This window comes from Cucumis melo, chromosome 4, assembly GCF_025177605.1.
Source record: "Cucumis melo cultivar AY chromosome 4, USDA_Cmelo_AY_1.0, whole genome shotgun sequence".
Lineage (NCBI taxonomy): Eukaryota > Viridiplantae > Streptophyta > Magnoliopsida > Cucurbitales > Cucurbitaceae > Cucumis > Cucumis melo.
This window is the reverse complement of record NC_066860.1, coordinates 27,712,224-27,784,312: the sequence shown is the minus strand read 5'-3', so window position 1 is coordinate 27,784,312 and position 72,089 is coordinate 27,712,224. Positions and strand designations below refer to the sequence as shown.

At 38.6% G+C, this 72,089-nt stretch overlaps 2 protein-coding genes across 4 annotated transcripts; one reads left to right on the top strand and one right to left on the bottom strand.

The window, feature by feature from the left end:
• Nucleotides 1-46,339: 46,339 nt before the first annotated feature.
• Nucleotides 46,340-50,504, bottom strand: LOC127148888 (uncharacterized). 3 transcript variants are annotated; one of them, XR_007820097.1, is made up of 6 exons: nucleotides 50,000-50,504; nucleotides 49,793-49,879; nucleotides 49,090-49,196; nucleotides 47,522-47,642; nucleotides 46,936-47,026; nucleotides 46,340-46,507 (listed from the first exon to the last, which is right to left on the bottom strand). XR_007820097.1 is itself a non-coding variant. In XM_051083302.1 (6 exons), the coding sequence occupies exons 1-5, from the start codon at nucleotides 50,051-50,053 to the stop codon at nucleotides 46,953-46,955; spliced, it is 435 nt and encodes a 144-aa protein (XP_050939259.1). In that variant the 5' UTR covers nucleotides 50,054-50,504; the 3' UTR covers nucleotides 46,340-46,507; nucleotides 46,936-46,952. The 3 variants fall into 3 exon arrangements, 2 of the variants coding, with proteins under 2 accessions (XP_050939259.1, XP_050939260.1); XM_051083302.1 differs by having other exon boundaries at nucleotides 46,936-47,018; XM_051083303.1 differs by lacking the exons at nucleotides 46,340-46,507; nucleotides 46,936-47,026; nucleotides 47,522-47,642 and adding an exon at nucleotides 47,650-48,020.
• A 10,611-nt stretch (nucleotides 50,505-61,115) lies between these two features.
• On the top strand, nucleotides 61,116-63,743 carry LOC127148984 (uncharacterized). The gene is made up of 3 exons (XM_051083420.1): nucleotides 61,116-61,984; nucleotides 62,620-62,867; nucleotides 63,635-63,743. The coding sequence occupies exons 1-3, from the start codon at nucleotides 61,130-61,132 to the stop codon at nucleotides 63,741-63,743; spliced, it is 1,212 nt and encodes a 403-aa protein (XP_050939377.1). The 5' UTR covers nucleotides 61,116-61,129.
• Nucleotides 63,744-72,089: the final 8,346 nt, after the last annotated feature.

Here is a 72,089-nt window from a genome sequence, read left to right as displayed (position 1 = left end):
AAGTGTAAAAGCTTGTAACTCATAACTTGCCAAAAAGTTCAAAAAAGTGTGGAAAAAGCCCTTCGATGGCAATCATGTCTGTATGTGCAACAAACTTAGTTCGAAACAACCTAACACCTGTTCAAAACATGTCTAAGTACCATTCGAACTTAAAGAATGGCCTAACAATGCTCAAGTATAATTTCGTAACTCATAACCTACCAAAAAAATTCAAACATCGTAAAGAAAGCACTTCAAGACCCAAAATGGCAATTAAGTGTGTGGATGCAACAAACTGAGTCTCAAACAAACCTAAAAGGTGTTCAAATCGTGTCTAAGTATCACTTGAACTATCAAAATGACCCAACAAAACTTAAGTGTAATTTCGTAAACCATAACCTACCAAAAAATTCAAAAAGTGTGAAAAAAGCACTTCAAGACCGAAAATGGCAACCAAGTGTGTTAGTGCCACAAACTTTGTTTCAGACCAACCTAAAAAGAGTTCAAAACGTGTGTAAGCTTTCAAAACGATCGAACAATGCTTAAGTATAAGTTCGCAAATCACAACCGACCAAAATTCCAAAAAGTGCGATAAAAGCACTCTAACACCCAACATGTCAGCCAAGCGTGCAAGTTCAACAAACTTAGTTCCAAACCAAAATAAAAAAGAGTTTAAAACCTCTGAACATTGCTTGAGTGTAAATTCGTAACTCATAACCGACTAAAACGTTCAAAAAAGAGTGAAAAAAGCACCGAGGACCTAAAATGGCACAACCCGACCAAGCATGTAAGTGCAACAGACTTAGTCTCAAACAAACTTAAAAAGTGTTCCAACCGAGCCTACGTATCACTTGACCTTTAAAAGCAACCTCACAAAGTTTAAGTGTAAGTTTACAACTCCCAACGTACCAAAAAGTCAAGAACTGTGAAAAAAGCACTTCAAAGACCACAAAAGAAATGGCAACCAAATGTGTAGGTACAACAAACTTACCCTCAAACCAACCTTAAAAGTGTTCAAAACGAGTCTAATTATCACTTGAATTTTAGAAACGATCTAACAAAGCTTAAGTGTAAGTTGGTTGCTCATAACCTAGCAAGAAGTTAAAAAAGTGAGAAAAGAGCCTTTCAAGACCCAAAATGGCAACAAAGTGCGTAAGTTCAACAAACTAGGTTTAAAACAAACCTAAAAGGTGTTGAAAACATGTCTACGTATCACTTGGACCTTAAAAAACGACCTAAGACATCTTAAGTGTAAGTTCATAGCTCACAACCTAGCGGAAAGTTCAAAAAGTGTGAAAAAAGCACTTTAAGACCCAAAGTGGCAACCGTGTGTGTGAGTGCAACAAACTTAGTGTCAAACCAACCTAAAACGCATTCAAAACATGTCCAAGTATCACTTGAACTTTCAAAACGATCTAACAAATCTTAACTGTAAGTTCCTAACTCACAACGTACCAAAAAGTTCAAAAAAGATTGAAAAAGAGCACTTCAAGACCTAGAATGCCAAGTGTGTAAGTGCAACAAACTTAGATTCAAACCAACCAAAAAGGCATTCGAAACACGTCTTAGCTTTCAAACGACCCAATGACGCTTAAGTGTAAAAGCTTGTAACTCATAACTTGCCAAAAAGTTCAAAAAAGTGTGGAAAAAGCCCTTCGATGGCAATCATGTCTGTATGTGCAACAAACTTAGTTCGAAACAACCTAACACCTGTTCAAAACATGTCTAAGTACCATTCGAACTTAAAGAATGGCCTAACAATGCTCAAGTATAATTTCGTAACTCATAACCTACCAAAAAAATTCAAACATCGTAAAGAAAGCACTTCAAGACCCAAAATGGCAATTAAGTGTGTGGATGCAACAAACTGAGTCTCAAACAAACCTAAAAGGTGTTCAAATCGTGTCTAAGTATCACTTGAACTATCAAAATGACCCAACAAAACTTAAGTGTAATTTCGTAAACCATAACCTACCAAAAAATTCAAAAAGTGTGAAAAAAGCACTTCAAGACCGAAAATGGCAACCAAGTGTGTTAGTGCCACAAACTTTGTTTCAGACCAACCTAAAAAGAGTTCAAAACGTGTGTAAGCTTTCAAAACGATCGAACAATGCTTAAGTATAAGTTCGCAAATCACAACCGACCAAAATTCCAAAAAGTGCGATAAAAGCACTCTAACACCCAACATGTCAGCCAAGCGTGCAAGTTCAACAAACTTAGTTCCAAACCAAAATAAAAAAGAGTTTAAAACCTCTGAACATTGCTTGAGTGTAAATTCGTAACTCATAACCGACTAAAAAGTTCAAAAAAGAGTGAAAAAAGCACCGAGGACCTAAAATGGCACAACCCGACCAAGCATGTAAGTGCAACAGACTTAGTCTCAAACAAACTTAAAAAGTGTTCCAACCGAGCCTACGTATCACTTGACCTTTAAAAGCAACCTCACAAAGTTTAAGTGTAAGTTTACAACTCCCAACGTACCAAAAAGTCAAGAACTGTGAAAAAAGCACTTCAAAGACCACAAAAGAAATGGCAACCAAATGTGTAGGTACAACAAACTTACCCTCAAACCAACCTTAAAAGTGTTCAAAACGAGTCTAATTATCACTTGAATTTTAGAAACGATCTAACAAAGCTTAAGTGTAAGTTGGTTGCTCATAACCTAGCAAGAAGTTAAAAAAGTGAGAAAAGAGCCTTTCAAGACCCAAAATGGCAACAAAGTGCGTAAGTTCAACAAACTAGGTTTAAAACAAACCTAAAAGGTGTTGAAAACATGTCTACGTATCACTTGGACCTTAAAAAATGACCTAAGACATCTTAAGTGTAAGTTCATAGCTCACAACCTAACGGAAAGTTCAAAAAGTGTGAAAAAAGCACTTTAAGACCCAAAGTGGCAACCGTGTGTGTGAGTGCAACAAACTTAGTGTCAAACCAACCTAAAACGCATTCAAAACATGTCCAAGTATCACTTGAACTTTCAAAACGATCTAACAAATCTTAATTGTAAGTTCCTAACTCACAACGTACCAAAAAGTTCAAAAAAGATTGAAAAAGAGCACTTCAAGACCTAGAATGCCAAGTGTGTAAGTGCAACAAACTTAGGTTCAAACCAACCAAAAAGGCATTCGAAACACGTCTTAGCTTTCAAACGACCCAATGACGCTTAAGTGTAAAAGCTTGTAACTCATAACTTGCCAAAAAGTTCAAAAAAGTGTGGAAAAAGCCCTTCGATGGCAATCATGTCTGTATGTGCAACAAACTTAGTTCGAAACAACCTAACACCTGTTCAAAACATGTCTAAGTACCATTCGAACTTAAAGAATGGCCTAACAATGCTCAAGTATAATTTCGTAACTCATAACCTACCAAAAAAATTCAAACATCGTAAAGAAAGCACTTCAAGACCCAAAATGGCAATTAAGTGTGTGGATGCAACAAACTGAGTCTCAAACAAACCTAAAAGGTGTTCAAATCGTGTCTAAGTATCACTTGAACTATCAAAATGACCCAACAAAACTTAAGTGTAATTTCGTAAACCATAACCTACCAAAAAATTCAAAAAGTGTGAAAAAAGCACTTCAAGACCGAAAATGGCAACCAAGTGTGTTAGTGCCACAAACTTTGTTTCAGACCAACCTAAAAAGAGTTCAAAACGTGTGTAAGCTTTCAAAACGATCGAACAATGCTTAAGTATAAGTTCGCAAATCACAACCGACCAAAATTCCAAAAAGTGCGATAAAAGCACTCTAACACCCAACATGTCAGCCAAGCGTGCATGTTCAACAAACTTAGTTCCAAACCAAAATAAAAAAGAGTTTAAAACCTCTGAACATTGCTTGAGTGTAAATTCGTAACTCATAAACGACTAAAAAGTTCAAAAAAGAGTGAAAAAAGCACCGAGGACCTAAAATGGCACAACCCGACCAAGCATGTAAGTGCAACAGACTTAGTCTCAAACAAACTTAAAAAGTGTTCCAACCGAGCCTACGTATCACTTGACCTTTAAAAGCAACCTCACAAAGTTTAAGTGTAAGTTTACAACTCCCAACGTACCAAAAAGTCAAGAACTGTGAAAAAAGCACTTCAAAGACCACAAAAGAAATGGCAACCAAATGTGTAAGTACAACAAACTTACCCTCAAACCAACCTTAAAAGTGTTCAAAACGAGTCTAATTATCACTTGAATTTTAGAAACGATCTAACAAAGCTTAAGTGTAAGTTGGTTGCTCATAACCTAGCAAAAAGTTAAAAAAGTGAGAAAAGAGCCTTTCAAGACCCAAAATGGCAACAAAGTGCGTAAGTTCAACAAACTAGGTTTAAAACAAACCTAAAAGGTGTTGAAAACATGTCTACGTATCACTTGGACCTTAAAAAACGACCTAAGACATCTTAAGTGTAAGTTCATAGCTCACAACCTAGCGGAAAGTTCAAAAAGTGTGAAAAAAGCACTTTAAGACCCAAAGTGGCAACCGTGTGTGTGAGTGCAACAAACTTAGTGTCAAACCAACCTAAAACGCATTCAAAACATGTCCAAGTATCACTTGAACTTTCAAAACGATCTAACAAATCTTAACTGTAAGTTCCTAACTCACAACGTACCAAAAAGTTCAAAAAAGATTGAAAAAGAGCACTTCAAGACCTAGAATGCCAAGTGTGTAAGTGCAACAAACTTAGATTCAAACCAACCAAAAAGGCATTCGAAACACGTCTTAGCTTTCAAACGACCCAATGACGCTTAAGTGTAAAAGCTTGTAACTCATAACTTGCCAAAAAGTTCAAAAAAGTGTGGAAAAAGCCCTTCGATGGCAATCATGTCTGTATGTGCAACAAACTTAGTTCGAAACAACCTAACACCTGTTCAAAACATGTCTAAGTACCATTCGAACTTAAAGAATGGCCTAACAATGCTCAAGTATAATTTCGTAACTCATAACCTACCAAAAAAATTCAAACATCGTAAAGAAAGCACTTCAAGACCCAAAATGGCAATTAAGTGTGTGGATGCAACAAACTGAGTCTCAAACAAACCTAAAAGGTGTTCAAATCGTGTCTAAGTATCACTTGAACTATCAAAATGACCCAACAAAACTTAAGTGTAATTTCGTAAACCATAACCTACCAAAAAATTCAAAAAGTGTGAAAAAAGCACTTCAAGACCGAAAATGGCAACCAAGTGTGTTAGTGCCACAAACTTTGTTTCAGACCAACCTAAAAAGAGTTCAAAACGTGTGTAAGCTTTCAAAACGATCGAACAATGCTTAAGTATAAGTTCGCAAATCACAACCGACCAAAATTCCAAAAAGTGCGATAAAAGCACTCTAACACCCAACATGTCAGCCAAGCGTGCAAGTTCAACAAACTTAGTTCCAAACCAAAATAAAAAAGAGTTTAAAACCTCTGAACATTGCTTGAGTGTAAATTCGTAACTCATAACCGACTAAAAAGTTCAAAAAAGAGTGAAAAAAGCACCGAGGACCTAAAATGGCACAACCCGACCAAGCATGTAAGTGCAACAGACTTAGTCTCAAACAAACTTAAAAAGTGTTCCAACCGAGCCTACGTATCACTTGACCTTTAAAAGCAACCTCACAAAGTTTAAGTGTAAGTTTACAACTCCCAACGTACCAAAAAGTCAAGAACTGTGAAAAAAGCACTTCAAAGACCACAAAAGAAATGGCAACCAAATGTGTAAGTACAACAAACTTACCCTCAAACCAACCTTAAAAGTGTTCAAAACGAGTCTAATTATCACTTGAATTTTAGAAACGATCTAACAAAGCTTAAGTGTAAGTTGGTTGCTCATAACCTAGCAAAAAGTTAAAAAAGTGAGAAAAGAGCCTTTCAAGACCCAAAATGGCAACAAAGTGCGTAAGTTCAACAAACTAGGTTTAAAACAAACCTAAAAGGTGTTGAAAACATGTCTACGTATCACTTGGACCTTAAAAAACGACCTAAGACATCTTAAGTGTAAGTTCATAGCTCACAACCTAGCGGAAAGTTCAAAAAGTGGGAAAAAAGCACTTTAAGACCCAAAGTGGCAACCGTGTGTGTGAGTGCAACAAACTTAGTGTCAAACCAACCTAAAACGCATTCAAAACATGTCCAAGTATCACTTGAACTTTCAAAACGATCTAACAAATCTTAACTGTAAGTTCCTAACTCACAACGTACCAAAAAGTTCAAAAAAGATTGAAAAAGAGCACTTCAAGACCTAGAATGCCAAGTGTGTAAGTGCAACAAACTTAGATTCAAACCAACCAAAAAGGCATTCGAAACACGTCTTAGCTTTCAAACGACCCAATGACGCTTAAGTGTAAAAGCTTGTAACTCATAACTTGCCAAAAAGTTCAAAAAAGTGTGGAAAAAGCCCTTCGATGGCAATCATGTCTGTATGTGCAACAAACTTAGTTCGAAACAACCTAACACCTGTTCAAAACATGTCTAAGTACCATTCGAACTTAAAGAATGGCCTAACAATGCTCAAGTATAATTTCGTAACTCATAACCTACCAAAAAAATTCAAACATCGTAAAGAAAGCACTTCAAGACCCAAAATGGCAATTAAGTGTGTGGATGCAACAAACTGAGTCTCAAACAAACCTAAAAGGTGTTCAAATCGTGTCTAAGTATCACTTGAACTATCAAAATGACCCAACAAAACTTAAGTGTAATTTCGTAAACCATAACCTACCAAAAAATTCAAAAAGTGTGAAAAAAGCACTTCAAGACCGAAAATGGCAACCAAGTGTGTTAGTGCCACAAACTTTGTTTCAGACCAACCTAAAAAGAGTTCAAAACGTGTGTAAGCTTTCAAAACGATCGAACAATGCTTAAGTATAAGTTCGCAAATCACAACCGACCAAAATTCCAAAAAGTGCGATAAAAGCACTCTAACACCCAACATGTCAGCCAAGCGTGCAAGTTCAACAAACTTAGTTCCAAACCAAAATAAAAAAGAGTTTTAAAACCTCTGAACATTGCTTGAGTGTAAATTCGTAACTCATAACCGACTAAAAAGTTCAAAAAAGAGTGAAAAAAGCACCGAGGACCTAAAATGGCACAACCCGACCAAGCATGTAAGTGCAACAGACTTAGTCTCAAACAAACTTAAAAAGTGTTCCAACCGAGCCTACGTATCACTTGACCTTTAAAAGCAACCTCACAAAGTTTAAGTGTAAGTTTACAACTCCCAACGTACCAAAAAGTCAAGAACTGTGAAAAAAGCACTTCAAAGACCACAAAAGAAATGGCAACCAAATGTGTAAGTACAACAAACTTACCCTCAAACCAACCTTAAAAGTGTTCAAAACGAGTCTAATTATCACTTGAATTTTAGAAACGATCTAACAAAGCTTAAGTGTAAGTTGGTTGCTCATAACCTAGCAAAAAGTTAAAAAAGTGAGAAAAGAGCCTTTCAAGACCCAAAATGGCAACAAAGTGCGTAAGTTCAACAAACTAGGTTTAAAACAAACCTAAAAGGTGTTGAAAACATGTCTACGTATCACTTGGACCTTAAAAAACGACCTAAGACATCTTAAGTGTAAGTTCATAGCTCACAACCTAGCGGAAAGTTCAAAAAGTGTGAAAAAAGCACTTTAAGACCCAAAGTGGCAACCGTGTGTGTGAGTGCAACAAACTTAGTGTCAAACCAACCTAAAACGCATTCAAAACATGTCCAAGTATCACTTGAACTTTCAAAACGATCTAACAAATCTTAACTGTAAGTTCCTAACTCACAACGTACCAAAAAGTTCAAAAAAGATTGAAAAAGAGCACTTCAAGACCTAGAATGCCAAGTGTGTAAGTGCAACAAACTTAGATTCAAACCAACCAAAAAGGCATTCGAAACACGTCTTAGCTTTCAAACGACCCAATGACGCTTAAGTGTAAAAGCTTGTAACTCATAACTTGCCAAAAAGTTCAAAAAAGTGTGGAAAAAGCCCTTCGATGGCAATCATGTCTGTATGTGCAACAAACTTAGTTCGAAACAACCTAACACCTGTTCAAAACATGTCTAAGTACCATTCGAACTTAAAGAATGGCCTAACAATGCTCAAGTATAATTTCGTAACTCATAACCTACCAAAAAAATTCAAACATCGTAAAGAAAGCACTTCAAGACCCAAAATGGCAATTAAGTGTGTGGATGCAACAAACTGAGTCTCAAACAAACCTAAAAGGTGTTCAAATCGTGTCTAAGTATCACTTGAACTATCAAAATGACCCAACAAAACTTAAGTGTAATTTCGTAAACCATAACCTACCAAAAAATTCAAAAAGTGTGAAAAAAGCACTTCAAGACCGAAAATGGCAACCAAGTGTGTTAGTGCCACAAACTTTGTTTCAGACCAACCTAAAAAGAGTTCAAAACGTGTGTAAGCTTTCAAAACGATCGAACAATGCTTAAGTATAAGTTCGCAAATCACAACCGACCAAAATTCCAAAAAGTGCGATAAAAGCACTCTAACACCCAACATGTCAGCCAAGCGTGCAAGTTCAACAAACTTAGTTCCAAACCAAAATAAAAAAGAGTTTAAAACCTCTGAACATTGCTTGAGTGTAAATTCGTAACTCATAACCGACTAAAAAGTTCAAAAAAGAGTGAAAAAAGCACCGAGGACCTAAAATGGCACAACCCGACCAAGCATGTAAGTGCAACAGACTTAGTCTCAAACAAACTTAAAAAGTGTTCCAACCGAGCCTACGTATCACTTGACCTTTAAAAGCAACCTCACAAAGTTTAAGTGTAAGTTTACAACTCCCAACGTACCAAAAAGTCAAGAACTGTGAAAAAAGCACTTCAAAGACCACAAAAGAAATGGCAACCAAATGTGTAAGTACAACAAACTTACCCTCAAACCAACCTTAAAAGTGTTCAAAACGAGTCTAATTATCACTTGAATTTTAGAAACGATCTAACAAAGCTTAAGTGTAAGTTGGTTGCTCATAACCTAGCAAAAAGTTAAAAAAGTGAGAAAAGAGCCTTTCAAGACCCAAAATGGCAACAAAGTGCGTAAGTTCAACAAACTAGGTTTAAAACAAACCTAAAAGGTGTTGAAAACATGTCTACGTATCACTTGGACCTTAAAAAACGACCTAAGACATCTTAAGTGTAAGTTCATAGCTCACAACCTAGCGGAAAGTTCAAAAAGTGTGAAAAAAGCACTTTAAGACCCAAAGTGGCAACCGTGTGTGTGAGTGCAACAAACTTAGTGTCAAACCAACCTAAAACGCATTCAAAACATGTCCAAGTATCACTTGAACTTTCAAAACGATCTAACAAATCTTAACTGTAAGTTCCTAACTCACAACGTACCAAAAAGTTCAAAAAAGATTGAAAAAGAGCACTTCAAGACCTAGAATGCCAAGTGTGTAAGTGCAACAAACTTAGATTCAAACCAACCAAAAAGGCATTCGAAACACGTCTTAGCTTTCAAACGACCCAATGACGCTTAAGTGTAAAAGCTTGTAACTCATAACTTGCCAAAAAGTTCAAAAAAGTGTGGAAAAAGCCCTTCGATGGCAATCATGTCTGTATGTGCAACAAACTTAGTTCGAAACAACCTAACACCTGTTCAAAACATGTCTAAGTACCATTCGAACTTAAAGAATGGCCTAACAATGCTCAAGTATAATTTCGTAACTCATAACCTACCAAAAAAATTCAAACATCGTAAAGAAAGCACTTCAAGACCCAAAATGGCAATTAAGTGTGTGGATGCAACAAACTGAGTCTCAAACAAACCTAAAAGGTGTTCAAATCGTGTCTAAGTATCACTTGAACTATCAAAATGACCCAACAAAACTTAAGTGTAATTTCGTAAACCATAACCTACCAAAAAATTCAAAAAGTGTGAAAAAAGCACTTCAAGACCGAAAATGGCAACCAAGTGTGTTAGTGCCACAAACTTTGTTTCAGACCAACCTAAAAAGAGTTCAAAACGTGTGTAAGCTTTCAAAACGATCGAACAATGCTTAAGTATAAGTTCGCAAATCACAACCGACCAAAATTCCAAAAAGTGCGATAAAAGCACTCTAACACCCAACATGTCAGCCAAGCGTGCAAGTTCAACAAACTTAGTTCCAAACCAAAATAAAAAAGAGTTTAAAACCTCTGAACATTGCTTGAGTGTAAATTCGTAACTCATAACCGACTAAAAAGTTCAAAAAAGAGTGAAAAAAGCACCGAGGACCTAAAATGGCACAACCCGACCAAGCATGTAAGTGCAACAGACTTAGTCTCAAACAAACTTAAAAAGTGTTCCAACCGAGCCTACGTATCACTTGACCTTTAAAAGCAACCTCACAAAGTTTAAGTGTAAGTTTACAACTCCCAACGTACCAAAAAGTCAAGAACTGTGAAAAAAGCACTTCAAAGACCACAAAAGAAATGGCAACCAAATGTGTAAGTACAACAAACTTACCCTCAAACCAACCTTAAAAGTGTTCAAAACGAGTCTAATTATCACTTGAATTTTAGAAACGATCTAACAAAGCTTAAGTGTAAGTTGGTTGCTCATAACCTAGCAAAAAGTTAAAAAAGTGAGAAAAGAGCCTTTCAAGACCCAAAATGGCAACAAAGTGCGTAAGTTCAACAAACTAGGTTTAAAACAAACCTAAAAGGTGTTGAAAACATGTCTACGTATCACTTGGACCTTAAAAAACGACCTAAGACATCTTAAGTGTAAGTTCATAGCTCACAACCTAGCGGAAAGTTCAAAAAGTGTGAAAAAAGCACTTTAAGACCCAAAGTGGCAACCGTGTGTGTGAGTGCAACAAACTTAGTGTCAAACCAACCTAAAACGCATTCAAAACATGTCCAAGTATCACTTGAACTTTCAAAACGATCTAACAAATCTTAACTGTAAGTTCCTAACTCACAACGTACCAAAAAGTTCAAAAAAGATTGAAAAAGAGCACTTCAAGACCTAGAATGCCAAGTGTGTAAGTGCAACAAACTTAGATTCAAACCAACCAAAAAGGCATTCGAAACACGTCTTAGCTTTCAAACGACCCAATGACGCTTAAGTGTAAAAGCTTGTAACTCATAACTTGCCAAAAAGTTCAAAAAAGTGTGGAAAAAGCCCTTCGATGGCAATCATGTCTGTATGTGCAACAAACTTAGTTCGAAACAACCTAACACCTGTTCAAAACATGTCTAAGTACCATTCGAACTTAAAGAATGGCCTAACAATGCTCAAGTATAATTTCGTAACTCATAACCTACCAAAAAAATTCAAACATCGTAAAGAAAGCACTTCAAGACCCAAAATGGCAATTAAGTGTGTGGATGCAACAAACTGAGTCTCAAACAAACCTAAAAGGTGTTCAAATCGTGTCTAAGTATCACTTGAACTATCAAAATGACCCAACAAAACTTAAGTGTAATTTCGTAAACCATAACCTACCAAAAAATTCAAAAAGTGTGAAAAAAGCACTTCAAGACCGAAAATGGCAACCAAGTGTGTTAGTGCCACAAACTTTGTTTCAGACCAACCTAAAAAGAGTTCAAAACGTGTGTAAGCTTTCAAAACGATCGAACAATGCTTAAGTATAAGTTCGCAAATCACAACCGACCAAAATTCCAAAAAGTGCGATAAAAGCACTCTAACACCCAACATGTCAGCCAAGCGTGCAAGTTCAACAAACTTAGTTCCAAACCAAAATAAAAAAGAGTTTAAAACCTCTGAACATTGCTTGAGTGTAAATTCGTAACTCATAACCGACTAAAAAGTTCAAAAAAGAGTGAAAAAAGCACCGAGGACCTAAAATGGCACAACCCGACCAAGCATGTAAGTGCAACAGACTTAGTCTCAAACAAACTTAAAAAGTGTTCCAACCGAGCCTACGTATCACTTGACCTTTAAAAGCAACCTCACAAAGTTTAAGTGTAAGTTTACAACTCCCAACGTACCAAAAAGTCAAGAACTGTGAAAAAAGCACTTCAAAGACCACAAAAGAAATGGCAACCAAATGTGTAAGTACAACAAACTTACCCTCAAACCAACCTTAAAAGTGTTCAAAACGAGTCTAATTATCACTTGAATTTTAGAAACGATCTAACAAAGCTTAAGTGTAAGTTGGTTGCTCATAACCTAGCAAAAAGTTAAAAAAGTGAGAAAAGAGCCTTTCAAGACCCAAAATGGCAACAAAGTGCGTAAGTTCAACAAACTAGGTTTAAAACAAACCTAAAAGGTGTTGAAAACATGTCTACGTATCACTTGGACCTTAAAAAACGACCTAAGACATCTTAAGTGTAAGTTCATAGCTCACAACCTAGCGGAAAGTTCAAAAAGTGTGAAAAAAGCACTTTAAGACCCAAAGTGGCAACCGTGTGTGTGAGTGCAACAAACTTAGTGTCAAACCAACCTAAAACGCATTCAAAACATGTCCAAGTATCACTTGAACTTTCAAAACGATCTAACAAATCTTAACTGTAAGTTCCTAACTCACAACGTACCAAAAAGTTCAAAAAAGATTGAAAAAGAGCACTTCAAGACCTAGAATGCCAAGTGTGTAAGTGCAACAAACTTAGATTCAAACCAACCAAAAAGGCATTCGAAACACGTCTTAGCTTTCAAACGACCCAATGACGCTTAAGTGTAAAAGCTTGTAACTCATAACTTGCCAAAAAGTTCAAAAAAGTGTGGAAAAAGCCCTTCGATGGCAATCATGTCTGTATGTGCAACAAACTTAGTTCGAAACAACCTAACACCTGTTCAAAACATGTCTAAGTACCATTCGAACTTAAAGAATGGCCTAACAATGCTCAAGTATAATTTCGTAACTCATAACCTACCAAAAAAATTCAAACATCGTAAAGAAAGCACTTCAAGACCCAAAATGGCAATTAAGTGTGTGGATGCAACAAACTGAGTCTCAAACAAACCTAAAAGGTGTTCAAATCGTGTCTAAGTATCACTTGAACTATCAAAATGACCCAACAAAACTTAAGTGTAATTTCGTAAACCATAACCTACCAAAAAATTCAAAAAGTGTGAAAAAAGCACTTCAAGACCGAAAATGGCAACCAAGTGTGTTAGTGCCACAAACTTTGTTTCAGACCAACCTAAAAAGAGTTCAAAACGTGTGTAAGCTTTCAAAACGATCGAACAATGCTTAAGTATAAGTTCGCAAATCACAACCGACCAAAATTCCAAAAAGTGCGATAAAAGCACTCTAACACCCAACATGTCAGCCAAGCGTGCAAGTTCAACAAACTTAGTTCCAAACCAAAATAAAAAAGAGTTTAAAACCTCTGAACATTGCTTGAGTGTAAATTCGTAACTCATAACCGACTAAAAAGTTCAAAAAAGAGTGAAAAAAGCACCGAGGACCTAAAATGGCACAACCCGACCAAGCATGTAAGTGCAACAGACTTAGTCTCAAACAAACTTAAAAAGTGTTCCAACCGAGCCTACGTATCACTTGACCTTTAAAAGCAACCTCACAAAGTTTAAGTGTAAGTTTACAACTCCCAACGTACCAAAAAGTCAAGAACTGTGAAAAAAGCACTTCAAAGACCACAAAAGAAATGGCAACCAAATGTGTAAGTACAACAAACTTACCCTCAAACCAACCTTAAAAGTGTTCAAAACGAGTCTAATTATCACTTGAATTTTAGAAACGATCTAACAAAGCTTAAGTGTAAGTTGGTTGCTCATAACCTAGCAAAAAGTTAAAAAAGTGAGAAAAGAGCCTTTCAAGACCCAAAATGGCAACAAAGTGCGTAAGTTCAACAAACTAGGTTTAAAACAAACCTAAAAGGTGTTGAAAACATGTCTACGTATCACTTGGACCTTAAAAAACGACCTAAGACATCTTAAGTGTAAGTTCATAGCTCACAACCTAGCGGAAAGTTCAAAAAGTGTGAAAAAAGCACTTTAAGACCCAAAGTGGCAACCGTGTGTGTGAGTGCAACAAACTTAGTGTCAAACCAACCTAAAACGCATTCAAAACATGTCCAAGTATCACTTGAACTTTCAAAACGATCTAACAAATCTTAACTGTAAGTTCCTAACTCACAACGTACCAAAAAGTTCAAAAAAGATTGAAAAAGAGCACTTCAAGACCTAGAATGCCAAGTGTGTAAGTGCAACAAACTTAGATTCAAACCAACCAAAAAGGCATTCGAAACACGTCTTAGCTTTCAAACGACCCAATGACGCTTAAGTGTAAAAGCTTGTAACTCATAACTTGCCAAAAAGTTCAAAAAAGTGTGGAAAAAGCCCTTCGATGGCAATCATGTCTGTATGTGCAACAAACTTAGTTCGAAACAACCTAACACCTGTTCAAAACATGTCTAAGTACCATTCGAACTTAAAGAATGGCCTAACAATGCTCAAGTATAATTTCGTAACTCATAACCTACCAAAAAAATTCAAACATCGTAAAGAAAGCACTTCAAGACCCAAAATGGCAATTAAGTGTGTGGATGCAACAAACTGAGTCTCAAACAAACCTAAAAGGTGTTCAAATCGTGTCTAAGTATCACTTGAACTATCAAAATGACCCAACAAAACTTAAGTGTAATTTCGTAAACCATAACCTACCAAAAAATTCAAAAAGTGTGAAAAAAGCACTTCAAGACCGAAAATGGCAACCAAGTGTGTTAGTGCCACAAACTTTGTTTCAGACCAACCTAAAAAGAGTTCAAAACGTGTGTAAGCTTTCAAAACGATCGAACAATGCTTAAGTATAAGTTCGCAAATCACAACCGACCAAAATTCCAAAAAGTGCGATAAAAGCACTCTAACACCCAACATGTCAGCCAAGCGTGCAAGTTCAACAAACTTAGTTCCAAACCAAAATAAAAAAGAGTTTAAAACCTCTGAACATTGCTTGAGTGTAAATTCGTAACTCATAACCGACTAAAAAGTTCAAAAAAGAGTGAAAAAAGCACCGAGGACCTAAAATGGCACAACCCGACCAAGCATGTAAGTGCAACAGACTTAGTCTCAAACAAACTTAAAAAGTGTTCCAACCGAGCCTACGTATCACTTGACCTTTAAAAGCAACCTCACAAAGTTTAAGTGTAAGTTTACAACTCCCAACGTACCAAAAAGTCAAGAACTGTGAAAAAAGCACTTCAAAGACCACAAAAGAAATGGCAACCAAATGTGTAGGTACAACAAACTTACCCTCAAACCAACCTTAAAAGTGTTCAAAACGAGTCTAATTATCACTTGAATTTTAGAAACGATCTAACAAAGCTTAAGTGTAAGTTGGTTGCTCATAACCTAGCAAAAAGTTAAAAAAGTGAGAAAAGAGCCTTTCAAGACCCAAAATGGCAACAAAGTGCGTAAGTTCAACAAACTAGGTTTAAAACAAACCTAAAAGGTGTTGAAAACATGTCTACGTATCACTTGGACCTTAAAAAACGACCTAAGACATCTTAAGTGTAAGTTCATAGCTCACAACCTAGCGGAAAGTTCAAAAAGTGTGAAAAAAGCACTTTAAGACCCAAAGTGGCAACCGTGTGTGTGAGTGCAACAAACTTAGTGTCAAACCAACCTAAAACGCATTCAAAACATGTCCAAGTATCACTTGAACTTTCAAAACGATCTAACAAATCTTAACTGTAAGTTCCTAACTCACAACGTACCAAAAAGTTCAAAAAAGATTGAAAAAGAGCACTTCAAGACCTAGAATGCCAAGTGTGTAAGTGCAACAAACTTAGATTCAAACCAACCAAAAAGGCATTCGAAACACGTCTTAGCTTTCAAACGACCCAATGACGCTTAAGTGTAAAAGCTTGTAACTCATAACTTGCCAAAAAGTTCAAAAAAGTGTGGAAAAAGCCCTTCGATGGCAATCATGTCTGTATGTGCAACAAACTTAGTTCGAAACAACCTAACACCTGTTCAAAACATGTCTAAGTACCATTCGAACTTAAAGAATGGCCTAACAATGCTCAAGTATAATTTCGTAACTCATAACCTACCAAAAAAATTCAAACATCGTAAAGAAAGCACTTCAAGACCCAAAATGGCAATTAAGTGTGTGGATGCAACAAACTGAGTCTCAAACAAACCTAAAAGGTGTTCAAATCGTGTCTAAGTATCACTTGAACTATCAAAATGACCCAACAAAACTTAAGTGTAATTTCGTAAACCATAACCTACCAAAAAATTCAAAAAGTGTGAAAAAAGCACTTCAAGACCGAAAATGGCAACCAAGTGTGTTAGTGCCACAAACTTTGTTTCAGACCAACCTAAAAAGAGTTCAAAACGTGTGTAAGCTTTCAAAACGATCGAACAATGCTTAAGTATAAGTTCGCAAATCACAACCGACCAAAATTCCAAAAAGTGCGATAAAAGCACTCTAACACCCAACATGTCAGCCAAGCGTGCAAGTTCAACAAACTTAGTTCCAAACCAAAATAAAAAAGAGTTTAAAACCTCTGAACATTGCTTGAGTGTAAATTCGTAACTCATAACCGACTAAAAAGTTCAAAAAAGAGTGAAAAAAGCACCGAGGACCTAAAATGGCACAACCCGACCAAGCATGTAAGTGCAACAGACTTAGTCTCAAACAAACTTAAAAAGTGTTCCAACCGAGCCTACGTATCACTTGACCTTTAAAAGCAACCTCACAAAGTTTAAGTGTAAGTTTACAACTCCCAACGTACCAAAAAGTCAAGAACTGTGAAAAAAGCACTTCAAAGACCACAAAAGAAATGGCAACCAAATGTGTAGGTACAACAAACTTACCCTCAAACCAACCTTAAAAGTGTTCAAAACGAGTCTAATTATCACTTGAATTTTAGAAACGATCTAACAAAGCTTAAGTGTAAGTTGGTTGCTCATAACCTAGCAAAAAGTTAAAAAAGTGAGAAAAGAGCCTTTCAAGACCCAAAATGGCAACAAAGTGCGTAAGTTCAACAAACTAGGTTTAAAACAAACCTAAAAGGTGTTGAAAACATGTCTACGTATCACTTGGACCTTAAAAAACGACCTAAGACATCTTAAGTGTAAGTTCATAGCTCACAACCTAGCGGAAAGTTCAAAAAGTGTGAAAAAAGCACTTTAAGACCCAAAGTGGCAACCGTGTGTGTGAGTGCAACAAACTTAGTGTCAAACCAACCTAAAACGCATTCAAAACATGTCCAAGTATCACTTGAACTTTCAAAACGATCTAACAAATCTTAACTGTAAGTTCCTAACTCACAACGTACCAAAAAGTTCAAAAAAGATTGAAAAAGAGCACTTCAAGACCTAGAATGCCAAGTGTGTAAGTGCAACAAACTTAGATTCAAACCAACCAAAAAGGCATTCGAAACACGTCTTAGCTTTCAAACGACCCAATGACGCTTAAGTGTAAAAGCTTGTAACTCATAACTTGCCAAAAAGTTCAAAAAAGTGTGGAAAAAGCCCTTCGATGGCAATCATGTCTGTATGTGCAACAAACTTAGTTCGAAACAACCTAACACCTGTTCAAAACATGTCTAAGTACCATTCGAACTTAAAGAATGGCCTAACAATGCTCAAGTATAATTTCGTAACTCATAACCTACCAAAAAAATTCAAACATCGTAAAGAAAGCACTTCAAGACCCAAAATGGCAATTAAGTGTGTGGATGCAACAAACTGAGTCTCAAACAAACCTAAAAGGTGTTCAAATCGTGTCTAAGTATCACTTGAACTATCAAAATGACCCAAAAAAACTTAAGTGTAATTTCGTAAACCATAACCTACCAAAAAATTCAAAAAGTGTGAAAAAAGCACTTCAAGACCGAAAATGGCAACCAAGTGTGTTAGTGCCACAAACTTTGTTTCAGACCAACCTAAAAAGAGTTCAAAACGTGTGTAAGCTTTCAAAACGATCGAACAATGCTTAAGTATAAGTTCGCAAATCACAACCGACCAAAATTCCAAAAAGTGCGATAAAAGCACTCTAACACCCAACATGTCAGCCAAGCGTGCAAGTTCAACAAACTTAGTTCCAAACCAAAATAAAAAAGAGTTTAAAACCTCTGAACATTGCTTGAGTGTAAATTCGTAACTCATAACCGACTAAAAAGTTCAAAAAAGAGTGAAAAAAGCACCGAGGACCTAAAATGGCACAACCCGACCAAGCATGTAAGTGCAACAGACTTAGTCTCAAACAAACTTAAAAAGTGTTCCAACCGAGCCTACGTATCACTTGACCTTTAAAAGCAACCTCACAAAGTTTAAGTGTAAGTTTACAACTCCCAACGTACCAAAAAGTCAAGAACTGTGAAAAAAGCACTTCAAAGACCACAAAAGAAATGGCAACCAAATGTGTAGGTACAACAAACTTACCCTCAAACCAACCTTAAAAGTGTTCAAAACGAGTCTAATTATCACTTGAATTTTAGAAACGATCTAACAAAGCTTAAGTGTAAGTTGGTTGCTCATAACCTAGCAAGAAGTTAAAAAAGTGAGAAAAGAGCCTTTCAAGACCCAAAATGGCAACAAAGTGCGTAAGTTCAACAAACTAGGTTTAAAACAAACCTAAAAGGTGTTGAAAACATGTCTACGTATCACTTGGACCTTAAAAAACGACCTAAGACATCTTAAGTGTAAGTTCATAGCTCACAACCTAGCGGAAAGTTCAAAAAGTGTGAAAAAAGCACTTTAAGACCCAAAGTGGCAACCGTGTGTGTGAGTGCAACAAACTTAGTGTCAAACCAACCTAAAACGCATTCAAAACATGTCCAAGTATCACTTGAACTTTCAAAACGATCTAACAAATCTTAACTGTAAGTTCCTAACTCACAACGTACCAAAAAGTTCAAAAAAGATTGAAAAAGAGCACTTCAAGACCTAGAATGCCAAGTGTGTAAGTGCAACAAACTTAGATTCAAACCAACCAAAAAGGCATTCGAAACACGTCTTAGCTTTCAAACGACCCAATGACGCTTAAGTGTAAAAGCTTGTAACTCATAACTTGCCAAAAAGTTCAAAAAAGTGTGGAAAAAGCCCTTCGATGGCAATCATGTCTGTATGTGCAACAAACTTAGTTCGAAACAACCTAACACCTGTTCAAAACATGTCTAAGTACCATTCGAACTTAAAGAATGGCCTAACAATGCTCAAGTATAATTTCGTAACTCATAACCTACCAAAAAAATTCAAACATCGTAAAGAAAGCACTTCAAGACCCAAAATGGCAATTAAGTGTGTGGATGCAACAAACTGAGTCTCAAACAAACCTAAAAGGTGTTCAAATCGTGTCTAAGTATCACTTGAACTATCAAAATGACCCAAAAAAACTTAAGTGTAATTTCGTAAACCATAACCTACCAAAAAATTCAAAAAGTGTGAAAAAAGCACTTCAAGACCGAAAATGGCAACCAAGTGTGTTAGTGCCACAAACTTTGTTTCAGACCAACCTAAAAAGAGTTCAAAACGTGTGTAAGCTTTCAAAACGATCGAACAATGCTTAAGTATAAGTTCGCAAATCACAACCGACCAAAATTCCAAAAAGTGCGATAAAAGCACTCTAACACCCAACATGTCAGCCAAGCGTGCAAGTTCAACAAACTTAGTTCCAAACCAAAATAAAAAAGAGTTTAAAACCTCTGAACATTGCTTGAGTGTAAATTCGTAACTCATAACCGACTAAAACGTTCAAAAAAGAGTGAAAAAAGCACCGAGGACCTAAAATGGCACAACCCGACCAAGCATGTAAGTGCAACAGACTTAGTCTCAAACAAACTTAAAAAGTGTTCCAACCGAGCCTACGTATCACTTGACCTTTAAAAGCAACCTCACAAAGTTTAAGTGTAAGTTTACAACTCCCAACGTACCAAAAAGTCAAGAACTGTGAAAAAAGCACTTCAAAGACCACAAAAGAAATGGCAACCAAATGTGTAGGTACAACAAACTTACCCTCAAACCAACCTTAAAAGTGTTCAAAACGAGTCTAATTATCACTTGAATTTTAGAAACGATCTAACAAAGCTTAAGTGTAAGTTGGTTGCTCATAACCTAGCAAGAAGTTAAAAAAGTGAGAAAAGAGCCTTTCAAGACCCAAAATGGCAACAAAGTGCGTAAGTTCAACAAACTAGGTTTAAAACAAACCTAAAAGGTGTTGAAAACATGTCTACGTATCACTTGGACCTTAAAAAACGACCTAAGACATCTTAAGTGTAAGTTCATAGCTCACAACCTAGCGGAAAGTTCAAAAAGTGTGAAAAAAGCACTTTAAGACCCAAAGTGGCAACCGTGTGTGTGAGTGCAACAAACTTAGTGTCAAACCAACCTAAAACGCATTCAAAACATGTCCAAGTATCACTTGAACTTTCAAAACGATCTAACAAATCTTAACTGTAAGTTCCTAACTCACAACGTACCAAAAAGTTCAAAAAAGATTGAAAAAGAGCACTTCAAGACCTAGAATGCCAAGTGTGTAAGTGCAACAAACTTAGATTCAAACCAACCAAAAAGGCATTCGAAACACGTCTTAGCTTTCAAACGACCCAATGACGCTTAAGTGTAAAAGCTTGTAACTCATAACTTGCCAAAAAGTTCAAAAAAGTGTGGAAAAAGCCCTTCGATGGCAATCATGTCTGTATGTGCAACAAACTTAGTTCGAAACAACCTAACACCTGTTCAAAACATGTCTAAGTACCATTCGAACTTAAAGAATGGCCTAACAATGCTCAAGTATAATTTCGTAACTCATAACCTACCAAAAAAATTCAAACATCGTAAAGAAAGCACTTCAAGACCCAAAATGGCAATTAAGTGTGTGGATGCAACAAACTGAGTCTCAAACAAACCTAAAAGGTGTTCAAATCGTGTCTAAGTATCACTTGAACTATCAAAATGACCCAAAAAAACTTAAGTGTAATTTCGTAAACCATAACCTACCAAAAAATTCAAAAAGTGTGAAAAAAGCACTTCAAGACCGAAAATGGCAACCAAGTGTGTTAGTGCCACAAACTTTGTTTCAGACCAACCTAAAAAGAGTTCAAAACGTGTGTAAGCTTTCAAAACGATCGAACAATGCTTAAGTATAAGTTCGCAAATCACAACCGACCAAAATTCCAAAAAGTGCGATAAAAGCACTCTAACACCCAACATGTCAGCCAAGCGTGCAAGTTCAACAAACTTAGTTCCAAACCAAAATAAAAAAGAGTTTAAAACCTCTGAACATTGCTTGAGTGTAAATTCGTAACTCATAACCGACTAAAAAGTTCAAAAAAGAGTGAAAAAAGCACCGAGGACCTAAAATGGCACAACCCGACCAAGCATGTAAGTGCAACAGACTTAGTCTCAAACAAACTTAAAAAGTGTTCCAACCGAGCCTACGTATCACTTGACCTTTAAAAGCAACCTCACAAAGTTTAAGTGTAAGTTTACAACTCCCAACGTACCAAAAAGTCAAGAACTGTGAAAAAAGCACTTCAAAGACCACAAAAGAAATGGCAACCAAATGTGTAGGTACAACAAACTTACCCTCAAACCAACCTTAAAAGTGTTCAAAACGAGTCTAATTATCACTTGAATTTTAGAAACGATCTAACAAAGCTTAAGTGTAAGTTGGTTGCTCATAACCTAGCAAAAAGTTAAAAAAGTGAGAAAAGAGCCTTTCAAGACCCAAAATGGCAACAAAGTGCGTAAGTTCAACAAACTAGGTTTAAAACAAACCTAAAAGGTGTTGAAAACATGTCTACGTATCACTTGGACCTTAAAAAACGACCTAAGACATCTTAAGTGTAAGTTCATAGCTCACAACCTAGCGGAAAGTTCAAAAAGTGTGAAAAAAGCACTTTAAGACCCAAAGTGGCAACCGTGTGTGTGAGTGCAACAAACTTAGTGTCAAACCAACCTAAAACGCATTCAAAACATGTCCAAGTATCACTTGAACTTTCAAAACGATCTAACAAATCTTAACTGTAAGTTCCTAACTCACAACGTACCAAAAAGTTCAAAAAAGATTGAAAAAGAGCACTTCAAGACCTAGAATGCCAAGTGTGTAAGTGCAACAAACTTAGATTCAAACCAACCAAAAAGGCATTCGAAACACGTCTTAGCTTTCAAACGACCCAATGACGCTTAAGTGTAAAAGCTTGTAACTCATAACTTGCCAAAAAGTTCAAAAAAGTGTGGAAAAAGCCCTTCGATGGCAATCATGTCTGTATGTGCAACAAACTTAGTTCGAAACAACCTAACACCTGTTCAAAACATGTCTAAGTACCATTCGAACTTAAAGAATGGCCTAACAATGCTCAAGTATAATTTCGTAACTCATAACCTACCAAAAAAATTCAAACATCGTAAAAAAAGCACTTCAAGACCCAAAATGGCAATTAAGTGTGTGGATGCAACAAACTGAGTCTCAAACAAACCTAAAAGGTGTTCAAATCGTGTCTAAGTATCACTTGAACTATCAAAATGACCCAACAAAACTTAAGTGTAATTTCGTAAACCATAACCTACCAAAAAATTCAAAAAGTGTGAAAAAAGCACTTCAAGACCGAAAATGGCAACCAAGTGTGTTAGTGCCACAAACTTTGTTTCAGACCAACCTAAAAAGAGTTCAAAACGTGTGTAAGCTTTCAAAACGATCGAACAATGCTTAAGTATAAGTTCGCAAATCACAACCGACCAAAATTCCAAAAAGTGCGATAAAAGCACTCTAACACCCAACATGTCAGCCAAGCGTGCATGTTCAACAAACTTAGTTCCAAACCAAAATAAAAAAGAGTTTAAAACCTCTGAACATTGCTTGAGTGTAAATTCGTAACTCATAACCGACTAAAAAGTTCAAAAAAGAGTGAAAAAAGCACCGAGGACCTAAAATGGCACAACCCGACCAAGCATGTAAGTGCAACAGACTTAGTCTCAAACAAACTTAAAAAGTGTTCCAACCGAGCCTACGTATCACTTGACCTTTAAAAGCAACCTCACAAAGTTTAAGTGTAAGTTTACAACTCCCAACGTACCAAAAAGTCAAGAACTGTGAAAAAAGCACTTCAAAGACCACAAAAGAAATGGCAACCAAATGTGTAGGTACAACAAACTTACCCTCAAACCAACCTTAAAAGTGTTCAAAACGAGTCTAATTATCACTTGAATTTTAGAAACGATCTAACAAAGCTTAAGTGTAAGTTGGTTGCTCATAACCTAGCAAAAAGTTAAAAAAGTGAGAAAAGAGCCTTTCAAGACCCAAAATGGCAACAAAGTGCGTAAGTTCAACAAACTAGGTTTAAAACAAACCTAAAAGGTGTTGAAAACATGTCTACGTATCACTTGGACCTTAAAAAACGACCTAAGACATCTTAAGTGTAAGTTCATAGCTCACAACCTAGCGGAAAGTTCAAAAAGTGTGAAAAAAGCACTTTAAGACCCAAAGTGGCAACCGTGTGTGTGAGTGCAACAAACTTAGTGTCAAACCAACCTAAAACGCATTCAAAACATGTCCAAGTATCACTTGAACTTTCAAAACGATCTAACAAATCTTAACTGTAAGTTCCTAACTCACAACGTACCAAAAAGTTCAAAAAAGATTGAAAAAGAGCACTTCAAGACCTAGAATGCCAAGTGTGTAAGTGCAACAAACTTAGATTCAAACCAACCAAAAAGGCATTCGAAACACGTCTTAGCTTTCAAACGACCCAATGACGCTTAAGTGTAAAAGCTTGTAACTCATAACTTGCCAAAAAGTTCAAAAAAGTGTGGAAAAAGCCCTTCGATGGCAATCATGTCTGTATGTGCAACAAACTTAGTTCGAAACAACCTAACACCTGTTCAAAACATGTCTAAGTACCATTCGAACTTAAAGAATGGCCTAACAATGCTCAAGTATAATTTCGTAACTCATAACCTACCAAAAAAATTCAAACATCGTAAAGAAAGCACTTCAAGACCCAAAATGGCAATTAAGTGTGTGGATGCAACAAACTGAGTCTCAAACAAACCTAAAAGGTGTTCAAATCGTGTCTAAGTATCACTTGAACTATCAAAATGACCCAACAAAACTTAAGTGTAATTTCGTAAACCATAACCTACCAAAAAATTCAAAAAGTGTGAAAAAAGCACTTCAAGACCGAAAATGGCAACCAAGTGTGTTAGTGCCACAAACTTTGTTTCAGACCAACCTAAAAAGAGTTCAAAACGTGTGTAAGCTTTCAAAACGATCGAACAATGCTTAAGTATAAGTTCGCAAATCACAACCGACCAAAATTCCAAAAAGTGCGATAAAAGCACTCTAACACCCAACATGTCAGCCAAGCGTGCAAGTTCAACAAACTTAGTTCCAAACCAAAATAAAAAAGAGTTTAAAACCTCTGAACATTGCTTGAGTGTAAATTCGTAACTCATAACCGACTAAAAAGTTCAAAAAAGAGTGAAAAAAGCACCGAGGACCTAAAATGGCACAACCCGACCAAGCATGTAAGTGCAACAGACTTAGTCTCAAACAAACTTAAAAAGTGTTCCAACCGAGCCTACGTATCACTTGACCTTTAAAAGCAACCTCACAAAGTTTAAGTGTAAGTTTACAACTCCCAACGTACCAAAAAGTCAAGAACTGTGAAAAAAGCACTTCAAAGACCACAAAAGAAATGGCAACCAAATGTGTAGGTACAACAAACTTACCCTCAAACCAACCTTAAAAGTGTTCAAAACGAGTCTAATTATCACTTGAATTTTAGAAACGATCTAACAAAGCTTAAGTGTAAGTTGGTTGCTCATAACCTAGCAAGAAGTTAAAAAAGTGAGAAAAGAGCCTTTCAAGACCCAAAATGGCAACAAAGTGCGTAAGTTCAACAAACTAGGTTTAAAACAAACCTAAAAGGTGTTGAAAACATGTCTACGTATCACTTGGACCTTAAAAAACGACCTAAGACATCTTAAGTGTAAGTTCATAGCTCACAACCTAGCGGAAAGTTCAAAAAGTGTGAAAAAAGCACTTTAAGACCCAAAGTGGCAACCGTGTGTGTGAGTGCAACAAACTTAGTGTCAAACCAACCTAAAACGCATTCAAAACATGTCCAAGTATCACTTGAACTTTCAAAACGATCTAACAAATCTTAACTGTAAGTTCCTAACTCACAACGTACCAAAAAGTTCAAAAAAGATTGAAAAAGAGCACTTCAAGACCTAGAATGCCAAGTGTGTAAGTGCAACAAACTTAGATTCAAACCAACCAAAAAGGCATTCGAAACACGTCTTAGCTTTCAAACGACCCAATGACGCTTAAGTGTAAAAGCTTGTAACTCATAACTTGCCAAAAAGTTCAAAAAAGTGTGGAAAAAGCCCTTCGATGGCAATCATGTCTGTATGTGCAACAAACTTAGTTCGAAACAACCTAACACCTGTTCAAAACATGTCTAAGTACCATTCGAACTTAAAGAATGGCCTAACAATGCTCAAGTATAATTTCGTAACTCATAACCTACCAAAAAAATTCAAACATCGTAAAGAAAGCACTTCAAGACCCAAAATGGCAATTAAGTGTGTGGATGCAACAAACTGAGTCTCAAACAAACCTAAAAGGTGTTCAAATCGTGTCTAAGTATCACTTGAACTATCAAAATGACCCAACAAAACTTAAGTGTAATTTCGTAAACCATAACCTACCAAAAAATTCAAAAAGTGTGAAAAAAGCACTTCAAGACCGAAAATGGCAACCAAGTGTGTTAGTGCCACAAACTTTGTTTCAGACCAACCTAAAAAGAGTTCAAAACGTGTGTAAGCTTTCAAAACGATCGAACAATGCTTAAGTATAAGTTCGCAAATCACAACCGACCAAAATTCCAAAAAGTGCGATAAAAGCACTCTAACACCCAACATGTCAGCCAAGCGTGCAAGTTCAACAAACTTAGTTCCAAACCAAAATAAAAAAGAGTTTAAAACCTCTGAACATTGCTTGAGTGTAAATTCGTAACTCATAACCGACTAAAAAGTTCAAAAAAGAGTGAAAAAAGCACCGAGGACCTAAAATGGCACAACCCGACCAAGCATGTAAGTGCAACAGACTTAGTCTCAAACAAACTTAAAAAGTGTTCCAACCGAGCCTACGTATCACTTGACCTTTAAAAGCAACCTCACAAAGTTTAAGTGTAAGTTTACAACTCCCAACGTACCAAAAAGTCAAGAACTGTGAAAAAAGCACTTCAAAGACCACAAAAGAAATGGCAACCAAATGTGTAGGTACAACAAACTTACCCTCAAACCAACCTTAAAAGTGTTCAAAACGAGTCTAATTATCACTTGAATTTTAGAAACGATCTAACAAAGCTTAAGTGTAAGTTGGTTGCTCATAACCTAGCAAGAAGTTAAAAAAGTGAGAAAAGAGCCTTTCAAGACCCAAAATGGCAACAAAGTGCGTAAGTTCAACAAACTAGGTTTAAAACAAACCTAAAAGGTGTTGAAAACATGTCTACGTATCACTTGGACCTTAAAAAACGACCTAAGACATCTTAAGTGTAAGTTCATAGCTCACAACCTAGCGGAAAGTTCAAAAAGTGTGAAAAAAGCACTTTAAGACCCAAAGTGGCAACCGTGTGTGTGAGTGCAACAAACTTAGTGTCAAACCAACCTAAAACGCATTCAAAACATGTCCAAGTATCACTTGAACTTTCAAAACGATCTAACAAATCTTAACTGTAAGTTCCTAACTCACAACGTACCAAAAAGTTCAAAAAAGATTGAAAAAGAGCACTTCAAGACCTAGAATGCCAAGTGTGTAAGTGCAACAAACTTAGATTCAAACCAACCAAAAAGGCATTCGAAACACGTCTTAGCTTTCAAACGACCCAATGACGCTTAAGTGTAAAAGCTTGTAACTCATAACTTGCCAAAAAGTTCAAAAAAGTGTGGAAAAAGCCCTTCGATGGCAATCATGTCTGTATGTGCAACAAACTTAGTTCGAAACAACCTAACACCTGTTCAAAACATGTCTAAGTACCATTCGAACTTAAAGAATGGCCTAACAATGCTCAAGTATAATTTCGTAACTCATAACCTACCAAAAAAATTCAAACATCGTAAAGAAAGCACTTCAAGACCCAAAATGGCAATTAAGTGTGTGGATGCAACAAACTGAGTCTCAAACAAACCTAAAAGGTGTTCAAATCGTGTCTAAGTATCACTTGAACTATCAAAATGACCCAAAAAAACTTAAGTGTAATTTCGTAAACCATAACCTACCAAAAAATTCAAAAAGTGTGAAAAAAGCACTTCAAGACCGAAAATGGCAACCAAGTGTGTTAGTGCCACAAACTTTGTTTCAGACCAACCTAAAAAGAGTTCAAAACGTGTGTAAGCTTTCAAAACGATCGAACAATGCTTAAGTATAAGTTCGCAAATCACAACCGACCAAAATTCCAAAAAGTGCGATAAAAGCACTCTAACACCCAACATGTCAGCCAAGCGTGCAAGTTCAACAAACTTAGTTCCAAACCAAAATAAAAAAGAGTTTAAAACCTCTGAACATTGCTTGAGTGTAAATTCGTAACTCATAACCGACTAAAAAGTTCAAAAAAGAGTGAAAAAAGCACCGAGGACCTAAAATGGCACAACCCGACCAAGCATGTAAGTGCAACAGACTTAGTCTCAAACAAACTTAAAAAGTGTTCCAACCGAGCCTACGTATCACTTGACCTTTAAAAGCAACCTCACAAAGTTTAAGTGTAAGTTTACAACTCCCAACGTACCAAAAAGTCAAGAACTGTGAAAAAAGCACTTCAAAGACCACAAAAGAAATGGCAACCAAATGTGTAGGTACAACAAACTTACCCTCAAACCAACCTTAAAAGTGTTCAAAACGAGTCTAATTATCACTTGAATTTTAGAAACGATCTAACAAAGCTTAAGTGTAAGTTGGTTGCTCATAACCTAGCAAGAAGTTAAAAAAGTGAGAAAAGAGCCTTTCAAGACCCAAAATGGCAACAAAGTGCGTAAGTTCAACAAACTAGGTTTAAAACAAACCTAAAAGGTGTTGAAAACATGTCTACGTATCACTTGGACCTTAAAAAACGACCTAAGACATCTTAAGTGTAAGTTCATAGCTCACAACCTAGCGGAAAGTTCAAAAAGTGTGAAAAAAGCACTTTAAGACCCAAAGTGGCAACCGTGTGTGTGAGTGCAACAAACTTAGTGTCAAACCAACCTAAAACGCATTCAAAACATGTCCAAGTATCACTTGAACTTTCAAAACGATCTAACAAATCTTAACTGTAAGTTCCTAACTCACAACGTACCAAAAAGTTCAAAAAAGATTGAAAAAGAGCACTTCAAGACCTAGAATGCCAAGTGTGTAAGTGCAACAAACTTAGATTCAAACCAACCAAAAAGGCATTCGAAACACGTCTTAGCTTTCAAACGACCCAATGACGCTTAAGTGTAAAAGCTTGTAACTCATAACTTGCCAAAAAGTTCAAAAAAGTGTGGAAAAAGCCCTTCGATGGCAATCATGTCTGTATGTGCAACAAACTTAGTTCGAAACAACCTAACACCTGTTCAAAACATGTCTAAGTACCATTCGAACTTAAAGAATGGCCTAACAATGCTCAAGTATAATTTCGTAACTCATAACCTACCAAAAAAATTCAAACATCGTAAAAAAAGCACTTCAAGACCCAAAATGGCAATTAAGTGTGTGGATGCAACAAACTGAGTCTCAAACAAACCTAAAAGGTGTTCAAATCGTGTCTAAGTATCACTTGAACTATCAAAATGACCCAACAAAACTTAAGTGTAATTTCGTAAACCATAACCTACCAAAAAATTCAAAAAGTGTGAAAAAAGCACTTCAAGACCGAAAATGGCAACCAAGTGTGTTAGTGCCACAAACTTTGTTTCAGACCAACCTAAAAAGAGTTCAAAACGTGTGTAAGCTTTCAAAACGATCGAACAATGCTTAAGTATAAGTTCGCAAATCACAACCGACCAAAATTCCAAAAAGTGCGATAAAAGCACTCTAACACCCAACATGTCAGCCAAGCGTGCATGTTCAACAAACTTAGTTCCAAACCAAAATAAAAAAGAGTTTAAAACCTCTGAACATTGCTTGAGTGTAAATTCGTAACTCATAACCGACTAAAAAGTTCAAAAAAGAGTGAAAAAAGCACCGAGGACCTAAAATGGCACAACCCGACCAAGCATGTAAGTGCAACAGACTTAGTCTCAAACAAACTTAAAAAGTGTTCCAACCGAGCCTACGTATCACTTGACCTTTAAAAGCAACCTCACAAAGTTTAAGTGTAAGTTTACAACTCCCAACGTACCAAAAAGTCAAGAACTGTGAAAAAAGCACTTCAAAGACCACAAAAGAAATGGCAACCAAATGTGTAGGTACAACAAACTTACCCTCAAACCAACCTTAAAAGTGTTCAAAACGAGTCTAATTATCACTTGAATTTTAGAAACGATCTAACAAAGCTTAAGTGTAAGTTGGTTGCTCATAACCTAGCAAAAAGTTAAAAAAGTGAGAAAAGAGCCTTTCAAGACCCAAAATGGCAACAAAGTGCGTAAGTTCAACAAACTAGGTTTAAAACAAACCTAAAAGGTGTTGAAAACATGTCTACGTATCACTTGGACCTTAAAAAACGACCTAAGACATCTTAAGTGTAAGTTCATAGCTCACAACCTAGCGGAAAGTTCAAAAAGTGTGAAAAAAGCACTTTAAGACCCAAAGTGGCAACCGTGTGTGTGAGTGCAACAAACTTAGTGTCAAACCAACCTAAAACGCATTCAAAACATGTCCAAGTATCACTTGAACTTTCAAAACGATCTAACAAATCTTAACTGTAAGTTCCTAACTCACAACGTACCAAAAAGTTCAAAAAAGATTGAAAAAGAGCACTTCAAGACCTAGAATGCCAAGTGTGTAAGTGCAACAAACTTAGATTCAAACCAACCAAAAAGGCATTCGAAACACGTCTTAGCTTTCAAACGACCCAATGACGCTTAAGTGTAAAAGCTTGTAACTCATAACTTGCCAAAAAGTTCAAAAAAGTGTGGAAAAAGCCCTTCGATGGCAATCATGTCTGTATGTGCAACAAACTTAGTTCGAAACAACCTAACACCTGTTCAAAACATGTCTAAGTACCATTCGAACTTAAAGAATGGCCTAACAATGCTCAAGTATAATTTCGTAACTCATAACCTACCAAAAAAATTCAAACATCGTAAAGAAAGCACTTCAAGACCCAAAATGGCAATTAAGTGTGTGGATGCAACAAACTGAGTCTCAAACAAACCTAAAAGGTGTTCAAATCGTGTCTAAGTATCACTTGAACTATCAAAATGACCCAACAAAACTTAAGTGTAATTTCGTAAACCATAACCTACCAAAAAATTCAAAAAGTGTGAAAAAAGCACTTCAAGACCGAAAATGGCAACCAAGTGTGTTAGTGCCACAAACTTTGTTTCAGACCAACCTAAAAAGAGTTCAAAACGTGTGTAAGCTTTCAAAACGATCGAACAATGCTTAAGTATAAGTTCGCAAATCACAACCGACCAAAATTCCAAAAAGTGCGATAAAAGCACTCTAACACCCAACATGTCAGCCAAGCGTGCAAGTTCAACAAACTTAGTTCCAAACCAAAATAAAAAAGAGTTTAAAACCTCTGAACATTGCTTGAGTGTAAATTCGTAACTCATAACCGACTAAAAAGTTCAAAAAAGAGTGAAAAAAGCACCGAGGACCTAAAATGGCACAACCCGACCAAGCATGTAAGTGCAACAGACTTAGTCTCAAACAAACTTAAAAAGTGTTCCAACCGAGCCTACGTATCACTTGACCTTTAAAAGCAACCTCACAAAGTTTAAGTGTAAGTTTACAACTCCCAACGTACCAAAAAGTCAAGAACTGTGAAAAAAGCACTTCAAAGACCACAAAAGAAATGGCAACCAAATGTGTAGGTACAACAAACTTACCCTCAAACCAACCTTAAAAGTGTTCAAAACGAGTCTAATTATCACTTGAATTTTAGAAACGATCTAACAAAGCTTAAGTGTAAGTTGGTTGCTCATAACCTAGCAAGAAGTTAAAAAAGTGAGAAAAGAGCCTTTCAAGACCCAAAATGGCAACAAAGTGCGTAAGTTCAACAAACTAGGTTTAAAACAAACCTAAAAGGTGTTGAAAACATGTCTACGTATCACTTGGACCTTAAAAAACGACCTAAGACATCTTAAGTGTAAGTTCATAGCTCACAACCTAGCGGAAAGTTCAAAAAGTGTGAAAAAAGCACTTTAAGACCCAAAGTGGCAACCGTGTGTGTGAGTGCAACAAACTTAGTGTCAAACCAACCTAAAACGCATTCAAAACATGTCCAAGTATCACTTGAACTTTCAAAACGATCTAACAAATCTTAACTGTAAGTTCCTAACTCACAACGTACCAAAAAGTTCAAAAAAGATTGAAAAAGAGCACTTCAAGACCTAGAATGCCAAGTGTGTAAGTGCAACAAACTTAGATTCAAACCAACCAAAAAGGCATTCGAAACACGTCTTAGCTTTCAAACGACCCAATGACGCTTAAGTGTAAAAGCTTGTAACTCATAACTTGCCAAAAAGTTCAAAAAAGTGTGGAAAAAGCCCTTCGATGGCAATCATGTCTGTATGTGCAACAAACTTAGTTCGAAACAACCTAACACCTGTTCAAAACATGTCTAAGTACCATTCGAACTTAAAGAATGGCCTAACAATGCTCAAGTATAATTTCGTAACTCATAACCTACCAAAAAAATTCAAACATCGTAAAGAAAGCACTTCAAGACCCAAAATGGCAATTAAGTGTGTGGATGCAACAAACTGAGTCTCAAACAAACCTAAAAGGTGTTCAAATCGTGTCTAAGTATCACTTGAACTATCAAAATGACCCAAAAAAACTTAAGTGTAATTTCGTAAACCATAACCTACCAAAAAATTCAAAAAGTGTGAAAAAAGCACTTCAAGACCGAAAATGGCAACCAAGTGTGTTAGTGCCACAAACTTTGTTTCAGACCAACCTAAAAAGAGTTCAAAACGTGTGTAAGCTTTCAAAACGATCGAACAATGCTTAAGTATAAGTTCGCAAATCACAACCGACCAAAATTCCAAAAAGTGCGATAAAAGCACTCTAACACCCAACATGTCAGCCAAGCGTGCAAGTTCAACAAACTTAGTTCCAAACCAAAATAAAAAAGAGTTTAAAAACCTCTGAACATTGCTTGAGTGTAAATTCGTAACTCATAACCGACTAAAAAGTTCAAAAAAGAGTGAAAAAAGCACCGAGGACCTAAAATGGCACAACCCGACCAAGCATGTAAGTGCAACAGACTTAGTCTCAAACAAACTTAAAAAGTGTTCCAACCGAGCCTACGTATCACTTGACCTTTAAAAGCAACCTCACAAAGTTTAAGTGTAAGTTTACAACTCCCAACGTACCAAAAAGTCAAGAACTGTGAAAAAAGCACTTCAAAGACCACAAAAGAAATGGCAACCAAATGTGTAGGTACAACAAACTTACCCTCAAACCAACCTTAAAAGTGTTCAAAACGAGTCTAATTATCACTTGAATTTTAGAAACGATCTAACAAAGCTTAAGTGTAAGTTGGTTGCTCATAACCTAGCAAGAAGTTAAAAAAGTGAGAAAAGAGCCTTTCAAGACCCAAAATGGCAACAAAGTGCGTAAGTTCAACAAACTAGGTTTAAAACAAACCTAAAAGGTGTTGAAAACATGTCTACGTATCACTTGGACCTTAAAAAACGACCTAAGACATCTTAAGTGTAAGTTCATAGCTCACAACCTAGCGGAAAGTTCAAAAAGTGTGAAAAAAGCACTTTAAGACCCAAAGTGGCAACCGTGTGTGTGAGTGCAACAAACTTAGTGTCAAACCAACCTAAAACGCATTCAAAACATGTCCAAGTATCACTTGAACTTTCAAAACGATCTAACAAATCTTAACTGTAAGTTCCTAACTCACAACGTACCAAAAAGTTCAAAAAAGATTGAAAAAGAGCACTTCAAGACCTAGAATGCCAAGTGTGTAAGTGCAACAAACTTAGATTCAAACCAACCAAAAAGGCATTCGAAACACGTCTTAGCTTTCAAACGACCCAATGACGCTTAAGTGTAAAAGCTTGTAACTCATAACTTGCCAAAAAGTTCAAAAAAGTGTGGAAAAAGCCCTTCGATGGCAATCATGTCTGTATGTGCAACAAACTTAGTTCGAAACAACCTAACACCTGTTCAAAACATGTCTAAGTACCATTCGAACTTAAAGAATGGCCTAACAATGCTCAAGTATAATTTCGTAACTCATAACCTACCAAAAAAATTCAAACATCGTAAAAAAAGCACTTCAAGACCCAAAATGGCAATTAAGTGTGTGGATGCAACAAACTGAGTCTCAAACAAACCTAAAAGGTGTTCAAATCGTGTCTAAGTATCACTTGAACTATCAAAATGACCCAACAAAACTTAAGTGTAATTTCGTAAACCATAACCTACCAAAAAATTCAAAAAGTGTGAAAAAAGCACTTCAAGACCGAAAATGGCAACCAAGTGTGTTAGTGCCACAAACTTTGTTTCAGACCAACCTAAAAAGAGTTCAAAACGTGTGTAAGCTTTCAAAACGATCGAACAATGCTTAAGTATAAGTTCGCAAATCACAACCGACCAAAATTCCAAAAAGTGCGATAAAAGCACTCTAACACCCAACATGTCAGCCAAGCGTGCATGTTCAACAAACTTAGTTCCAAACCAAAATAAAAAAGAGTTTAAAACCTCTGAACATTGCTTGAGTGTAAATTCGTAACTCATAACCGACTAAAAAGTTCAAAAAAGAGTGAAAAAAGCACCGAGGACCTAAAATGGCACAACCCGACCAAGCATGTAAGTGCAACAGACTTAGTCTCAAACAAACTTAAAAAGTGTTCCAACCGAGCCTACGTATCACTTGACCTTTAAAAGCAACCTCACAAAGTTTAAGTGTAAGTTTACAACTCCCAACGTACCAAAAAGTCAAGAACTGTGAAAAAAGCACTTCAAAGACCACAAAAGAAATGGCAACCAAATGTGTAGGTACAACAAACTTACCCTCAAACCAACCTTAAAAGTGTTCAAAACGAGTCTAATTATCACTTGAATTTTAGAAACGATCTAACAAAGCTTAAGTGTAAGTTGGTTGCTCATAACCTAGCAAAAAGTTAAAAAAGTGAGAAAAGAGCCTTTCAAGACCCAAAATGGCAACAAAGTGCGTAAGTTCAACAAACTAGGTTTAAAACAAACCTAAAAGGTGTTGAAAACATGTCTACGTATCACTTGGACCTTAAAAAACGACCTAAGACATCTTAAGTGTAAGTTCATAGCTCACAACCTAGCGGAAAGTTCAAAAAGTGTGAAAAAAGCACTTTAAGACCCAAAGTGGCAACCGTGTGTGTGAGTGCAACAAACTTAGTGTCAAACCAACCTAAAACGCATTCAAAACATGTCCAAGTATCACTTGAACTTTCAAAACGATCTAACAAATCTTAACTGTAAGTTCCTAACTCACAACGTACCAAAAAGTTCAAAAAAGATTGAAAAAGAGCACTTCAAGACCTAGAATGCCAAGTGTGTAAGTGCAACAAACTTAGATTCAAACCAACCAAAAAGGCATTCGAAACACGTCTTAGCTTTCAAACGACCCAATGACGCTTAAGTGTAAAAGCTTGTAACTCATAACTTGCCAAAAAGTTCAAAAAAGTGTGGAAAAAGCCCTTCGATGGCAATCATGTCTGTATGTGCAACAAACTTAGTTCGAAACAACCTAACACCTGTTCAAAACATGTCTAAGTACCATTCGAACTTAAAGAATGGCCTAACAATGCTCAAGTATAATTTCGTAACTCATAACCTACCAAAAAAATTCAAACATCGTAAAGAAAGCACTTCAAGACCCAAAATGGCAATTAAGTGTGTGGATGCAACAAACTGAGTCTCAAACAAACCTAAAAGGTGTTCAAATCGTGTCTAAGTATCACTTGAACTATCAAAATGACCCAACAAAACTTAAGTGTAATTTCGTAAACCATAACCTACCAAAAAATTCAAAAAGTGTGAAAAAAGCACTTCAAGACCGAAAATGGCAACCAAGTGTGTTAGTGCCACAAACTTTGTTTCAGACCAACCTAAAAAGAGTTCAAAACGTGTGTAAGCTTTCAAAACGATCGAACAATGCTTAAGTATAAGTTCGCAAATCACAACCGACCAAAATTCCAAAAAGTGCGATAAAAGCACTCTAACACCCAACATGTCAGCCAAGCGTGCAAGTTCAACAAACTTAGTTCCAAACCAAAATAAAAAAGAGTTTAAAACCTCTGAACATTGCTTGAGTGTAAATTCGTAACTCATAACCGACTAAAAAGTTCAAAAAAGAGTGAAAAAAGCACCGAGGACCTAAAATGGCACAACCCGACCAAGCATGTAAGTGCAACAGACTTAGTCTCAAACAAACTTAAAAAGTGTTCCAACCGAGCCTACGTATCACTTGACCTTTAAAAGCAACCTCACAAAGTTTAAGTGTAAGTTTACAACTCCCAACGTACCAAAAAGTCAAGAACTGTGAAAAAAGCACTTCAAAGACCACAAAAGAAATGGCAACCAAATGTGTAGGTACAACAAACTTACCCTCAAACCAACCTTAAAAGTGTTCAAAACGAGTCTAATTATCACTTGAATTTTAGAAACGATCTAACAAAGCTTAAGTGTAAGTTGGTTGCTCATAACCTAGCAAGAAGTTAAAAAAGTGAGAAAAGAGCCTTTCAAGACCCAAAATGGCAACAAAGTGCGTAAGTTCAACAAACTAGGTTTAAAACAAACCTAAAAGGTGTTGAAAACATGTCTACGTATCACTTGGACCTTAAAAAACGACCTAAGACATCTTAAGTGTAAGTTCATAGCTCACAACCTAGCGGAAAGTTCAAAAAGTGTGAAAAAAGCACTTTAAGACCCAAAGTGGCAACCGTGTGTGTGAGTGCAACAAACTTAGTGTCAAACCAACCTAAAACGCATTCAAAACATGTCCAAGTATCACTTGAACTTTCAAAACGATCTAACAAATCTTAACTGTAAGTTCCTAACTCACAACGTACCAAAAAGTTCAAAAAAGATTGAAAAAGAGCACTTCAAGACCTAGAATGCCAAGTGTGTAAGTGCAACAAACTTAGATTCAAACCAACCAAAAAGGCATTCGAAACACGTCTTAGCTTTCAAACGACCCAATGACGCTTAAGTGTAAAAGCTTGTAACTCATAACTTGCCAAAAAGTTCAAAAAAGTGTGGAAAAAGCCCTTCGATGGCAATCATGTCTGTATGTGCAACAAACTTAGTTCGAAACAACCTAACACCTGTTCAAAACATGTCTAAGTACCATTCGAACTTAAAGAATGGCCTAACAATGCTCAAGTATAATTTCGTAACTCATAACCTACCAAAAAAATTCAAACATCGTAAAGAAAGCACTTCAAGACCCAAAATGGCAATTAAGTGTGTGGATGCAACAAACTGAGTCTCAAACAAACCTAAAAGGTGTTCAAATCGTGTCTAAGTATCACTTGAACTATCAAAATGACCCAAAAAAACTTAAGTGTAATTTCGTAAACCATAACCTACCAAAAAATTCAAAAAGTGTGAAAAAAGCACTTCAAGACCGAAAATGGCAACCAAGTGTGTTAGTGCCACAAACTTTGTTTCAGACCAACCTAAAAAGAGTTCAAAACGTGTGTAAGCTTTCAAAACGATCGAACAATGCTTAAGTATAAGTTCGCAAATCACAACCGACCAAAATTCCAAAAAGTGCGATAAAAGCACTCTAACACCCAACATGTCAGCCAAGCGTGCAAGTTCAACAAACTTAGTTCCAAACCAAAATAAAAAAGAGTTTAAAACCTCTGAACATTGCTTGAGTGTAAATTCGTAACTCATAACCGACTAAAAAGTTCAAAAAAGAGTGAAAAAAGCACCGAGGACCTAAAATGGCACAACCCGACCAAGCATGTAAGTGCAACAGACTTAGTCTCAAACAAACTTAAAAAGTGTTCCAACCGAGCCTACGTATCACTTGACCTTTAAAAGCAACCTCACAAAGTTTAAGTGTAAGTTTACAACTCCCAACGTACCAAAAAGTCAAGAACTGTGAAAAAAGCACTTCAAAGACCACAAAAGAAATGGCAACCAAATGTGTAGGTACAACAAACTTACCCTCAAACCAACCTTAAAAGTGTTCAAAACGAGTCTAATTATCACTTGCATTTTAGAAACGATCTAACAAAGCTTAAGTGTAAGTTGGTTGCTCATAACCTAGCAAGAAGTTAAAAAAGTGAGAAAAGAGCCTTTCAAGACCCAAAATGGCAACAAAGTGCGTAAGTTCAACAAACTAGGTTTAAAACAAACCTAAAAGGTGTTGAAAACATGTCTACGTATCACTTGGACCTTAAAAAACGACCTAAGACATCTTAAGTGTAAGTTCATAGCTCACAACCTAGCGGAAAGTTCAAAAAGTGTGAAAAAAGCACTTTAAGACCCAAAGTGGCAACCGTGTGTGTGAGTGCAACAAACTTAGTGTCAAACCAACCTAAAACGCATTCAAAACATGTCCAAGTATCACTTGAACTTTCAAAACGATCTAACAAATCTTAACTGTAAGTTCCTAACTCACAACGTACCAAAAAGTTCAAAAAAGATTGAAAAAGAGCACTTCAAGACCTAGAATGCCAAGTGTGTAAGTGCAACAAACTTAGATTCAAACCAACCAAAAAGGCATTCGAAACACGTCTTAGCTTTCAAACGACCCAATGACGCTTAAGTGTAAAAGCTTGTAACTCATAACTTGCCAAAAAGTTCAAAAAAGTGTGGAAAAAGCCCTTCGATGGCAATCATGTCTGTATGTGCAACAAACTTAGTTCGAAACAACCTAACACCTGTTCAAAACATGTCTAAGTACCATTCGAACTTAAAGAATGGCCTAACAATGCTCAAGTATAATTTCGTAACTCATAACCTACCAAAAAAATTCAAACATCGTAAAGAAAGCACTTCAAGACCCAAAATGGCAATTAAGTGTGTGGATGCAACAAACTGAGTCTCAAACAAACCTAAAAGGTGTTCAAATCGTGTCTAAGTATCACTTGAACTATCAAAATGACCCAACAAAACTTAAGTGTAATTTCGTAAACCATAACCTACCAAAAAATTCAAAAAGTGTGAAAAAAGCACTTCAAGACCGAAAATGGCAACCAAGTGTGTTAGTGCCACAAACTTTGTTTCAGACCAACCTAAAAAGAGTTCAAAACGTGTGTAAGCTTTCAAAACGATCGAACAATGCTTAAGTATAAGTTCGCAAATCACAACCGACCAAAATTCCAAAAAGTGCGATAAAAGCACTCTAACACCCAACATGTCAGCCAAGCGTGCAAGTTCAACAAACTTAGTTCCAAACCAAAATAAAAAAGAGTTTAAAACCTCTGAACATTGCTTGAGTGTAAATTCGTAACTCATAACCGACTAAAAAGTTCAAAAAAGAGCGAAAAAAGCACCGAGGACCTAAAATGGCACAACCCGACCAAGCATGTAAGTGCAACAGACTTAGTCTCAAACAAACTTAAAAAGTGTTCCAACCGAGCCTACGTATCACTTGACCTTTAAAAGCAACCTCACAAAGTTTAAGTGTAAGTTTACAACTCCCAACGTACCAAAAAGTCAAGAACTGTGAAAAAAGCACTTCAAAGACCACAAAAGAAATGGCAACCAAATGTGTAAGTACAACAAACTTACCCTCAAACCAACCTTAAAAGTGTTCAAAACGAGTCTAATTATCACTTGAATTTTAGAAACGATCTAACAAAGCTTAAGTGTAAGTTGGTTGCTCATAACCTAGCAAAAAGTTAAAAAAGTGAGAAAAGAGCCTTTCAAGACCCAAAATGGCAACAAAGTGCGTAAGTTCAACAAACTAGGTTTAAAACAAACCTAAAAGGTGTTGAAAACATGTCTACGTATCACTTGGACCTTAAAAAACGACCTAAGACATCTTAAGTGTAAGTTCATAGCTCACAACCTAGCGGAAAGTTCAAAAAGTGTGAAAAAAGCACTTTAAGACCCAAAGTGGCAACCGTGTGTGTGAGTGCAACAAACTTAGTGTCAAACCAACCTAAAACGCATTCAAAACATGTCCAAGTATCACTTGAACTTTCAAAACGATCTAACAAATCTTAACTGTAAGTTCCTAACTCACAACGTACCAAAAAGTTCAAAAAAGATTGAAAAAGAGCACTTCAAGACCTAGAATGCCAAGTGTGTAAGTGCAACAAACTTAGATTCAAACCAACCAAAAAGGCATTCGAAACACGTCTTAGCTTTCAAACGACCCAATGACGCTTAAGTGTAAAAGCTTGTAACTCATAACTTGCCAAAAAGTTCAAAAAAGTGTGGAAAAAGCCCTTCGATGGCAATCATGTCTGTATGTGCAACAAACTTAGTTCGAAACAACCTAACACCTGTTCAAAACATGTCTAAGTACCATTCGAACTTAAAGAATGGCCTAACAATGCTCAAGTATAATTTCGTAACTCATAACCTACCAAAAAAATTCAAACATCGTAAAGAAAGCACTTCAAGACCCAAAATGGCAATTAAGTGTGTGGATGCAACAAACTGAGTCTCAAACAAACCTAAAAGGTGTTCAAATCGTGTCTAAGTATCACTTGAACTATCAAAATGACCCAACAAAACTTAAGTGTAATTTCGTAAACCATAACCTACCAAAAAATTCAAAAAGTGTGAAAAAAGCACTTCAAGACCGAAAATGGCAACCAAGTGTGTTAGTGCCACAAACTTTGTTTCAGACCAACCTAAAAAGAGTTCAAAACGTGTGTAAGCTTTCAAAACGATCGAACAATGCTTAAGTATAAGTTCGCAAATCACAACCGACCAAAATTCCAAAAAGTGCGATAAAAGCACTCTAACACCCAACATGTCAGCCAAGCGTGCAAGTTCAACAAACTTAGTTCCAAACCAAAATAAAAAAGAGTTTAAAACCTCTGAACATTGCTTGAGTGTAAATTCGTAACTCATAACCGACTAAAAAGTTCAAAAAAGAGTGAAAAAAGCACCGAGGACCTAAAATGGCACAACCCGACCAAGCATGTAAGTGCAACAGACTTAGTCTCAAACAAACTTAAAAAGTGTTCCAACCGAGCCTACGTATCACTTGACCTTTAAAAGCAACCTCACAAAGTTTAAGTGTAAGTTTACAACTCCCAACGTACCAAAAAGTCAAGAACTGTGAAAAAAGCACTTCAAAGACCACAAAAGAAATGGCAACCAAATGTGTAAGTACAACAAACTTACCCTCAAACCAACCTTAAAAGTGTTCAAAACGAGTCTAATTATCACTTGAATTTTAGAAACGATCTAACAAAGCTTAAGTGTAAGTTGGTTGCTCATAACCTAGCAAAAAGTTAAAAAAGTGAGAAAAGAGCCTTTCAAGACCCAAAATGGCAACAAAGTGCGTAAGTTCAACAAACTAGGTTTAAAACAAACCTAAAAGGTGTTGAAAACATGTCTACGTATCACTTGGACCTTAAAAAACGACCTAAGACATCTTAAGTGTAAGTTCATAGCTCACAACCTAGCGGAAAGTTCAAAAAGTGTGAAAAAAGCACTTTAAGACCCAAAGTGGCAACCGTGTGTGTGAGTGCAACAAACTTAGTGTCAAACCAACCTAAAACGCATTCAAAACATGTCCAAGTATCACTTGAACTTTCAAAACGATCTAACAAATCTTAACTGTAAGTTCCTAACTCACAACGTACCAAAAAGTTCAAAAAAGATTGAAAAAGAGCACTTCAAGACCTAGAATGCCAAGTGTGTAAGTGCAACAAACTTAGATTCAAACCAACCAAAAAGGCATTCGAAACACGTCTTAGCTTTCAAACGACCCAATGACGCTTAAGTGTAAAAGCTTGTAACTCATAACTTGCCAAAAAGTTCAAAAAAGTGTGGAAAAAGCCCTTCGATGGCAATCATGTCTGTATGTGCAACAAACTTAGTTCGAAACAACCTAACACCTGTTCAAAACATGTCTAAGTACCATTCGAACTTAAAGAATGGCCTAACAATGCTCAAGTATAATTTCGTAACTCATAACCTACCAAAAAAATTCAAACATCGTAAAGAAAGCACTTCAAGACCCAAAATGGCAATTAAGTGTGTGGATGCAACAAACTGAGTCTCAAACAAACCTAAAAGGTGTTCAAATCGTGTCTAAGTATCACTTGAACTATCAAAATGACCCAACAAAACTTAAGTGTAATTTCGTAAACCATAACCTACCAAAAAATTCAAAAAGTGTGAAAAAAGCACTTCAAGACCGAAAATGGCAACCAAGTGTGTTAGTGCCACAAACTTTGTTTCAGACCAACCTAAAAAGAGTTCAAAACGTGTGTAAGCTTTCAAAACGATCGAACAATGCTTAAGTATAAGTTCGCAAATCACAACCGACCAAAATTCCAAAAAGTGCGATAAAAGCACTCTAACACCCAACATGTCAGCCAAGCGTGCAAGTTCAACAAACTTAGTTCCAAACCAAAATAAAAAAGAGTTTAAAACCTCTGAACATTGCTTGAGTGTAAATTCGTAACTCATAACCGACTAAAAAGTTCAAAAAAGAGTGAAAAAAGCACCGAGGACCTAAAATGGCACAACCCGACCAAGCATGTAAGTGCAACAGACTTAGTCTCAAACGAACTTAAAAAGTGTTCCAACCGAGCCTACGTATCACTTGACCTTTAAAAGCAACCTCACAAAGTTTAAGTGTAAGTTTACAACTCCCAACGTACCAAAATGGCAATTAAGTGTGTGGATGCAACAAACTGAGTCTCACACAAACCTAAAAGGTGTTCAAATCGTGTCTAAGTATCACTTGAACTATCAAAATGACCCAACAAAACTTAAGTGTAATTTCGTAAACCATAACCTACCAAAAAATTCAAAAAGTGTGAAAAAAGCACTTCAAGACCGAAAATGGCAACCAAGTGTGTTAGTGCCACAAACTTTGTTTCAGACCAACCTAAAAAGAGTTCAAAACGTGTGTAAGCTTTCAAAACGATCGAACAATGCTTAAGTATAAGTTCGTAAATCACAACCGACGAAAATTCCAAAAAGTGCGATAAAAGCACTCTAACACCCAACATGTCAACCAAGTGTGCAAGTATAATTTCGTAACTCATAACTCATAACCTACCAACATGTCTAAGTACCATTCGAACTTAAAAAATAGCCTAACAATGCTCAAGTATAATTTCGTAAGTCATAACTTACCAAAAAAATTCAAACATTGTAAAAAAAGCACTTCAAGTCCTAAAATAGCAATTAAGTGTGTAGATGCAACAAACCGAGTCTCAAACAAACCTAAAAGGTGTTCAAAACAAACCTAAAAGGTGTTCAAAACAAACCTAAACCAAACATGGGAACAATCAAGAACAACCTCAAGATTTTCAAGAATGGCATGAAAACATGCAACAAAAACTATTAAGAAAGCAAAAATTACCTTAGGTAGTCTAGAATTTCCACCAAGAATTAAAGAACCTACAAGATTACCTCAGATGATTGGAAACAAAAAAGAAGACCTTTGTATAGATTTAGATTCTTCTAAGAAAGAGGAATTAATTCCTAAATCTTCATTCCAACATTCCTGCAAGATTTCAACCCCTAACTTTGTTTCATACCCATTCAACATTACAGAAACATGAATAAAAAAGTTTCCAAGATTCAAAAGAAGAATCTGACTCAAACAAAAGAGAAATGCAATTTCATTCAGATTTTCAAGTAAAAAAGATAGTTGTTTCAATATCCAATCTCAAATTCAGCAGACTTTAATTTTTTTTACAAAACCAACATTAAATTAAAGACTATATCAACCTTAATTTTCATGAAGCATTCCAAACCTCTCAACTTAAACAGATTAACATTACCTGTCAAGATCGACATTACTATCGATTGCAAAAGTTAAAGAAATGGGAGCCATGGAATCTCTCGCCCATTTCTCAATGAATCCAGTGCCCCTCTTGTTATGGTTCTTCTATTCAATGTTAGCTCACCTCCTTTTCCAGCCTACATCTTTTAGAAATCAAACTTAATCATGCGATTGGAACGACCAAAATTGAATTCAATTAAGTCACTTCATTCTTAAAAATTTGAAAGCGAAATTAAATGAATTTAGAATCACATATTCACATTGAGTTTACTTGATATATGTATGAATTTAGACTCATATATGTATGTGTCTACTTGACCTAACCGGTTGGACTCTAAGGGATGGGTAGGTCTGGTTTTGGTTAGGCCAAGAGTGAAGAGTTCCCCACACAAGCTCTGATACTGAGGGAGCTCAACGCATTCTACTTGACCTAACAGGCCGGAATCTAAGGGCTAGGCAGGTCTGGTTTTGGTTAGGCCAAAAGTGAAGAGTTCCCCACACAAGCTCTGATACTGAGGGAGCTCAACGCATTCTACTTGACCTAACCGGCTGGACTCTAAGGGCTAGGCAAGTCTGGTTTTGGTTAGGCGAAAAGTGAAGAGTTCCCCACACAAGCTCTGATACTGAGGGAGCTCAACGCATTCTACTTCACCTAACTGGTTGGGTTTTAAAGGCTAGGAAGGTCTGGTTTTGGTTAGGCCAAAAGTGAAGAGTTCCCCACACAAGCTCTGATACTGAGGGAGCTCAACGCATTCTACTTGACCTAACCGGCTGGACTCTAAGGGCTAGGTAGGTCTGGTTTTGGTTAGGCGAAAAGTGAAGAGTTCCCCACACAAGCTCTGATACTGAGGGAGCTCAACGCATTCTACTTCACCTAACTGGTTGGGTTTTAAAGGCTAGGAAGGTCTGGTTTTGGTTAGGCCAAAAGTGAAGAGTTCCCCACACAAGCTCTGATACTGAGGGAGCTCAACACATTCTACTTGACCTAACCGGCTGGACTTTATGTGCTAGGTAGGTTTGGTTTTGGTTAGGCCAAAAGTGAAGAGTTCCCCACACAAGCTCTGATACTGAGGGAGCTCAACGCATTCTACTTGACCTAACCGGCTGGACTTTAAGGGCTAGGTAGGTCTGGTTTTGGTTAGGCGAAAAGTGAAGAGTTCCCCACACAAGCTCTGATACTGAGGGAGCTCAACGCATTCTACTTCACCTAACCGGTTGGGTTTTAAAGGCTATGAAGGTCTGGTTTTGGTTAGGCCAAAAGTGAAGAGTTCCCCACACAAGCTCTGATACTGAGGGAGCTCAACGCATTCTACTTGACCTAACCGGCTGGACTTTAAGGGCTAGGTAGGTCTGGTTTTGGTTAGGCGAAAAGTGAAGAGTTCCCCACACAAGCTCTGATACTGAGGGAGCTCAACGCATTCTACTTCACCTAACCGGTTGGGTTTTAAAGGCTAGGAAGGTCTGGTTTTGGTTAGGCCAAAAGTGAAGAGTTCCCCACACAAGCTCTGATACTGAGGGAGCTCAACGCATTCTACTTGACCTAACCGGCTGGATTCTAAGGGCTAGGCAGGTCTGGTTTTGGTTAGGTGAAAAGTGAAGAGTTCCCCACACAAGCTCTGATACTGAGGGAGCTCAACGCATTCTACTTCACCTAACTGGTTGGGTTTTAAAGGCTAGGAAGGTCTGGTTTTGGTTAGGCCAAAAGTGAAGAGTTCCCCACACAAGCTCTGATACTGAGGGAGCTCAACGCATTCTACTTGACCTAACCGGCTGGACTCTAAGGGCTAGGCAGGTCTGGTTTTGGTTAGGCCAAAAGTGAAGAGTTCCCCACACAAGCTCTGATACTGAGGGAGCTCAACGCATTCTACTTGACCTAACTGGCTGGACTCTAAGGGCTAGGCAGGTCTGGTTTTGGTTAGGCGAAAAGTGAAGAGTTCCCCACACAAGCTCTGATACTGAGGGAGCTCAACGCATTCTACTTCACCTAACCGGTTGGGTTTTAAAGGCTAGGAAGGTCTGGTTTTGGTTAGGCCAAAAGTGAAGAGTTCCCCACACAAGCTCTGATACTGAGGGAGCTCAACGCATTCTACTTGACCTAACCGGCTGGACTCTAAGGGCTAGGCAGATCTGGTTTTGGTTAGGCCATGTTTTCAACAGCACATGTTTTCAACACATTATTAAGTATGTACAGTATTTACAATATTTAGAAAATGAATAGCATGTCTTCTACGCATTTCTAAGCTATCAAAGAATGCATTTTCAACATATTTAAGATATTCAAATGACAAACACAATCACAAACCCGAGCTCCATGCTCAAGGGTTAGGCAGACATGCTTGTCTAAACTAGAAAGCAAATTAGACATAGTATTTATTTTAAGAATAAAGACATTGAAAAAGTTTAAAATTTGAACATTTTTGGCAAAATGAAAATTTCCCAAAGGACATAGAACATGCAAAGCTACAACCCTACCCCCCACTTAAAACTTTAATTTGTCTTCAAAGCATTTTAAGCAAGATTGTAAGGATCGAAAAAAGAGATAGGGAACAGAAAACTTCCCCTTGCTTGCAAAGGTTCCAAATTCGATTATACTCCATTTTTTCCTTTATTCCTACAAAAAGAAAACAAGATTTTCTATCAAATTTTATTAAAGAGGTTAAACTAAAAATTTATGGATATCTAGGATGTTAAAATCAGCGAGAAAAATAAGTTCTCCTGCCTTAATAAGAACATCCTCAACTATGCCTAAGGGGCTAACATATAGGACCTATCCACTAATTGGATGCTTACATTGGTCTTTTGCAAATTATTTAACCCCTAGTTCTTTTCCCACATACCCCACAAATCATCAATTGATGGGTATCTAAATCCATATCCTCTTAAGCTTGGAATGAGAACTAAAACCACCGCCTACACACGAGTATTTTTCACATGCATCAGAATAATACCATCACCCTAAATAAATAAAAAGGCTACGATCTTGGGGTCTACATATAATCTATCAATTCCAATTCCTTGAAAGTTAAATTCTTCCATCTATTACAGCGAGGAAAAGGGATACTAAACATCCAAGTACAACGAAACATCCATCATACGTTCCACAATTTAATTATAGATCAAATATCATCCCAGATTCGTTAATTTGTATGCACTTCAAAATTTTAGACTACTTGTTTAGTTGCTTTCACATGGGAGACTTCAGCAGCTGGTTTTTAAATGTTTGCATGTGGAAAAACTTCATAGCAGCTATGAAATATCTATTCAAGATACTTTCATTGGCCACTCTCTAATCTACTTTTTCTGTGATTTTATTATGTCAAAAGAATGGAATGATCTAGAGTTTCACTAGCGGTGCATTAAGGATCCCATCCGAAACGAGATGCATAAAAGTGGACAGACAGAAAAGACAAGCATACCAGTCCAGAAGCTGGTGGCATTCCATATTCCAAAGCAGTAAGAAAATCATCATCAAGTGTCACTTCATAAGAATCATCCTCATCTTTTTGGCAATTGAAGTCCAAAGAGTCATTACATAAGAAACGAGATACATAAGAAACAGCTGAGCCATGCTTCTCATTGTGTTGCCTGATCTGGTCTTCTAATCATCCTCTGTGCCAATTTTGTTTGTTTTAAAAGAAAAAGATCATTACAACCATTCCAATTATCATGGAACCGAAACACTAAAACGTTCCAATAGAAACTATTATTTCTTGACATGGCACATAAACCAATAATGCACAAGTATACCAAGCAAGAAAAATAGAATGCTCATGTAGAGCTTGGACGCACATTGTTATGGAGTTAAGCACATAACACATAACAAAAACGATTCCTTTGGTAACCTTTCGACTGAAAGGGTCTATACAAGATGGAACAAAGTACAGGAAAGTTATCTTCCAAAAGGTGATAGACTATCCAGTTTAACTTGAGTTCAATACTAATGTACTTTCTCTCTTTCAAATGCCATGAAATTGGCTAAAAAGTTTCATCATCTGTGCACCCTTCTAACATTAATGATTGATATAATCACCTCTTACCTGATAAATACGATCGATCAATTCGAAAAATGCATTGGCCAGCTCACGACCACAAATGAAAAGTTCAAATCTTTCTGTAAACCCTGCATGGCTAATAATGCACAAGAAATGAAAATTTTTAACCCCTCCCAGGTAAGAAGAAAGAAAAGATAGAAAAGACATTCAAACAGCTGTTGGTGTAAAGATTTGAGATCTCAATCATGGTCATCCTCCAATAATTTCCCAAAGAGGAGAATAATTGAATATTTTAGGATGGAAAACAAAATTGATAATGACCCAGAGCTTATTTCTTTGGAGTTCTTGTAGATTACTAAAGGGATTAGACAATACGACTTTGTGTTTTAACATCAAGAGTGGATATCTTGTTATAGCACAAACTTAACTTAGGACAGTATGCTCCGTAAATTATGCTTTTATGTTTCTGCTTGAATAATTAGTTGTTTTTGTGTGTGCACTCTCACATATATATTCTAAATGATGATTATCTTTCTTGTCCTACAAATGAATCCTTGGTTACAAATGGAATGGACAAATTTGACAATAAGATTGATAGAATCTAAGCGAGCAAAAGGCTGAAGTTTCATACCTGGGGGAGTGGAAGAACTGAAAGAACGTCAATTGTGAAGTAAGATAAAAAGAATCTCCAAGCTCTTGTGCAAACACCATCATCGGCTTCATCAGGTTTTGCATTATAAAATTTGGAATATCTAAAATGAAAATGACAGACTATAAGAATTATGTAGAGGAAGTCTATGATTGAGCTAACAATTACAACTACTATTCTCATCTTGTTGTCAAATCCAACACATCTTTTGCCTTAATCAACCAACAAGGTGTAACAGAACAAAGGATCCAACAAGGTAGCAATCACACACAACATGACAAGTATTTCATTCCACAAATGAAGAAATACCGGGTTTCTATCACCCAAACATTTAAGATATCCCAAACCTTTACTCCTAACTTCTCAATCAAATCTTATGTTTCCAAAACTCGTAAGCCTATCAAAACTAGTAGTAAAGCTTGTTGAAATTGATCTCAATGTTCTCAGTGAGCATGTTTCTCCAATATACGAAGGTTTACTCCTGGACAGGGGACAAAGCAAGTGGAACAAATGAACCAACAGATACTTCTACTATTTGATTTTGAAGAAAAGAATCACAGGAGATGGGGGACATCAGAAGAATTTCAACCGCACACAGAAAACAGATAAAAAATAGTATAGTTGACAACCCAACAACCATTTAACTGCAATACTTCCTAAATGATTAGCTGGTAATTATTTAATCTTAGAAGAGAACTAGAAATCGCCCTGGTCTATAGACAATACATAGAGAAATGACAATGATGTGAGTGATTGTTACTAAAGGAAAAAAATAGTTTACTGATGATGAATTGAAGTAGCCTTTCCTTTGTAATTGAATGATTTAAAGAGTGATCTAATGAATGTTATAAAAAATAAATGAGGGGAGAAACTCAACCATGGAGAGAAAATGGATGGTGAATGAAGTACCAAAAAACAAACTAGCAAATGCAGTCATAGTTAAAATAAAACCATCTTCCAAAGTAGTCTTCTCAACCAAATGGCACTTATTTTCTACAAACCCAACTTCTTTTCACTTTTTAAATATTCAATTTGTGTTAGTTCCTACACACAAAAAGATCACAAACTCCTGAAATGGATAGAATTACAGGGCTACAGGTTATAGTATTTTTGTGAATCTAAAGCAATTATGAAGCATAACCAAGTAGCAAACACAAATACTTGATGAAACTACTAACAATCACAAAAACTTTGGAAGTTAGAAGTGCAGAGAAAGAAAGTGAGAGAAGTCAATTCTGGCAAAGTGAGAGAAGTCAGTTTTGGCTTAAAAAATCCCTTTTGACTCCTTCCCAACTTCCCAGATGCAGTTGAACCCCTTCAAAATGACCACAACTGACTCAACTTACAGTAAAAAATCAAATTGAGTGAACATATGGCAAGTGGGTCCAATTCCTTTTACCACAGAAAACTATAATACAAGTTCTTTCACTACCTAAAACCCAAATTCCACAACCACAGTTATGCAAGAAGAAGAACAACAACAAAAATGCCTCTCAAACTCCAACAAGAAGTACAGAAGAACTTGAATTCCAAAAGGGAACTTTACTTACCTCCGTACTTCCATGGCTGAATTGAGTGAGCTAGAAATTAGAAAACACAAAGAATGAAGCTGATTTTGAGGTGCATCCGGAAGGCAATTTAAAGCTTTTGGCAGTAGCTATGTAACAAGTTTCCAAAGTGAGCCACCATAATCGACTAAAAATGGAAACCAAAATGAATGAGCAATCAATGAAATATTAAGTATATCTGAAGAAACAAACATATTATTCTGATAAACCCTGCATAATTATTCTGAGATTATAAAGATGGTGTTTAAAATTGTATTCAATTCATTTTAAAAGGTTAACCATGAAAAGGAAGAACAGTGGAGACCATGAACTACTAAAGGCATGCAATTTTTCACAATATCATGATGAGAGACTTCATGCTTTAAGTAGTCTTTGACACAAATCAAGACTATAAAGTGTCGAACATTTTCTAATCTTTATTAAAGTTTATCTTTTTTCATGCTTTAGTAATAGAACTAATTTCACTTAACAAGGTCCAAAACTTGATGATTAATCTTGAGTTTATGATTTCAACCGCATACTGAAGTCAGTTCAACCAATCTACGAAATTACAAAATTAAAAATATAAAGGATGGCATACAAATTATATATAGACATTTTGGACAACTGCAACTTTTTTTTAGTACACGGTTGCAGGGATAGGGGTGCACTCAGGTGCGCATATTAGCACGAGGAAGATAAAAACCTTCATTAGAAGCCGAGTAACGGCTGCCATTGTGGATACACACTCCTCTGTTAAATTTTCTACACCAGATTTTACATCTTCTCTAATCTGTGAGATGATTCAACATAAGACCAAATTAATTTTTCATATTACAGGAAAATATCATTTCACCACACAAATTAAGAAAAAAATATACCAAAACATCCATAATCACACCACGTAAACTACCTTAACAACAGAATCAGACAACCCAGGGATGGAATTCTCAGGAACGGTCTCCATACTGAGCTTCCGCTTAAGTGGGTTAGAAGATGGAGCAGGCTCTTCAACTTAGTCGGCGAGGGTTTGGAATCGGGAACCATGGAGTTGGGAATTTGGGATCTGACGGTGAAGCATTTTCTTTGGAAGACGACATAGGCTTCCGAGGGGTCTTCCGCCCTTGATTCCGGCGCCGTTAGCGCATGGAATAGAAAATGGCAGTGGATCGGCGAGATGGGTATTTAGCAAGATAGGGTTTCTTGGGTGGATGCTTCATTTTAGAGAATAGAAATTGAGAGAAAGGAAGAGTGAAGATTCTGAGGAAGACGAAGGAGACAAGAGATCGAGAGAGAAGGGGAGGCGGAGAGGGGGGGAAGAGGAGGGAGATAGTTGCCGTTGAGAAGAAAGATGAAGAAATTTAGAAATGAGAGAGAAGCTGCGAAGGGAAGTTGTTTTTTGAAATTTGAAATGAAATGAAATGAAACCTTTTAATTTTTAACTAAGTTATTGGAGATTTTGAATTAAAAAAATAATATATAATTAAAGTTAAAAGAATGTATACGTGCATACACATTTTTTGCAAAAGAATACTTAATGCACTTGTTTTTTTAAATAGTTTTTAGACAAACTATTATAAATAGTGATACTATTTTACTAATAGACATTATTTAATAGAATCTAAAAATTTAATATATTTAAAAACGACTCTAATTTTTAAAACAACTCTATTTTTATATTAATAAAAATAATAAAACAGATAAAATATTTTTCTATCAAGTATAAAAAAATTTATCTCGGAGAGGTTTCTTATTAAACATAAATAACTATATGTCATTAAAATATTTTATTTATAAATATTTTAAAAAATAAATTCTGTTATTTAAAATAATTTCTTCAGAACTTTTCATCAAACTATGTTTTTTCCATAAATGATTTATTTTGTATTTTTATAGCCACGTGGAGAAAAAAACAAAAGGTGTGGAAATGTGTCCTATCGAGCGCCGATTCGATGTTTCGTTTTAGTGCCCGAAATTCAACCATTTATCTATTTAACTACAAATTACAATAAATCACAACTCATTCTTATTTCTTAATTCTCCCTATTTAAGTATTCCGTAATTAGTTATAAGTTTCCACCATATAATTTGATCACAATTGAGTCTTATCATATTTCATGACTTTAGTTTAATATTTATGGGGAAAATATAAAAAAGTACATAGTCATTTCTATAAAAAAAAAATAAATAAAGAAACCTAAATTCTTTTGAAACGTTACAATATTGTTATTATTGTTTACTTTGGAAATAGTTGCAAAATTAAAATTAGATTCAATAGAATCGTGAAGAAATTTCTAATACTAGGATAGCAAGAGATTCATAAATTATTTATAGTACCTTTATTGGATATATCTAAGCATTGCTTAAAAATTGTAAAAGAGCGCTTAAGCTCCCTTTTTTAAATAGCTATCTATGTCGCAAAAATGTGAGCGTTCAAGGCATTGTGGAAATGGCTCGAAGTTGGAATACAAAGAAGGTCCACCCATAGCGGCTGCTTGCTGACGTAGATTCTCAATCACACTTAATTATCTAATGTATAAAATTTTCAAAATTTTATTTATTTGTTTTTCCTTTTCAATATTTGGTAATCTCCTTTAACCAAGAAACAAATTAACCCCCACCCTCTGGACCAACAAATTTTGACAGAACACAATAAACTCTTCTTTACCCATTTCTCATTTTTCAACCTCCTGCCTACTCTTTTTACCCAAAAATAAAAGCTGTAACTCTCTTTTATATAACCTCTTCTCTAACTTTTTCAAGAAAGTTCTTAAGCTGTATTGTAAGATTAATGATTTTTGTTAAAAAAAAAATAATGTTATCTATTAACTAATCAAATGGTCCAAAGTTTAACATGGTATAGTTGTCAGAAAGTGAGCATCAAAATGACAGATTGTTAGATGTATATATTTCATTAACTAAGAGTTGTTAAGAACTTCAATGTATGATCAAGCTTTTGATTTCTTATCATGCTTGCTGGGGCTATGGATATATCTTTAGCATTCGGTAGAAATTCTAGGATTCTTGTACTCAAACTGATGTTTTATTGATTTTACAATATCAGATTATGTATATGACTATTTAATTCCCCATATCATTTTCCAATAATTCAAAAGAATGTCTATTCTTGCTATTATGAATCTATAGAACGAGAAATAATTAGGGACATGCATAATAATAATAATAATGCTTCAGAACCAACTTCCTTTCTTTGTTCTTCAAGCTATGTATGACCAGCTAGTTTCGTCAAATAAATATTTTCCAACGAACATAACCAAGGTTGGGATATATGATGGAAGAAGGTGATGTTCGAAAAAAGAAAAGAAGGAAGAAGAGCATCCATAGCTACGAATTCACATGAAGAAGAGGAACTCGACGAACTCAAATGGCAAATCGGAGGAGTGGGTAGCAAATTAGAGAGATGGAGAGAGTTTTCGTGGAAGGGGAAGGGTAATTTCACAAATAATCAAAGACAAACCTTTTTTATTACCAACCAATTTTTAAAGATTTTATTAGGTATGACAAAATATAAATCTATATTGTTACCTTTATCTATTCAATTTTATTCAACTTAACTTTATGTTTTCTTTTTCTCTCCATCTAACTTTTTCGATGATCACCTCCCTCCCTCATACCTCACCTCACCTCCGACGGTCACACCACTTTCAGTCTCTTAAATCTGGTTGTCTCCACTCCAACATCTCTCACTCTTACCGCTACCGCCATGCCATGCCACTCTCACTCTCTCATAGCCACGATCACTTTCAGGAATTTAAAAAATATATATAAAAAAAAACATATGTTGATAAAAGGCAAACTGTGAAGTCAAACCAAACCACATAATGTAATTTGATTTTCGATTTTGGTCTGATTCTATTCTAGAAAACACAAGCTCCAACAAACTATGAACACACCCATATATAATAGGGTAGATTATTAGTTTAGTCTCTTTTTTTCACTTTTTTTTCAAAATATTTAATAACACATTAATGTTAACACTATTAGGCCAACCAATAATAATAACAATAAAATTTATAGCTACATGATTTTATGTATCAATACTTCATCTATCTAACCTATTTGTTCAACCATCAAATATTGCTTATGTTTATGGATGTCTCTTAGCAATTGCCAAATAACATGGCTAATTAAGCAATAATTAAAATCTCATATACTAGTTCAACGAGTCACTATAATTTTGATCCCAGGGAATTTGAGACTTTGTATTGAAAAAAAACAAAGGCAGGTAAGTGTCAACAATGTATACATCGATAATTATGTAGAAAAAATGTAGTCCATGAAACCGTTGCTTAATTAAATAATTTATAAATACACTAAAGTCTAAATTGAGCTGGGCCATATATTCGAATGTTAGGGAATGCACGAAGGTTTTCATATAGATAATTCGCCAATTCTTCCTGTTAGCATACAACACCTCCTCGTCGTTAGACTAAAGTCTTAAAACTAGTAAACATATTTATCATATCATTCTGAATTTTCAGTGTTCCAGGTAACCTAGTTGATAGAAAAATAATACATAAATTCCTTGATTAAAGAAAAAAAATTCTATTACTAACTTACTATGAAGGTATTTATTTAGTTGATACCCTGATTTAGTTGCTTCACGCATTTTTCACCGCCCAAAAATTCTCAAACAAAGGGTATATACCAAATTTCAATCAACTCACTTCGTAACTATGAATTTTTTGCATTTCGATCCTAGATAAATAATCAATAGCAGCTCCCCAAACCAATTGCTTCTCCAATTGTAGGCGTCCCAGCTTCAAATCTAACGAAGGGGGATATGAGTAATTAGTAGAATTAAGGACAATATTGTCCACCAAAAAGACTTCTTAATGCAAATATCAGAAGGCATTTGGGTAGGAAGAGAATACATAGAAGAGATGAAAGGATATGTAAAAAGGCATCAATTAATGAATAGTTCGAATAAAATAGACATCACAAAATGTTAGCACCATTCAAGAAGTCATCTATTTAAATCTCATAATGACTTCAAAAAGATTATTTATCAAGTGTCAATTATTACGAGAACAAATGAGCAAACAAATAATGCTAAACGACAGTTATTTAGGTCTCTTGCAATTCTTGAGCCCTATATATTGAACGTTTTAATTTTTCCACATCATATAAAATAAATACATTGAGAAAAATTTCATTTTAAAGTAAAAAGAAAAGGACAAAATTGCAACCATGGAGTCCACTAACCTGGAACGAGGTTGTGCAAATGTGGAATGGTCAAGAAATCTCCACCATCTAGAGCCATGTAGGACCAAATATGAAAATTAGATACTGACTTCCTAAAAACGAACTGATGCAATTTTAATTTCATAACTTATCTTCTCAAAGGACATACCTAAGAATGGAGGCATTGCAAACAATAGATCAATCTACAAGAATCCAATGCCTGTAGGCCCACACATCTTAAGCACGTTTATTCCTTATCTTCATATGCCCAAATGTAAGGCTTGCCATTTAATTAATAAGAAAACAACCTAACCTTGTGAGAAGAAGCAACAAGAAAGTCAGCATCAAGTGCCTAGATGTCGACAACTATATGTAGAACACTCTAGCACGCATCTACAAGCACTTTTTCCCCAAAATGATGTGCTAAGCCAACTATTTCTTCAATTGGAAGAACATAAGTTGCAGAGAAAAAAATCAAATCATACTGAATTCCACTATTTGCATAGAGTTATTATTAGAAAGATATCAAGAGTAACTAGACACAGATCAAGAGAAGGAAAAATGTCTGACAGTTCTTTTCATTCTTCATTCATTTGACTTTATTATTTTTATTCAGCTGCAAACCTTTCCACTAGAAGTGTGATAACTGAAGTAATATGATAACACTTCAGTTTGAAATATTCACCTACTACTTGTTTTATTTGAGTAATGTTTATAAATTGAATGGTGTAAAAAGGAAATAGATTTAAAAAAATGCTAAATATCAAATAGAATGGTGTACCCAGTACATTTTGAGACATGATAGGTAACCACAAGCTTTGTTTTTGTTGAAAACATTTCCTTTAACTCTAGTAAGTTTGGGACATTATGTTCACCTAAACTTACAAACTTCAGAACAACACCGGTCCTTTCAGCTATAAGTTGCCAAGGAACAATGGCACTATGATGTTCAGCAACCGTAAGTATGATATGCACTGAAAGAATAGATTGTTACAGTTTAAACTTAAAGTAAAAGCAGTATATGGCTACACATGTTTAAAAAGATAAAGGATGCAACTTCATGATGTAGGAATGTAAAACACTTTCATTAACTTAAATATGAAATCATAATCTTCACAAATAAAACCTTAAAGCCTACTGTTAGAATTAGTAGGGCTTTGTCCTTAGAGTATTTTTGGAAAGAATAATATATAAGATTTTATTTCCTAAATATTTCCTAGATCTTTTCCTTTCTTACTCCTATTGTACTATATTTATTTTCTCTATTTGTACCAATTGTATTCATAAGAAAAATAATAAAAACTAAAGTATCGTGGTTTTTCTCCCGGTTCTCTGGTTTCCACGTAAGTCTCGGGTTGTTGTTAATTGCTTTCAATATGGTATCAGAGCAAAGCAATAACAAAACCCTAGGAGAAACCCAGATCGAAATTGAACCCGTCACTGTCGTCGCTGCCGCCATGGAGAAACTGCTTCAGAACCTACAGAAACCGTCGATCTACCCAACGGGAGTGGTTTCGCAGTCGTACGAGCCACCGTCTGACCAGAAGATGCTTCACGCGCCGCTTCTCTCCAGCGCATGGGCCGTTTCATCTCACCGCCCAGCCCATTCCCTTTTACGCACCGTCGGATGTCCAACCGTCAAGCCCTTCCGGCCATTCGCATCCTCACGCGCCGCCTATGAGCTCCGGACAGCAACCCTCAACCGTAAATCTTTCAAATCTGTACAGTAAGCATCCGCTGTACGTTGACTCTTTACAGCAACCGTTGTTTTCTGGTAACGGAATTAATCAACCTCAAAACAGATCGAACATTGAAGCGGGTGAGTCTTTGATGCATTTCAAACCAACCGAGTTACCGATGTATTCCAAGAACCCGATAACTTCGTTCCCTAATTTACTGTCAAATTATATAACTGGCTCTTTGGGTTCGTCTACAGAGAATTTTTCAGGTGAAAAATTAAATGGGCAAAATTATTTTTCTTGGTCCCAATCAATAAAGATGTTCCTCGAAGGTCGCCACCAGTTCGACTTCTTAACTGGAGGGACTGTACGTCCTCTACCAGGAGACGCCTTGGAACAACTTTGGAAAGGGGAGGACTCACTTATTCGGTCCATGTTGATTAATAGTATAGAACCACAGATCGACAAGCCTCTACTATCTGCTGCCACAGCAAAAGATTTGTGGGATACAACTCAAATCCTTTACTCGAAACGACAGAATGCCTCTCGGTTGTATACACTGCGAAAACAGGTCCATAATTGCAAACAAGGGACTCTGAACGTGACTACCTATTTTAACAAGCTCTCTCTCCTCTGGAAAGAGATGGATTTGTGCAGAGAGACAGTTTGGGACACACCAAATGACGATACTCAATATGCTAAACTTGAAGAGGTTGATCGTGTTTATGACTTCCTTGCAAGACTTAATCCCAAATTTGATACTGTTTGTGGTCGTATACTCGGACAAAGACCTCTTCCCTCCCTAATGGAAGTTTGTTTTGAAGTCCGCCTGGAAGAGGATCGCACTAATGCCATGGGTGTACTACTACCCCTACCATTGACTCCGCTGCCTTTAGCGCTCGGTCCTCAAATCATGACAGTGACAAGAATAATGGGAAGTCAATTCCTGTGTGTAAGCACTGCAAGAAACAATGGCACACCAAGGATCAGTGTTGGAAACTCCACAGTCGTCCCCCAAGAGGTAACAAACGGTCCTCCAACGAGAAACAGAACTCAGGACGTGCATACATTAGTGAGACTACCCCTGCCAGCACCTCTCAATCAACTGATCCTACTGCGAGCCAGACCAAGACTCCGACTCTGGGTGCCATTGCTCAGTCAGGTATGCCTCAGTCCCTTGGGCTTATTAGCGTTGATGGGAAGAATCCCTGGATCTTAGACTCAAGGGCTATAGATCACTTGAAAGGTTCTTCGAAACACTTTATCTCTTATGCCCCGTGTGCCGGTAATGAAAAATTCGAATAGCTGATGGCTCTCTAGCTCTAATCGCTGGCAAAGGACAAATAGTTCCCTCTAACGGTTTTACTCTCCAGAGTGTTTTGCATGTCCCTAAACTGTCTTACAATTTGTTATCTATAAGCAAGATCACTCGTGAATTGTATTGTAAAGCTATCTTCTTATCTGTATCGGTCTATTTTCAGGACATGAGCTCGAGGAGGACGATTGGCACTGCTTGACATAGAAGGGGACTTTACATCCTTGATGATGATACCTCCTATAGTAGTTTGTCTAGGGTTAGTTTACTGTCATCTTACTTTAGCACTTTTGAACAAAGACTGTATGTTGTGGCATTTTCGACTGGGCCACCCAAACTTTACATATATGCAATATTTATTTCCCCACCTTTTTTCTAAACTTGATGTATCTTCTCTATCTTGCGATATGTGTATCCGGGCTAAACAATATCGGGTCTCTTTTCCCTCACAATCATATAAACCTACACAACCGTCTACCCTCATCCATAGTGACGTTTGGGGTCCTTCCAAGGTCACCACCTCATCGGGAAAGCGGTGGTTTGTAACTTTCATCGATGACCATACCCGTCTTACCTGGGTCTACCTTATAACAGATAAATCCGAGGTTTCATCCATTTTCCAAAACTTCTATCATACTATTGAAACATAATTTCATAAAAAATTGCAATTCTTCGAAGTGATAATGGTCGGGAATTCCAAAACCATAACCTTAGTGAATTTCTAACCTCCAAAGGGATTGCTCACCAAACCTCATGTGCCTACACTCCTCAACAAAATGGAGTGGTCGAACAAAAAAACCGTCACCTTGTGGAAGTAGCTCGCTCCCTTATGCTTTCCACTTCCCTTCCATCATACCTGTGGGGAGATGTTATTCTTACAGCCACTCACTTAATCAATAGAATGCCTTCTCGTATCCTCCACCTTCAGACTCCCTTAGATTGTCTTAAGGAGTCTTACCCCTCTACTCGCCTTGTGTCTGAGGTTCCTCTTCGTGTGTTTGGGTGTAACGCCCCAACAAACTCGTTTTTGTTCATCTTACTATTAATATTTATGTATGGTCTTGGAAAAGACAAATTTATTGGGAGAACCTTATCATTTTGAATTTTCCGGTTTATTAAAGTTGGGTTTTCCACTTTTTTTATTATTAAGTATTTTTCTATTATGTTACCTATTTTAGTATTTAGAAATTATTTAGTGAGTTATTGCTAATTGAAAGGAGGGTTGGTTGAGTTTGGTGAGATTTGGAGAGAGAGAGGAGATGGTTGGTTTGGGTTATTTGAAGGAAAAGAAAAGAGATATTGTCTTATAAAAAGCCTTGGGACTCGTGCGTAAATAAGAAGAGAAAAATCAAAGAAAGAAAGGGGGGAAAAGAAAAGAGAAAAAGGGAGAAAAAAAAGATTTATTAATAAAACCCTAGCCGCCGCACGCCGCCACACGCCGCCGCGAACCCGAGCTGCCAAGCCTTCCCCTCTCTGTTCAGCAGCGCAGCCGAGTCTGCAGTCCACCCGAGCCGTCGCCGAGCTTCCAGCCGCGTCGGAAGAATCGTCCAAGCCGATCCGCGCACGCCGAGCGTCTGCCGGAGCAGCCGTCTCTCGCAGCCGTCGCCCGAAGCCAAGCCCGCGTCACCCTTCGCGATCCGCAGCCGATCCGTCAGCCAGCCGCGTCGTGTCAAGGGCATAATTTTCCATGGTATTATTTACCGATGGTCGTATGCCCGAATACCCCCAAATCACTTTATCTTTATGTCTTGAAAGTAGTTTAGGTTAATTCTTTCGTTTAGGTGTCGCCGAGTCATAGTGTGACATTTCGGCTTTTTCATATGCAAGCCTGCCAAGGCCAAAATTCTCAATATGTACTATAGGGGGTACATGACTAAGTCCGACCCCCGCCCAAACCTTGTCACACTCTTTGCATGTTGAGTTATTTTCCTTGTAATTGACAGTCTTCAATGCTTTCTTTATGACGTTTTCAACTATTTACTTTCTCTCTCCCGTTTTATAAAAACATTTTTCCAAGAACGGGAAGGGAGGCTACGTCATACCGCGAGTTTGACCGCGGATTCCGATTTTCGAACGGCTGACTTGCTGATTGAGCTAAGCAAGTGCCGCACAATCGTGTCGAGAAGTTACGATTGTGACAAGTGGTATCAGAGCCAAATTGGCTAATTGACGATAAGACCGAAACATGTCATCGTCGAATCCATCGGGCAAGGCCCAGAAAGACCGACTAGTAGAGCTAGAAGAACAGATGCTCTACCTAGTCGAAGTTCCCGACTCCATCCGCTACTTGGAGTCTCGTCTCGAAGAAATTTCCGAGAAAACTAATACGATCGATGCGGTAGCTGGCCGTGTCGAAGGGTTTCCTATACAAGAGTTGATGACAAGGGTCGACGCCCTGGAAACAACTATAAACATCGGAAGAACTGTCAACTACGAGCGTGGAGATAGTTCGACGGGCTCTGTTGCCCATATTGAGGAGCGTGTTCAAGAGCTGGATAGCTCTCAAAAGACGCTGTTAGAGATGATAAACGGCATGTCAGAGGACTTCCGAGCTACCCTCGATGTCGTCAGAAATGAAATCGCAGATGTGAATGCGAGACTGAGCCTCACAATGCGAGCAATGGCAAATCAAGCTCCCGCTGGGGGAGCCATTCCGGTTAGTAGAGTGAAGATACCGGAACCAAAGCCCTTCTGTGGGGCAAGAGACGCGAAGGCCCTAGAAAACTATATCTTTGACCTGGAGCAGTACTTCAGAGCCACAAACACGATTACAGAGGAAGCCAAAGTCACGTTGGCGACGATGCATCTGTCTGAGGATGCCAAGTTATGGTGGAGGTCCCGATTTGTTGACATCCAGGAGGGACGTTGCACAATAGATACTTGGGACGCTTTGAAGAGAGAGCTTCGCTCACAATTTTTCCCTGAAAATGTCGAGATCTTGGCTCGACGGAAGTTACGCGAGCTGAAACACACCGGTAGTATTCGGGAGTATGTGAAGCAGTTCGCAGGACTGATGTTGGATATACGCGATATGTCCGAGAAAGACAAAGTTTTCTGTTTTGTCGAAGGATTGAAGCCGTGGGCGAAGACGAAGCTATATGAACAAAGAGTTCAAGACCTCACGTCCGCGTACGCTGCAGCCGAACGGCTGTTTGACCTGTCTAACGACTCTCAAGATACGAGACGTCATCCAAGTTCCTCATCTGGAGGAAGTAGGAACAACCGCCCAAGTTCTCCTAAAACTATAGGAGGGGACAGACGCTTTAATGGAGATCGTAGATCCCATCAATCGAATACTGGAAACTCCTGGCGAGGATCAAGTAACCAGAATCTGTCCAATCGTCCTCTTAGTTGCTTCATATGTAAGGGACCACACATGGCCAGGGAATGTCCGAACAAAACTGCTTTCAATGCATTCCAGGCATCTTTAACCTCAGATTCAGACAATCAACAAAGTCAGACCGAGAGAGAAGTAGATCAGACAGAAGAAGTTGATAACTCTCGAATGGGGGCCTTGAAATTTCTGTCATCTCTCCAGAAAAAGGTGGGGGAGACGAACACGTCAGTGGAAAGGGGCTTAATGTACGTTGACACCTGGATCAACCAAAAGCCAACCAAAAGCACTATAGTTGACTCCGGTGCCACCCACAATTTCATAACAGAAGTAGAAGCTAAACGTTTGAATCTCCGCTGGGAGAAGGATGCTGGAAGAATGAAAGCCGTGAATTCTACTGCCCTACCTATCATCGGACTAGTGAAACGAACGATGATAAGATTGGGAGGATGGAGTAGCCTCGTAGACTTTGTAGTAGTAAAAATGGACAACTTTGATGTGGTACTGGGAATGGAGTTCCTACTTGAACATCAGGTAATCCCAATGCCTTTGGCCAAATGCTTGGTGATCACTGGACCTACACCCTCGGTTGTACAGACTGACCTACGTCAACCAGATGGATTGAAAATGATCTCGGCCATGCAATTAAAGAAGGGTCTCTCTCGAGACGAACCAACATTTATGGCCATCCCACTCAAATCGTCAGAGAACTCAGGGGAGACAGTCCCTAAGGAGATCATGCGCGTGCTAGAGAAATACCGTGATGTGATGCCCGATAGTTTGCCCAAGTCTTTGCCACCTCGGAGAATGATTGATCATGAGATCGAGTTAGTGCCAGGGGCAAAACCGCCTGCGAAGAATGCTTATCGTATGGCGCCTCCAGAGTTAGCTGAACTTCGGAAACAGTTAGATGAACTACTGAATGCAGGGTTTATCAGGCCTGCAAAAGCTCCGTATGGGGCCCCAGTTCTTTTCCAAAGGAAGAAAGATGGGAGTTTACGACTGTGCATTGATTATCGCGCCCTAAATAAGCTCACAGTCCGTAACAAGTATCCACTTCCCATAATTACTGACTTGTTCGACCGCTTACATGGGGCAAAGTATTTTTCAAAGTTAGACTTGCGGTCGGGATACTACCAAGTGAGAATTGCAGAGGGAGATGAACCGAAGACAACCTGTGTCACCCGATATGGTGCGTTCGAATTCCTCGTAATGCCATTTGGTCTCACCAATGCCCATGCCACCTTCTGCACGTTGATGAACCAGGTCTTCCACGAATATCTCGATAAATTCGTAGTAGTCTACCTGGATGATATAGTGGTCTATAGTACGACCATGGAGGAACATAAGGACCACCTACAAAAGGTTTTTCAGAAATTGAAGGAGAATCAACTGTACGTCAAAAGAGAAAAATGCTCTTTTGCACAAGAGCGGATAAACTTCTTGGGCCATGTGATAGAGTGTGGCCGAATTGGAATGGAAGAAGGGAAGATTGCTGCGATACGCGACTGGGCAATGCCGAAATCAGTCTCAGAGTTACGCTCCTTCCTCGGTTTGGCAAATTACTATCGTCGATTTGTCGAGGGATTCTCGAAACGAGCAAGCCCGCTGACTGAGCTACTGAAAAAAGACGTTCACTGGAATTGGGACCCCGAGTGCCAAGCCGCCTTCGACGGCCTAAAGCAAGCCTTGATGGAGGGGCCACTTCTAGGGATTGCGGATGTGACCAAACCTTTCGAAGTCGAGATAGATGCGTCTGATTATGCGTTGGGGGTGTGCTCCTACAGAATGGGCACCCGATCGCATACGAAAGTCGAAAATTGAATGCAGCGGAAAGGAGGTATACTGTGTCCGAAAAAGAAATGCTCGCAGTAGTACATTGTTTGAGGGCTTGGAGACAATACCTACTAGGGTCGTCGTTTGTAGTGAAGACGGACAACAGTGCAACTTGCCACTTCTTTACCCAGCCAAAGTTGACTTTGAAACAAGCAAGATGACAGGAATTTTTGGCCGAGTTCGACTTCGAATTTGAGCACAAGAAGGGGTCGAGCAACCAGGCTGCGGATGCCCTAAGTCGAAAACAAGAACATGCAGCCATATGCCTGTTAGCTCACCTTCAGGGGAGCGAGATTGGTGGGTCGATCAGAGACACCTTGAGAGAGTTCCTACAGAAAGATCATGCCGCTCAGAATGTCATGAATTTAGCGAAGGCGGGCAAAACACGACAGTTTTGGGTCGAGGAAGACTTGTTAGTCACAAAGGGCAATCGACTATATGTTCTAAGAGCAGGGGACTTAAGGAAGAAATTGTTGTACGAATGTCACGACACTCTATGGGCTGGCCATCCCGGATGGCAGCGGACGTACGCCCTGTTGAAGAAGGGTTACTTTTGGCCGAATATGAGAGATGATGTCATGCAGTACACTAAGACGTGTCTCATCTGCCAACAAGATAAGGTAGAGAAAGTGAAGGTTGCTGGACTTCTTGACCCTCTACCGGTTCCAACAAGACCTTGGGAGAGTGTCTCTATGGACTTCATCACCCATCTTTCTAAGGTAGGCGACTTTGAAGCCATTTTAGTCACCATTGATCGTTTTTCAAAGTACGCCACCTTCATCCCCGCCACCAAGCAGTGTTCAGCAGAAACAACAGCTCAATTGTTCTTTAAGCATGTTGTTAAATTGTGGGGAGTCCCGACAAGTATAGTGAGCGACAGAGATGGTAGATTCATTGGCTCCTTCTGGACAGAGTTATTTTCCTTCTTGGGGACGAGTCTGAACATATCATCAAGCTACCATCCCCAAACTGACGGCCAGACTGAGCGATTCAACAGCATGCTCGAGGAATACTTGCGCCATTTTGTAAACGCAAGGCAAAAGAATTGGGTCCAGCTGTTGGACGTAGCCCAATTCTGTTTCAACGCTCAGACAAGTTCATCTACAGGGAGAAGCCCATTTGAGATTGTTTCTGGGAGGCAACCAGTACTGCCACACCTTGTTGATCATCCTTTTGCAGGGAAGAACCCTCAAGCCCTCAATTTCACGAAGGAGTGGAGACAGACAAACGACATCGCCCGAGCGTACTTAGAAAAAGCATCGAGACGGATGAAGAAGTGGGCAGATAAGAAGCGACGGCCCCTTGAGTTTTGAGCGGGAGACCAGGTACTCATCAAACTACGACCAGAGCAAGTCAGGTTTCGAGGACGCAAAGACCAATGTCTCGTCAGGAAGTACGAAGGACCAGTTGAAGTGCTGAAAAAGGTAGGGAATACTTCTTACAGAGTAGCGTTGCCCACATGGATGAAAATCTACCCAGTAATTCATGTTAGCAACCTGAAGTCGTACCACCAAGACACAGAAGACCTGCAGCGGAATATCGTAACTCGCCCAATTATCGACCTTAGTCAGAAGGAAGACAAAGATGTTGAAGAAATTCTGGCCGAGCGAGTAAGGAGGGGCAGAAGACCCGCACGAAGGATCCACGAGTATCTGGTAAAGTGGAAGAACCTTCCTGTGGAGGAGACCAGCTGGGAACGTGTCGAAGATCTTGAAGCGTGGAAGCAGAAGATAGAAGATTTCAAGCTTCGCCAGTTGACGGGGACGTCAATCATTTAGGTGGGGGAGAATGTCAAGGGCATAATTGTCCATGGTATTATTTACCGATGGTCGTATGCCCGAATACCCCCAAATCACTTTATCTTTATGTCTTGAAAGTAGTTTAGGTTAATTCTTTCGTTTAGGTGTCGCCGAGTCATATTGTGACATTTCGGCTTTTTCATATGCAAGTCTGCCAAGGCCAAAATTCTCAATATGTACTATAGGGGGTACATGACTAAGTCCGACCCCCGCCCAAGCCTTGTCGCACTCTTTGCATGTTGAGTTATTTTCCTTGCAATTGACAGTCTTCAATGCTTTCTTTATGACGTTTTCAACTATTTACTTTCTCTCTCCCGTTTTATAAAAACATTTTTCCAAGAACGGGAAGGGAGGCTACGTCATACCGCGAGTTTGACTGCGGATTCCGATTTTCGAACGGCTGACTTGCTGATTGAGCTAAGCAAGTGCCGCACAATCGTGTCGCGAAGTTACGATTGTGACACGTCGCGCCGCTTCGATCCGACGCAGCGCAGCCGAAACGTCCGTCTGCAGCCGTTGCCGAGCGAAGCCGTGGTGTAGCCGGACCACCCGGATCCGGAAGCCAGCGCCTCGTCGCGTGAGGACCCAACCCGGCCGAAGCCCCGCTCCGTGACCCGAAGCCCGACCCGCGCCGCGTGCCTCCGACCCGGAACCCGAGCCGCGTGCGAGCCGCACGTGCGTAGCCGCTGTACCAAGCCGACGCCTGTCTGCACCACGAGCCGCGCCAGTCTACGCCGCGAGCCGAGCCGATCTTCAACCTCCAAGCCGAGCCGGTCCCTGTTCTCTTTCCAGTCGAGCCGCCAAGCCTAATTTGGCTCCTGCCATCCAATTTTCGGTAATTAAACTAATTATTTTGGCATTACCCAGTAAGACTCAATGACTTTGGACACTAAATAATTTAATTTGGAATTAAATTAAATTATTTTCCTTAAGGGACGTCTTGGACCAAGTAACTGCTGCAGCGTGGGATTTCTTCAGTAGGGGCTCAGCATTGCAACCTCTTTCTAGGGTAAGTCATTTCAACTGAATTTTGAACCGTTAGTCGTTGGTGACTTAATTACGAATTTTGGCGTATTAAACAGTTAGGACCTCGTTGCTTGGAAAGCACACTTGCCTCGCGGTTAAAACTCGCCAAGTAAATCTCCAGGTAAGAGATTTCTACTACTAGCTCCATGTTTAGAATTATGAGGTCACGTATACCTTCAATTGTGCATGTCGAGGACTAGACTGTACGATGCATGAAATTAATGATAGTATGATGCGATTGATGATATGGTTATATTATAACATGATGTTGTGATGACGAGAACTGTTATGGCTGTACGACGGGTGTCGAGATGGAGAGTGTAATGATGATTTATCTGTTATGTTATATGATGACGCCATGTGTATGTATACTGCGATTAGGGTACCTGTTAGTTTAACCTGTTAGAGTCGTATCTGCATGGGTGTCCTTCGGGATCACCACCTATTTAGGACTGTGCGGTCCGACGGGACACCAGTCTAGCATGGATATAGATATGACTCGACGGGGTCCTCGCATCCCGATTGTCCTAGGTGTCTCCCGGGGAACCGAAGACCAGAGTTACGTTCCTACGGGAGCGCATGTTGCACGTGTTCGGAACGTGCCAGCGATTGGGTACCAGTTACAGGACTCTGACAGGAAGCTAACAGGCACCTAGTGGGACTAGTAGTGGGTCCCTTACTGAGTATTTTGTACTCACTCTTTTCATGTCATGTTTTCAGGTAGAGGACGAGATAAGGGCAAAGGCAAGCTGGCGAGCGACCAGAAGTGACCGTGGCAAGCCATAGGGATTTCTGCTTCTGCCTATTCTTGTTTTTGACTTTAGTACCTGAGTTTGAGTATTCTTCACTATTCACCATTTCGTTTTAGATAGGGCCCGAGTAGGGTAGTGTTTTGTCTTTTTCTACTCCATCTGGGGAGGTCCTGTTGTCCAAAGAACAAATAAAGGCATGTCGGGTAGAGATAGCGAATCATATGTTAGACGTGACCTTACTAGTGTTAGACATGCAGGATTTCGACGTGATTCTAGGCATGGATTGGCTGTCAGCTAACCATGCAAATATAGACTGTTTTGGCAAGGAAGTTGTCTTTAACCCTCCCTCCGGGGCTAGTTTCAAATTTAGGGGGGCAGGCATGGTATGTATACCCAAGGTCATCTCAGCCATGAAGGCTAGTAAACTACTCAGCCAGGGTACTTGGGGCATCTTGGCAAGCGTAGTGGATATTAGAGAGCCAGAAGTTTCCCTATCTTCCGAACCAGTGGTAAGGGAGTACCCTGACGTTTTCCCCGATGAACTCCCAGGACTTCCGCCTCCCAGGGAGGTAGACTTCGCCATCGAGTTAGAGCCGGGCACTGCACCTATCTCGAGGGCCCCTTACAGAATGGCTCCAGCCGAGCTAAAAGAGTTGAAGGTCCAGTTACAGGAGTTGCTGGACAAAGGTTTCATCCGGCCCAGTGTGTCGCCTTGGGGAGCCCCAGTGTTGTTCGTGAAGAAGAATGATGGGTCGATGCGCCTTTGTATTGACTACCGAGAGCTGAACAAGGTGACAGTTAAAAACCGCTACCCCTTGCCCAGGATTGATGACTTGTTCGATTAGTTGCAGGGAGCCACTGTCTTTTCCAAGATCGACCTGCGGTCAGGCTATCACCAGTTGAGGATTAGGGACGGTGACATTCCCAAGACAACCTTTCGTTCGAGGTACGGACATTACGAGTTCGTTGTGATGTCTTTCGGCTTGACTAATGCTCCTGCAGTGTTCATGGATTTGATGAACAGGGTGTTTAAGGATTTTCTAGACTCGTTCGTCATAGTCTTCATTGATGACATCTTGATTTACTCTTAAACTGAGGCTGAGCACGAGGAGCACTTGCACCAGGTTTTGGAGACTCTTCGAGCCAACAAGTTGTATGCCAAGTTCTCCAAGTGTGAATTCTGGTTAAGGAAGGTGACGTTCCTTGGCCACGTGGTTTCCAATGAGGGAGTTTCAGTGGATCCAACAAAGATTGAAGCGGTGACCAACTGGCCTCGACCGTCCACAGTTAGTGAAATTCGAAGTTTTCTGGGCTTGGCAGGTTACTACAGGAGATTCGTGGAAGACTTCTCATGTATAGCCAGCCCGTTGACCCAGTTGACCAGGAAGGGAACCCCTTTTGTTTGGAGCCCAGCATGCGAGAGTAGCTTTCAGGAGCTCAAGCAGAAGCTGGTGACTGCACCAGTCCTGACAGTGCCCGATGGGTCGGGAAACTTTGTGATCTATAGTGATGCCTCCAAGAAGGGACTGGGCTGTGTCCTGATGCAGCAAGGTAAGGTAGTTGCTTATGCCTCCCGCCAGTTGAAGATTCATGAGCAGAACTACCCTACCCACAACTTGGAGTTGGTAGCTGTAGTCTTTGCACTGAAGATATGGAGGCACTACCCGTACGGTGAGAAGATACAGATTTACACCGACCATAAGAGCCTGAAGTACTTCTTCACTCAGAAGGAGTTGAACGTGAGGCAGAGGAGGTGGCTCGAGTTGGTGAAAGACTATGACTGCGAGATCCTGTACCACCCAGGTAAAGCAAATATAGTGGCTGATGCGCTGAGTAGGAAGGTTGCACATTCAGCAGCGCTAATCACCAAGTAGACCCCCTTACTTAGAGATTTTGAGAGAGCCGAGATTGCAGTCTCAGTAGGTGAGGTCACCTCACAGTTGGCTCAGTTGTCAGTTCAGCCAACCTTGAGGCAAAAGATCATCGCTGCTCAGCTGAATGATCCTTACTTGGTCGAGAAGCGTCGTATGGTAGAGACAGGGCAAGGTGAGGACTTCTTCATATCCTCTGACGATGGCCTTATGTTTGAGGGACGCTTGTGTGTGCCGGAAGACAGCGCAGTCAAGACAGAACTTTTGACTGAGGCTCACAGTTCTCCATTTACCATGCACCCTGGAAGTACGAAGATGTACCAGGACTTGAGGAGTGTCTACTGGTGGAGGAAAATGAAGAGGGAAGTGGCAGACTTTGTTAGTAGGTGCTTGGTGTGCCAGCAGGTGAAGGCACCTAGACAACGTCCAGCCGGGTTGTTACAACCCTTGAGTGTGCCAGGGTGAAAGTGGGAGAGTGTGTCGATGGATTTTATTACGGGACTGCCCAAGACCCTAAAGGGCTATACAGTGATCTGGGTTGTGGTCGACAGACTCACGAAGTCGGCCCATTTCGTGCCAGGGAAATCCACTTACACTGCCAGTAAGTGGGGGCAGTTATATATGACAGAGATTGTGAGACTACATGGAGTACCCGTATCCATCATTTCAGACAAAGACGCTCGTTTCACATCGAAGTTCTAGAAAGGACTTCAACTTGCTTTAGGTACGAGGTTAGACTTCAGCACGACATTCCACCCTCAGACTGATGGTCAGACAGAGAGATTGAACCAGATTTTGGAAGACATGCTACGGGCCTGCGTGCTAGAGTTTTCAGGAAGTTGGGACTCTCATCTGCATCTGATGGAGTTTGCCTATAATAACAGCTACCAGGCTACTATCGGTATGGCACTGTTCGAGGCTCTGTATGGCAAGTGCTGTAGATCTCCTGTCTGCTGGGGCGAGGTTGGAGAGCAGAGGATGCTAGGCCCCGAGTTAGTGCAGACTACCAATGCAGCCATACAGAAGATCCGAGCTCGTATGCTGACAGCACAGAGCAGACAGAAGAGTTATGCTGATGTACGACGTAAGGATCTCGAGTTTGAAGTGGGAGACATGGTCTTTCTGAAGGTAGCACCTATGAAGGGTGTTCTGAGGTTCGTGAAGAAGGGGAAGCTGAGTCCACGCTTCGTAGGGCCGTTTGAGATACTGGAGCGGATTGGCCCCGTGGCTTATCGTTTGGCGCTACCCCCATCTTTTGCTGCAGTGCATGACGTATTCCATATCTCCATGCTGAGGAAATATGTCGCAGACCCAACACATGTGGTGGACTTCGAGCCACTACCGATCAGCGAGAACTTGAACTACGAGGAGCAGCCTGTCGAGGTCTTGGCAAGGGAGGTCAAGAAGCTTCGTAGTCGAGAAATTCCACTGGTCAAAGTCCTTTGGCAGAACCATGGAGTGGAAGAAGCCACGTGGGAGAAAGAAGAGGAGATGAGAGCTCAATACCCCGAGCTGTTCGAGGATTAGAACTTTCGAGGACGAAAGTTTTCTAAGGAGTGGAGTATGTAACGCCCCAACAAACTTGTTTTTGTTCATCTTACTATTAATATTTATGTATGGTCTTGGAAAAGACAAATTTATTGGGAGAACCTTATCATTTTGAATTTTCCGGTTTATTAAAGTTGGGTTTTCCACTTTTTTTATTATTAAGTATTTTTCTATTATGTTACCTATTTTAGTATTTAGAAATTATTTAGTGAGTTATTGCTAATTGAAAGGAGGGTTGGTTGAGTTTGGTGAGATTTGGAGAGAGAGAGGAGATGGTTGGTTTGGGTTATTTAAAGGAAAAGAAAAGAGATATTGTCTTATAAAAAGCCTTGGGTCTCGTGCGTAAAGAAGAAGAGAAAAATCAAAGAAAGAAAGGGGGAAAAGAAAAGAGAAAAAGGGAGAAAAAAAAAAGATTTATTAATAAAACCCTAGCCGCCGTCGCCGCCGCCGCGAACCCGAGCCGTCAAGCCTTCCCCTCTCTGTTCAGCAGCGCAGCCGAGTCTGCAGTCCACCCAAGCCGTCGCCGAGCTTCCAGCCGCGTCGGAAGAATCGTCCAAGCCGATCCGCGCACGCCGAGCGTCCGCCGGAGCAGCCGTCTCTCGCAGCCGTCGCCCGAAGCCGAGCCCGCGTCACCCTTCGCGATCCGCAGCCGATCCGTCAGCCAGCCGCGTCGCGCCGCTTCGATCCAACGCAGCGCAGCCGAAACGTCCGTCTGCAGCCGTCGCCAAGCGAAGCCGTGGTGTAGTCGGACCACCCGTAGCCGTCGCGCCACTCGGATCCGGAAGCCAGCGCCTCGTCGCGTGAGGACCCGACCCGGCCGAAGCCCCGCTCCGTGACCCGAAGCCCGGCCCGTGCCGCGTGCCTCTAACCCGGAACCCGAGCCGCGTGAACCCGCGAGCCGAGCAGCGCCCGCGTGCGAGCTGCACGTGCGTAGACGCTGTACCAAGCCGAGTCGCGCCAGTCTGCGCCGCGAGCCGAGCCGGTCCCTGTTCTCTTTCCAGCCGAGCCGCCAAGCCTAATTTGGCTCCTGCCATCCAATTTTCGGTAATTAAACTAATTATTTTGGCATTACCCAGTAAGACTCAATGACTTTGGACACTAAATAATTTAATTTGGAATTAAATTAAATTATTTTCCTTAAGGGACGTCTTGGACCAAGTAACTGCTGCAGCGTGGGATTTCTTCAGTAGGGGCTCAGCATTGCAACCTCTTTCTAGGGTAAGTCATTTCAACTGAATTTTGAACCGTTAGTCGTTGGTGACTTAATTACGAATTTTGGCGTATTAAACAGTTAGGACCTCGTTGCTTGGAAAGCACACTTGCCTCGCGGTTAAAACTCGCCAAGTAAATCTCCAGGTAAGAGATTTCTACTACTAGCTCCATGTTTAGAATTATGAGGTCACGTATACCTTCAATTGTGCATGTCGAGGACTAGACTGTACGATGCATGAAATTAATGATAGTATGATGCGATTGATGATATGGTTATATTATAGCATGATGTTGTGATGACGAGAACTGTTATGGCTGTACGACGGGTGTCGAGATGGAGAGTGTAATGATGATTTATCTGTTATGTTATATGATGACGCCATGTGTATGTATACTGCGATTAGGGTACCTGTTAGTTTAACCTGTTAGAGTCGTATCTGCATGGGTGTCCTTCGGGATCACCACCTATTTAGGACTGTGCGGTCCGACGGGACACCAGTCTAGCATGGATATAGATATGACTCGAGTGACTCGACGGGGTCCTCGCATCCCGATTGTCCTAGGTGTCCCCCGGGGAACCGAAGACCAGAGTTACGTTCCTACGGGAGCGCATGTTGCACGTGTTCGGGAACGTGCCAGCGATTGGGTACCAGTTACAGGACTCTGACAGGAAGCTAACAGGCACCTAGTGGGACTAGTAGTGGGTCCCTTACTGAGTATTTTGTACTCACTCTTTTCATGTCATGTTTTTCAGGTAGAGGACGAGGTAAGGCAAAGGCAAGCTGGCGAGCGACCAGAAGTGACCGTGGCAAGCCATAGGGATTTCTGCTTCCGCCTATTCTTGTTTTTGACTTTAGTACCTGAGTTTGAGTATTCTTCACTATTTACCATTTCGTTTTAGATAGGGCCCGAGTAGGACTTTAGAACGAAACATCATTTTTTTTGTGCATGTTACCTTGTTGGATTTTCATAAATAAATTTCTAAAACCTTATACGTTTTTACTAAATTTTGTCCTAAACCACTTGTCCTATATTTAGTAATGACTTCGACTCAGTATAAGGAGTTGGGCCGTTACATTGGGTGTACCACTTATGTCCATAATTTTGGCCCTAATCAGACTAAATTTACCCCTCGGGCTCAGGCCTGTGTGTTTGTTGGATATCCCATTCACCAAAGCGGGTATAAATGTTTTCACCCGCCGTTCAGAAAATACTTTGTCACTATGGATGTTACTTTCTGTGAGAACCGACCCTACTTTCCCGTTAGCCATCTTCAGGGGGAGAGTGTGAGTGAAAAGTCTAACAACACTTTCGAATTTACTGAACCTACTCCTAGTACTGTATCTGACGTTGATCCTCATCCCATAACCTTACCTGCAAACCAAGTTCCTTGGAAAACATATTACAGGAGGAATCTCATAAAGGA

What these genes read in the sequence shown, in the direction of transcription:
- LOC127148888 (XM_051083302.1), bottom strand. Translation starts at nt 50,053, where the DNA reads ATGGAGACCGTTCCTGAGAATTCCATCCCTGGGTTGTCTGATTCTGTT. An exon ending in TCAGCCATGGAAGTACGGAG is followed by an intron (nt 47,643 to 49,089) that starts GTAAGTAAAGTT and finishes TTTTCATTTTAG; the next exon opens with ATATTCCAAATTTTATAATG. An exon ending in CAGTTCTTCCACTCCCCCAG is followed by an intron (nt 47,019 to 47,521) that starts GTATGAAACTTC and finishes TTAGCCATGCAG; the next exon opens with GGTTTACAGAAAGATTTGAA.
- LOC127148984 (XM_051083420.1), top strand. Translation starts at nt 61,130, where the DNA reads ATGGAGTTCCTACTTGAACATCAGGTAATCCCAATGCCTTTGGCCAAA. An exon ending in ATAAGGACCACCTACAAAAG is followed by an intron (nt 61,985 to 62,619) that starts GTTTTTCAGAAA and finishes GCAAGATGACAG; the next exon opens with GAATTTTTGGCCGAGTTCGA. An exon ending in TTTTGGGTCGAGGAAGACTT is followed by an intron (nt 62,868 to 63,634) that starts GTTAGTCACAAA and finishes ATCCTTTTGCAG; the next exon opens with GGAAGAACCCTCAAGCCCTC.